This window comes from Solanum pennellii, chromosome 9 (assembly GCF_001406875.1).
Source record: "Solanum pennellii chromosome 9, SPENNV200".
Taxonomy (NCBI): Eukaryota; Viridiplantae; Streptophyta; class Magnoliopsida; order Solanales; family Solanaceae; genus Solanum; species Solanum pennellii.
Window position 1 is genome coordinate 59,912,207 of NC_028645.1, and position 72,089 is coordinate 59,984,295.

General features: G+C 35.9%; 1 protein-coding gene across 9 annotated transcripts; it reads right to left on the reverse strand.

The window, feature by feature from the left end:
- Positions 1 to 27,660: 27,660 nt before the first annotated feature.
- Positions 27,661 to 40,285, reverse strand: LOC107029471 (protein FAR1-RELATED SEQUENCE 7). Of its 9 annotated transcripts, none has more exons than XM_015230892.2 (4): positions 40,083 to 40,285; positions 39,796 to 39,882; positions 39,205 to 39,656; positions 27,661 to 28,141 (listed from the first exon to the last, which is right to left on the reverse strand). In XM_015230892.2, coding segments are annotated over exons 1-4 (744 nt in total). In that variant the 5' UTR covers positions 40,084 to 40,285; the 3' UTR covers positions 27,661 to 27,937. The 9 variants fall into 9 exon arrangements, with proteins under 9 accessions (XP_015086378.1, XP_015086381.1, XP_015086380.1 ...); XM_015230895.2 differs by having other exon boundaries at positions 39,966 to 40,285; XM_015230894.2 differs by having other exon boundaries at positions 39,205 to 39,653; positions 39,811 to 39,882; positions 40,083 to 40,284.
- Between the last annotated feature and the right edge of the window lie 31,804 nt (positions 40,286 to 72,089).

A 72,089-nucleotide genomic window follows, 5' to 3' on the forward strand; every position in this document is an offset into this window, starting at 1 on the left:
CATAACTAGGGTTGTGGGAGCCATAGGCAAATAATGAGGTAAAACCTAAATAAAATAGCAATTCTAGAATAGTGTCTTGCATGTATTGATAATTCTTTCGCTTAGAAGTCTTTTTAACGGATGGCCAACGTTAGAACTCGCCTTAATGCTACTTGCCGGACCAAGGAGGTAGATAATAGGAAAAGAATTATTAACATAGATTTAGTGTATTCTATCTAATAGGCTAGTATTGATTGGTACGAGGTAATAACTTAGTCAAATATCTAATACGATGCTTAATATGAGGTAAAGATAAGGGTTACTATAGCGACACACATAGCCGGACCAAGGTGCGGAGTGAAATTTTCTAGATGCCGGACCAAGGATTTAGAAATACATAACTTATCACTTTGCATGCAAGATACTAGGAAAGAATTGTTATAGTTGGAATTATCAAGTTATGAACCTGTGGGGAACATGTAAACCCTAGTTACTTTGATTAATTGATTAAACTCCAACATTCGAAGCTGTTAGTTGTCTCCTTTAATTTCGCTAGTTATTTTCATTTATTTAGAAATAGAAAACCCCCCTTTTATCATTTTTGCTTTCCAAGGAAGTAATTGACTGAACAATAGTAATAATAGATTGAAGTTAAGTCTAAACTATTTTCCTCGTGGGAACGATCTCAACGTCATTAGTTGGGTTATTTACTTGACACGACCGCTTTACTTCGTATTCGAGAAGTAAGTTTGAGCGTATCATTATCCACAAGTTAAGTCAAGTTGTGAGCAACAAAGTTGGGCAAAAGAGAGAGGTTAGACAGGATGTGGCTGATACGTCCAGGATGTGGAGTTCTTAAGGATGAATCCTCCTGACTTCACCGGTTCAACTGTGGATCTGGGAAACATTGAGGAAGAGTTACAGAAGGTTTTTGAGATTATGCATGTTGTTGATGCCGAGCGAGTAGAGTTTCATACCAATTGAAGGGTGCCGCTAGAATCTGGTTTGACCAATGGAAGAAGAATAGAATTGAAGGTGCACTAATTGTGAGATGGGTGGTGTTTGAGGAGGCCTTCTTGAGGATTATCTTTCCTTGTGAACTGAGAGAGTCCAAGGTAAGGGAATTTGTAAATCTTAAACAAGAATCTTTAAGCGTACATGAGTAAGACTTTAAGTTAACCCAACTGTCCCGTTATGCCCCAGAGATGGTTGTTTACATAAGGAGAAGGATGAGTTTGTTTGTTTTTGGGTTTTCTCATTTGTCAAGAAAAAAGGGTAAGGCATCTATGTTGATAGGAGACATGGACATATCCAGACTTATGATCCATATGCAGCAGGTTGAGGAAGATAAGTTGATAGATAGAGAAGAGTTATGAAATAAGAAAGCTAAGACAACTGGGAGAGAGTCTAGACAGCAGAAGATTAATGTAAACCAAACAAATTTTAAACACAAGCCAAATGGACCTGCTCCATCATCTACAGCTGCACCAAGGACCAGATGTGAATTAAATAATCAAAATTCATAGAACTTTATTGCTAGACCTGCTTTGTCTCAAGGTAGTGAGGCACAATGAGGTAATGGGACTCTTGCATGTGCTAAATATTGTAGGAACCACTCAGGAATGTGTCATGATGGCTGCCTTGGTAGTTTCTATTTTCTTCAGAATTGTCACATCATGAGAGAGTTCCCTAAAAGTAGGCAAGGAAATCGTAATGGGGGAAATAGGGCCCACTCTTCTTTAGTTGCTCTGCCTGACAAAGTTGCACCTAGATAAGTTACTTCAAGGACAGGCCGAGGAACATGTTTGTATGCTATCACTAGTAAGAGCAAGAGAATTTTCTAGATGTTGTCATTGCATGATCAAAGTCTTTTCTTTTCACGTTTATGCTTTTCTAGATCCATGCGCGAATCTATACTTTGTGACTTCTTATGTTGCTAAGAATTTTAATATCCTTCCCAAGAAACTTCTTGAGCCCTTAGTGTTTCTACACCTTGTGGTGAGTCTATTTTAGCTGAGAGAGTTTATTGTGATTGTGTCATTTTTGTCAATCACAAGGACGCAATGGCTGAACTAATCTAGTTAGACATGGTATATTTTGATGTTATTCTAGGTATGGATTGACTTCATGTCTGTTATGCCTCAATTGATTGTACAACTCGAATAATTAAGTTCTAGTTTCCTAATAAGCCAGTTAGGGCTACAAGTGTTGCTCAATAGTGCTATACAAATATGGATGTGCTATGTAATATTTAACGACATGGATTTTCTTTCGAATATCCTTTTGGTCTTATCTGCGTATATCACAAATCAACTTGTATCTTACAAAAATCTCTCTATCAAGGATATTTGACAACTAGAAATGAATCACAATTTTTCTATTGCGAAAATCATAGAAATCAAACTTAAATTCCACGCATCAAGTTATTTACCCACTTCAATTGATCTTTGTCGAGCTTTAACAGAAGATGTAGATTAGGATTAAGTTTGCATCCTCAACCCATGAGTTAATGCCATGATAAATAAATAACCTAAATCCATAGATAAACAACAGTAAAATAAAGCATAACACAAAACTTACTACATTAAATCAACATTCAACCCCATAATCACATCCCTAGAATTGAGGTTTTAGCCAAACATCATAAAAACTAAAGAAATTATACCTATGATGCTACCAGCCCTTAATGTGTTGAAATTAGGCAATAATCTTCACACCCACTTTGATTTCAGCCATTAATTGTCAATCACAAGAGTGTTTCAAAAAAAAACCAAAACTAAGCATAAAGTATTTCTCAATATAAAAAATCTAACTATGAAATTAGGGGGAAATTGTGTTTCAAATCCACACGTTCTACATCCAAGTTCCTTCCATTTTTTTCTCTTTTGGGCTATTTATATTTTTCCCAAATTTGCCCTAATATTTCATACACGGCTCACTTGGTGATGTTATTCGAGCTCTCTTAAATCATTCAGCAGATTATCATTTGCTCTTTAACTCATCCTCCTTTTGCTTTAGGCTTTAGGTGTTTAAACTCATTTTGTTAACTCATAGGAGTTAGCCTTACACATTTAGCGGATTGCTAATTATCACCTTATTCACCCTTTCAGCTTTCATTTTTACTAAACAATTGTTAACCTTTAGTGCTGGAACTTTAGCTCGCCCAATCTACTTCAGTGAAAACGTCATTTCAACTCTAGTTCGGCGATGTACCTTGAATATTTTCAATGTTAACTTAGCGAGGTCAAGCCAATTAGACAATCTGTCTTTTTTGTTAGGAAACAACCATTTGGAGTTAGTACTCCTTTCAATGTTTTGACCACTTTTTCCATGTATTCATCCTTGTCTTATTCTTTAGCCTTCATATCTGCAAAACATCAAAATATCATGAAAATAGGATCTAAATAAGCATTTAGGACTCTAAGAGTTGAAATTAAAAAAAAGACTCAAATGAGTGAAAATCTACCCCTCATCAACAGAAATCAGGCAAATCCTCACATTTGCAGGGTTGCTCATCAACGAGTCACACTTTCATGGTTGAAACTACTCTAATGAAGATTAGGAAATAGCCAAGGCAAAAAATCTTCACACTTCTGGCAAGCTGGCAGGTGAAGTGTCGGGTAAACCTCAATAGATCATCTTTTTTATTTTAAATTTCAAAATTCCTAGAACTATAAGTAGTATTTTGAAGGTTCATTTCAGTATCTTGTTTTTAGCAAAGAATAAAGTACACTTAAACGTGTTTGAAGGAGAGTTTTTAATTGGTCTTTGAAATCGAAGTGTGATTGTATCTACCTTTTATAATACAGTCTTATTTAATGAATGGATTTATCTTTTTTGTTTCAACTATCTTAAATGGCTAAACATCACAGGTAAGGGTTGTTTAATCCATGACGATTTGAATTAAAAATAGTATTTTTACAAAATAAATCGCATATTGTGATTTTATATCTTATTATATCTCTTTAATAAATTGTTTTTAAGTTGTTGAGAGCATTAAAACATACCCTATGTTTCTTGTTTGAGTAAAAAACAAAAAACTTGAGAAAAAAGTTACTAACAAAGATTCGAGAATCTGAAATCGTGTGACGGTTAATGTTGTAACAACATTTAAAAAATACTTGCATGATTATATTGTGTAACGAGTGAAACACTTTTAGTTTGAAAGAGTAAAAGTGATGTTCATTTAGTTCAGTTGAGAGACGATTAAATTAGCATGAGTTTTATAAATTGGCCTACTAGCAATGCAAGGTGAAATTTTGTATTAGCTCGAAAATAGACAAACAATCTTGGTGAACACAATGTTCATTAATTATCTCTATGAACTTTTAGTTAATCATATCGTTGATTGTTACATGTTACATACTAACCAAAAAGAAATCCCATATGTTCCCATTTGTTATGAAAATAAGTAATTAATGATAAATAACCACATATTGCTTAGTTCTCTTCTTATTCCCTATGAGACTTGATCCCAACCTAGGTTGGTTCTATAGTTGACAAACTGTGTTATACTTCTTTAAGGAGGTATAATTTAGGCGTATCAACAACCTAGAATATGCCCCTTCTCTTTATGCCTCTCCATCTTTGTGACGAAGTAAATAAGATTTTTCTGGCACACATTATATACTCACATTTAGAAAATATTTCCTATAGAAGCAGCTACTAATCCCCTTATTTTCTATACAAATAAAATTAAGTTAGCTAAAATTTGTATGGATCCTAGCGTAGACATTGAAATTTTGTGAGACTCTACAAGATGCGTTTAGTACGAGTTGGGACTCTAAAAATTGTGTTCAACTCAGATTAGGATTTTTTGAAGCTATTCAACCCTAAAACCTAGTTTATGCCTACATAAAGGTAATAAATTCCCTTAAAAGGCATCTCAGAAATTCCATAAAGAGATCAAGATCTCGAATACTACACAAATTGATGGATTCTTCATATAGAGAAGTCAAATCTAAATCATCATAGTTCGAGAAATACGCCACTAACTTCTCTCGAATCATGAATAAATCTTAGGAGAGGAGAATCAAGAGATGAATAGATTTGTACTCATAATTTTGATTAATAAAATAATGTTTCTTCATATTTTATTTGTATGATTTATTTATTTATTTTCCATATGTTTTTATTTGTTGTAAAGAAATTGGCACGCCCAGTGGGACCAAATTTTCCCTTGAAAATCTGAAGCTGAAAAGGTGGAAGAATGAGTACTTTAAGCCTCGTCTATAAGTTTCATTAAATCTACACTTTGTCAAGCCTTGAAGCATGGAGAATTTGTAGACATTGAAATTTTGTGGGACTCTACAAGAAGCGTTCAATTTGAGTTGGGACTCTACAAATTGTGTTCAACTTAGTTTAGGATTCTTGGAGGCTACTCAACCCTAAAACCTAGTTTATGCTTATATAAAGGGTATTAAAATCCCTTAAAAGGCATCTCAGAAATTCCATAAGGAGATCAAGATCTCGAATACTCTACAAATTGATGGATTATTCATATAGATAGATCAAATCTAAATCATCATAGTTCGATAAATACGCCACTAACGACCTCGTATCATTATTAAATCTTAGGAGAGGAGAATCAAGAGAGGAACAAATTTCTACTCACAATCTTGATTAATAAAATCATGTTTCTTCATATTTTATTTGTGTGGTTTATTTGTTTTCCATATGTTTAAAATTTATTGCAAACACCTAGCTTTAGTACCGAAGTGGATCCTCATTGATCTGGTTTAAAATTGATGTTTGAAATTTTTTTTATATTTACCCTTTTCTTTAATTAAGTTTGATATTATGTAAGAAATAACTTGTACTACTTACAAAATTATATTTATGATTTCATAAAGGACAATAATAAAAAAATATAATTTTGAATTATAATCCTTAAATATTTTTCTTAGTGATTGTACATTGCTTCACAAGTTTAATTGATATGGAATAGAGGGAATATTTGTAATTATCATGTTGTGTCCTTAAATTGTTGTTTTGTATTTTTATATTAAATTCTCTTTGACTATTCTTTAGGAGATGGATTTTGATATTTGTGTTTCTTTAGGCTCTGAGACATATCTTGTTATAATTGAGGAATGTAGGTTTAACTGTTGCATGGTTTACTACAGAGATATTATGATGTTCTTGTTATAAGGCAAAATCTGCCAAAAAAATTATTGATATTTGATACTCCCTCTATTTTATATTAATTGAAATTTCAGGAAAAATTATTATTTAAAATAATGAAATTATTCAAATTTCAAAATGGATGTTTGAAACTTTGTTTTATATTTATCCTTTTCTTCAATAAAGTTTAGTATTGTTAGGAGATAAACTACACTAGTTGCAAAATTACATTTATTATTTCACAAAGAACAACAATAAAAAGTATGATTTAAATTATGTACTTGAATGTATTTCTTAGGGAAAATGCAGAAGTACCGCCTCAACCTATGCCCGAAATCCTAGAAACATACTTATACTATACTAAGGTCCTATTAACCTCCTGAACTTGTTTTATAAGTAATTTTTTACCCCTTTTTTGCCTACGTGGCAGTGTCTTGAAAAAATAAGTCAACCAGCATAGCGCCCACAAGATAGTGTCACGTAGGTGTAACACCTTGAAAAAAAATCCAAGACTCATTGTAAAGCCTAACATAGGAGTCATAAATTCTAAAAACTACTTCTAAGTCTATTTTTAATGAATATAGGTCATTTAAGAGATTTAAGAACAAAACGCCCAAAACGTCTGGGAAGTTTGTTCAAAGGGATGATAGTGTGCCTTAGCCTACTTGACTAAGTTTTAGGAGTCGAAATTGTGCGAATGTTGGTGGAAAGGTAACTAATGGGTCTTTCAGTTGTTCCATGGTTAAAACGTCTAGGTACGACTCCCTAAGGACCAACCAAGGGCCCTTGAGGAGGACCCCTGCAGTTTGATGCAGCACTGCCTGGTAGTGTGCACCGACAGGACAGACGACGGCCATGTGTGGGTCGACGGGGCGTCGATGCCACCGTCATCCCACACTTAGGTTGGTGGAGAAGTTCCCTTCACCTGCATACTTTCTGGAATCATCGACGGAGTGCGGAGGGCAGGCTATGGTCCGTGTGTGGATTGATGGGGCATCAATGCCACCGTCATCCCACACTTATAAAATTGGAGAAAAGCCTCGCATGCACCAGTCTCTAATCGAACTTCCGGATGTGCAGCACGGACCGTCGGTTGACCAACGGTCCGTCGATCGAGGTCTCGTCGATGGGGTCTGCACATTCCTACATGTTTTAAATTAAGTTCATTTAATTAATTAAGTGGTTTAGGGGTTAGTTGGGGATTAAAGAGAGACTAATTAAGTTAATAAGTCCTATTTAAATACCCTAAACCCTCATTAATCAAAACACAACTCTCAAATAAACCCTCTTCCTTCTCTCTTTTTTCTCTCTCTAATTGGAAGACTCCATAGAACCTTAGCTTGGAAGGTGAATTGAGGGCTGGAGAACAGTGGAGTCTTCATTAAATTGTTGAGAAACATAAGGTATGGGTTCTATTCACCTTTGAGATCCTTTCCTCAAAGGCTTCCTTCGAAATACATTTCAAAAAGTTGAGTTATCTTATGGGTTTCATTCAATTACGAAATTGAAGTTATGAATTCCGAAATTCCTCCTATTGAGTCGGTCCCCGTAGTGAGTGAATTTCCGGAGGTTTTTCCCAATGACCTTCCTGGTATTCCTCCCAAATGGGAAAGTCATTTTGGTATTGATTTGCTACCGAAAATAAATCCCATTTCAATCCCTCCATATTTGATGGCTCCGGCCGAATTGAAAGAGTTGAAGGCTCAACTTAAGGATTTACTATATAAGTGTTTTAGAAGGCCTAGTATATATCCATGGGGTGCTCCGGTGTTATTTGTCAAAAAGAAAGGTGGGTCTTTGAGAATGTGTATACACTACCGTCAACTCAACAAAGTTACTATAAACAATAAGTATCCTCTTCGTCGGATTGATGAGTTGTTTGATCAACTCGAAGGAGCGAGTTGCTTTTCAAAGATAGATTTGAGTTTGGGGTATCACCAACTTAGGGTGAGAGGTGAAGATGTCCCGAATACGGCCTTTCGGACTAGGTATGGGCACTATGAGCTCTTGGTAATGTCTTTTGGTCTCACTAATGCTCCGGTGGCGTTTATGGACCTAATGAATATGGTGTTTCAAAATTACCTAGATTCATTTTTCATTGTGTTTATTTATGATATCTTGGTATATTCAAAGAATGAGGATGATCATATGGGTCATCTGAGGGTAGTGTTGCAAACCCTTAAGCAACATCAATTGTATGCCAAATATGGTAAGTGTGAGTTTAGGTTGAGGTCGGTGATTTTTCTTGGGCACATCATCTCTAGTGAGAGAGTTGAGGTAGACCCAAGGAAAACAGAAGCGGTGAAAAACTGGCCTAGACCATTGACTCCAATAGAAATTAGGAACTTCTTAGGTTTAGCGGGTTACTATCGGAGGTTTCTTGGATGGGTTCGTGTCCATTGCGTCTCCTTTGACTACTTTGACCCAAAAGAGTATAAATTTTGAGTGGTCAGAGGCATGTGAGAAGATCTTTCCAATTGTTGAATGATAGGCTTACTTCCACTCCGATGTTGACTTTCCCAGAGGGTACAAAGGGTTTTGTGGTGTATTGTGACGCATCCCGAGTGAGTTTGGGGTGTGTGCTTATGCAACACGGGAAGGTGATAGCTTATGCCTCTAGGAAACTAAAGGTACATGAGAGAAACTACCCCACTCATGACCTTGAGTTAGCGGTCGTGGTGTTTGCTTTGAAAATTTGGAGGCATTACTTGTATGGGGTTCAAGTAGATGTTTTACCGATCATAAGAGTCTCCAATATGTGTTTACCCAAAAGGATTTAAATCTCTGACAAAGAAGGTGGCTTGAGTTGTTGAAAGATTATGATATGAATGTCCTTTATCACCCCGGAAAGGCTAACGTAGTAGCAGATGCCCTAAGTCGAATGACTATGGGTAGTGTATTCCATCTTTACAAAGCCAAAAATTACCTAGCAAGGGAAGTGCATAGGTTGGCTAGGTTGGGGGTGACGTTGGAGAGTTCTCCGGATGGGGGAGCCATAGTCATCATAACTCCGAGTCATCTTTAGTGGCTGAGGTGAAGTCCAAACAACACCTTGATTTAGCCTTAACGGAGTTGAAATAATTGGTTCTCGGCAAATTGAATGAATCGTTCTCCTTAGGGGGGGATGGTGTGTTAAGGTAACAAGGGAGATTATGTGTTCCCGATGTAGATGGGTTGAAAAGACAAATCCTAGAAGAAGCACATGGGTCCCGCTACTCAATTCATCCAGGGTCGACAAAAATGTACCATGACCTAAGAGAGATCTATTGGTGGGAAGGTCTAAAAAGGCACATAGTGGAGTTTGTCGCTAAATGTCCAAATTGCCAACAAGTAAAGGCCGAACACCTAAAGTCGGTTGGCTTACTACAAGAGATCCAAATTCCTACTTGGAAGTGGGAAGACATCAATATGGAATTTGTAGTAGGTTTACCTCGGACCCAAAAGTCCTATGATTCCATATGGGTGGTTATGGATCGATTGACTAAGTGCGCTCGCATTATTCCCGTCAAGTCTTCGTATTCGGCGGAGAATTATGCGAGAATCTTCCTAGATGAGATTGTGTGCCGCCATGGCATTCCGTTATCCATCATATCTGATCGGGGCACACAATTCACATCTAGATTTTGGAGGTCGTTATAAAAAGGGTTAGGTACTACAGTAAAGTTGAGCACTGCTTTTCATCCCCAAATGGATGGTCAAACGGAGCATACGATAAAAACCCTTGAAGATATGCTTAGGGCGTGTATCATTTATTTTAAATGGAGTTAGGATAGACACTTACCTCTGGTGGAGTTTGCCTACAATAATTGTTTTCATTCATCCATTTCTATTGCTCCCTACGAAGCCTTGTATGGTAGGAGGTGTAGGCCTCCTATTGGATGGTTTGAAGTGGGTGAGCCATCATTTCTTGGTCCCGAGTTGATTTATAAGACTTTGGGAAAGATCCATATCATAAGGAACCGGTTTCAAATGGCCTAGAGTCGGCAAAAGTCTTATGCGGATCATAGGAGAAGGGATTTGGAGTTTAAGAAGGTGATAAGGTGTATTTAAAAATTTCACCAATGAAAGGACTGGTTAGATTTGGCAAGAAAGGGAAATTGAGTCCCCTTTATGTGGGTCATATGAAATCTTGCAAAGGGTTGGTAAGGCTGCCTATGAATTGAAACTTCCTAGTGAATTGGCTTCGGTTCATCCGCTTTTCCATGTTTCTATGTTGAAAAAGTGTATCGGTGATCCCGAATCCATTCTTCCTATTGAGGGTCTTGGTGTAAAGGATAACCTATCATATGAGGAAGGTCCGGTTCAAATTCTTGATAGGCAAGTCAAGAAGTTGAAGAATAAAGAAGTAATTTTTGTAAAGGTGTTATGGAAAAATCATCTAGTTGAGGGTTCAACATGGGAGGACAAGGCCGATATGAAGTCCCGTTACCCTCATCTTTTTTAGAATTAAGGTTAGCCATTCTTTTTAATAATATAAATATGACTAGAAATTGAAGTTTCTTGATTTTGAGGTGAAGCTTTGCACATTATGCATTTATGAAAGAACTTACGCTGAAGTTCTTGTAGTATTGCTATTAAAAACATGAAATCTTGCTTTTTGCTTGTTTTGAGTTATGTTGTGCATTTTGATATGGTGAGTCTTCATGAAATGATAAGTAGCATGTTGTTAAATTGAACTTTGTGCTAATCGACTCATGTATTGTATGTTGAGCTCATAAGTATTGTGAGAAGGAAATGCCTCATGATAAAGTGTTTTAAGCCTTATGTGTGGTAATATGAGTTTTGATATTTGCCTTGTTGAAATGACATGTTTTATGTTGATTTGATATTGTTGATTGGTTGGGCTGCTAGTCTTGGGTCTATTCTTTCCTTCAAAAGAATTTTTTTTCATTCGGGAACGAATATTCCTAAGGGAAGATAATGTTACACCTTGAAAAAAAATCCAAGACTCATTGTATAGCCTACATAGGAGTCATAACGTCTAAACACTATTTCTAAGTCTATTTTTAATGGATATAGGTCATTTAGGAGATTTAAGAACCAAAATGTCCAAAACATACGGGAAGTTGGTTCAAAGGGATGATAGTTTGCCTTAGCCTACTTGAATAAGTTTTAGGAGTATTGTGCGAACGTTTGTGGAAATATAACTAATGGGTAAGGACCAACCAAGGGCCCTTGAGGAGGATCCCTGCAGTTTGATGCAGCACTACCTAGGAATGTGCACCAACGAGACAGACGACGGCCCTTGTGTGGATCAATGGTGCATCGATGCCACCGTCATCTCACACTTAGGCTAGTGGAGAAGGTCCCTTCACCTGCACAATTTCTGGAATCATCGACGGAGTACGGAGGTGCAGTCTTAGGTCCGTGTGTAGATCATCGGGGCGTCGATGCCACCGTCGTCCCAAACATAGAAAATTGGATAAAAGCCTCGCCTGCACCAGTCTCTGATTGAACTTACGGATGTGCAGCATGGACCGTTGATGTACCAACGGTTTGTCGATCGAGGTCTCGTCGATGGGGTCTGCAAATTCCTGCATGTTTTAAATTAAATTCATTTAATGAATTAAGTGGTTTAGGGGTTAGTTTGGAATTAAATAGAGACTAATTAATTTGATTAAGTCTTACTATAAATACCCTCAACCCTCATTAATCAAAAGACAACTCTCAAATAAAACCTCTTCCTCCTCTCTTGTTTCACTCTCTAATTGGAAGACTCCATAGAAGCTTAGCTTGAAAGGTGAATTGGGGGCTGGAATAGGGTGGATAATCATCAAATTGTTGGGAAACATTAAGGTATGGGTTCTATTGACCTTTCAGATTCTTTACTCTAAGGGTTCCTTCAAAATAGATTTCAAAAAGTTTAGTTTTCTTATGGGTTTCATTCAATTACGAAATTGAAGTTATAGATTGAGTTGTTAATGAATTCTTAGGATTATATTGAGTAGATTAATATGTAATTCAGCTTATTTATTGTAATTGTTGATGGTTTAGTCTAAATTGAAGAGTATGATTCTATATCCCTAACCCTAGGTAGTTATCTTGACCTATATTGTATTATGATCATTCAATTGAGTTGGTTTTTGATTAGATTAATATCCTATGGTTTTATTATGATTAAATTAAAATTAGTTATAGGCCTATCATTCTAGTTCTTGAGATGTGATTTAGGGGTATAAATTATAATGTGAAATTACCCTATGTACCTTGTCTCAAGTTATTATCTACAGATGAATTGTATTATAGAGATGCAATTGGCCTTGATATCTTATTGGTTATCATTGTGTGATGATGTTACTCCCCAAATTGGGTTGAGTTATGGGTTGATGGTAAGACCTTGATGATAGACTATGAGAAAACTTGGTAAGTCTTTGAATCTCTATCTTTACTTCTAATTGTGATTAATTGTTGTTAAGCCATGATATTACATTGGAATATGTCTTATACTAGGATAATAGGGTGGTATGATGTTGAATTGCAATGTCTTGACTATGTTGTAAGGTTGATTAAGGTGTATGTGATATAAGGATGGTGAAAATTATCAATGAGCCTTAATATGTTATGAAATGCTAAAGTGTTAACCTCACTTATATTAATTGTGATGAAAGGACATATACTCATACAATTATTATTGAGGTATCTGAGTGATGATGATTATACAAAGGGTAGACCCTATGGCTAAATTAAGTTATGATTGATAATTAAAGGCATACATAATTTTAAAAGAAAGGACTCTAGCTTAGCACCCAGTGAACTATATAGAGAAGTGTCCTTTCCCACATAGGGAAGGTAGGAACACTACATTACTCTTGAGATTGGAGACTATAATGCATGACGCATAAAGAGGGTCCCAGCTAAGTCTCCTAGTTCTTGAACTGTGTTGCCCCCATAGAAATACTAGCTAGTGGATCCACGTAGTTTCTATGTTTCATGTTTTGGTACTACCTTGGCAAGTAGTTCGCCTTATTTCGGTGTAGGGTTTATGAAACCAGATTCCACACTAGCTCATGTGGTCTATGTCGGTTAGGGAAAGATGTTCCCAAACAGGTATAATGAATTAAAGGATTTGAACCCTAACTGGGATAACCTAAGGGGTCCAGCTTAGTCTAGGTAGAGGTTTGGGACTCTACCCAGACATTGCACTAGTTAGACTTGAGGGGAGTCTTAGTAGGAGGTTCTTATATGTTTATGTTATGATAATATATGATGTATATATGATGACCATGGCACATTGTTGATACTATAGGTTGATTAGTTCATTTATGAATATGCCTTGGATTATAATGATAATATACGATGAAATGAAAGCCTAAATGCCATAATATGTACAGTTGGACATTGGTCATGTTTTCTTGTTAAGGATACTTGATTGAGTAAGGTTATGGAGTTTTGCTTGGTCATTGCACTTTTTGACTTGATAAGGACTTGTGAGTAGTTGTCTTGCTTACTGTGATATGTTTGACTCTTTTTTACTCTTGTGATATTATTCTTTGATGTTAGGGTTGTAGTAAATCATGGTTTCAAGTACGTTGGGATAAATATTACTTGTTGAGATAGTAAGCATGTTTGGTTGGTTGATATGACTTACTTGGTTTTGCATTAGGCCCCTAAAGGGATAATTGGGCATGTTTTAATAAAAAGTCCTTTTTAGCATGTTTTGTTTGTGTATGTGCATAAGATCTCATACTTTTTACATGTAAAGTACTAACCCCATTTTCTTCCCTTTTTCCAAAACATTTTAGGTTCTGGTCGTTGAGGAGTTTTGGGAGGTGACATTATTGAAGGCTTGGATTCTTCCTTTCATCCAAGTGGGGTAGGTCCTCAACTTTCGAGGGCAATGTCATCTTCTAGCTTTGGATTTTGTTATGAGATTATTGAGTCTATAATTTCTTTCCTTGTTATTTGAATATTGTACTTTAGTATGACCTATACAAGATCTTGTTGAATTGATGTAAGGGTTATGCCCATATAGTGATATCCATTTAGATGGTATGAGATGAGACAATCATTGAGACTATTTCTATATTCTTATGTATCTATGTGCAATAAAATTAGAAGGCTATGTAACCTTCCTATATGAAGGGTCTATGTATACTCAATATAAATATATGTTATGTGTATGTAGAGGTCTATGTAAACCTCCAAGTAGGGATAATGAAAGTTTTAAATTTTTCCGCATTTTTTCAATCTATGAATGTAATGACATGAAACTAAAAGGATAGTCTTAGTCCTTCAAAAAGACGACGACAACGGTTATATCAAGCCCCAGTTAACCCTCCACCTATGACGGAGGCGGAGATGAGGGCTATTCTTGCTTAAATGGATCAAGCCATGACTACTCAAGCATAAGACGCGACGGTTAAAGCCCAAGCCATGACAGCTCAAGCCAATCGGGATGTTCCTCCCCATCCTCATCAACAAGTCACTACTATGGCTTCCCATCTAATGGACTTCACTAGGATGAACCCTTCTATTTTCTATGGGTCTAAGGTTGATGAAGACCCCCAAAAATTCCTCATTGAGGTCTACAAGGTGCTATGTTCTATGGGGGTGTCTTCAAGTGAGAAGGCCAAGTTGGCCTCATATCAACTCAAGGATGTGGCTCAAACTTGGTATGTGCAATGGATAGACAATAGGTCGTTGTGGGGTGGTTCGATGACTTGGGAGATCTTTAAGGCAGATTTTCTAGATCTTCTCTTCCCTAGAGAGATGAGGGAGGAGAAAGTGAGGAGTTCATCGATCTTCGTTAAGGAGGGAAGAGTGTCCACGAGTACTCTTTGGAATTCATTAAGTTGTCTAAATATGCTCTTTCTTTGGTCTCCGATCCTAGAGATCAAATGATCCATTTTGTGATAGGGGTGTCAGAGGACATACAAGAGGAGTGCTAATCGGCCATGCTGCATGACAACATGAACATTTCATGTCTTATGGTTTATGCAAGAAGGGTTTAGGATGAAAGATCTAAGAGAAAAAGTAGAGATGTTAAGAGGCCAAGGTCATTTGATGGAGGTTCCTCAAAGAATACGCTTGAGATACAAGACAAGCCTAAATTTAAGAAGCGGGTTTCAAATCAAGTCCCTTCCAAATTCCCAAGAGTTAGTGGTGATAGGGTGTCTAACCCTAAATTCAAGTGGGAAAAGGTACTAATTCATCAAATGAGAAGTCAACCTGTGGAAAGTGTGGAAAAAAGCAATATGGTGATTTCCTTAAGGGGACGGATAATTGCTTTAGTTGTGGTAAGAGTGGTCACAAGATGATATATTTTCCAAACTTTAAGAGTCAAGACAAGGGCAGTGGCCAAGCTCAATCAAGTGGTTCTAGTGATGATCCAAAGATGAACAGCTTTTATGCTCTCCGCTCTTGGGTGAGCAAGAGAACTCCCCTGATGTGGTGACCGGTATGTTGAAAGTTTTCTCTCTTGATGTATATGCCTTACTTGATCCGGCGCTACTTTATCATTTTCTACACCCCTAATATCTAAAAGGTTTGAAATTTTACCCGATATTTTGCATGAGCCTTTTCTAGTGTCTACTCCGGTGGGAGAGTCGGTTGTTGCTAAAAGAATCTACCGAAATTTTCCTATTTAATTGCCCAATAGAGTTTTTAATGATGATCTAGTTGAACTAGATATGCTTGATTTTGATATCATTTTGGGTATGGATTGGTTATATGATAGTTTTGCTGCTATTGATTATAGTTAAAGAGTTGTAAGGTTTAATTTCCTAACTGAACCCATTGTTGAGTGGAAGGGTGGAAATTCTATTCCTAGTTTTGCATCATATCTTGTCTAAAAGCATGTAAAATGATCTCAAAGGGTTGTCTTTATCACATAGTAAGAGTCCAAGATTTGGATTCTAAAATTCCTTCTATTGAGTCGGTCCCCGTAGTGAGTGATTTTCCGAAGGTTTTTCCCAATGACCTTCCTGGTATTCCTCCCGGATGGGAAATTGATTTCGGTATCCATTTTCTACTAGAAATAAATCCCATTTCAATCCCTCCATATTGGATGGCTCCGGGTGAATTGAAAGAGTTGAAGGCTCAAGTCAAGGATTTACTAGATAAGGGTTTTATAAGGCCTAGTATATCTCCATGGGGTGCTCCGGTGTTATTTGTCGAAAAGAAAGATGGGTCTTTTAGAATGTGTATAGACTATCGTCAACTCAACAAAGTTACCATCAAGAATATGTATCCTCTTCCTCTGATTGATGACTTGTTTGATCAACTCCAAGGAGCGAGTTTCTTTTCAAAGATAGATTTGAGGTTGGGGTATCACCAACTTAGGGTGAGAGGTGAGGATGTCCCAAATACGACCTTTCGGACTAGGTATGGGCACTATGAGTTCTTGGTAATGTATTTTGGTCTCATTAATGCTACGGCGGCATTTATGGACCTAATGAATAGGGTGTTCAAAATTACCTAGATTGATTCGTCATTGTGTTTGTTAATGATATATTGGTCTATTCGAAGAATGAGGATGATCATATGGGTCACTTGAGGGTAGTGTTGCAAACCCTTAAAGAAAATCAATTGTATGCCAAATATGGTAAGAGTGAGTTTTGGTTGAGGTCGGTTATTTTTCTTAGGCACATCATCTCTAGTGAGGGAGTTGAGGTAGACCCAAGGAAAACAGAAGCGGTGAAAAACTGTCCTAGACCATTGAATCCGACGGACATTAGGAGTTTCTTGGGTTTAGCGTGTTACTATCGGAGGTTCATGGATGGTTTCGCATCCATTGTGTCTCCTTTGACTACTTTGACCCGAAAGAGTATAAAGTTTGAGTGGTCGGAGGCATGTGAGAAGATATTCCAATTTTTGAAAGATAGGCTTACTTCCGCTCTGGTATTGACTTTACCGGAGGGTACAAAGGTTTTTGTGGTGTATTGTGACGCATCCCGAGTGGGATTGGGGTGTGTGCTTATGCAACACGGGAAGGTGATATCTTATGCCTCTAGGCAACTAAAGGTACATGAGAGAAACTACCCCACTCATGACCTTGAGTTAGCGGTTGTGGTGTTTGCTTTGAAAATTTGGAGGCATTACTTGTATGGGGTTCATATAGATGTTTTTACCAATCATTAGACTCTCCAATATGTGTTTACCCAAAAGGAGTTAAATCTCTGAAAAAGAATATGGCTTGTGCTGTTGAAAGATTATGATATGAATGTCTTTTATCACACCGGCAAGGCTAACGTAGTCGCGGATGCCCTAAGTCGAATGACTATGAGTAGTGTATTCCATCATGACGAAGCCAAAAAGGACCTAGCAAGGGAAGTACATAGGTTGGCTAGGTTGGGGTTGAGGTTGGAAAGTTCCCCGGATGGGGATGCCATAGTTCATCAAAACTCCCAGTCATATTTAGTGGATGAGGTGTAGTCCAAACAACACCTTGATTTAGCCTTAACGGAGTTGAAGAAATCGGTTCTCGGCAAGTTGAATGAATCGTTCTCCTTAAGGGGGGATGGTTTGTTAAGGTACCAAGGGAGATTATGTGTTCCCGATGTAGATGGATTGAGGGATCATATCCTAGAAGAAGCACATGGGTCCCGCTACTCAATTCATCAAGGTTAGACAAAAATGTACCATGACCTAAGGGAGATCTATTGGTGGGAAGGTCTAAAAAGGGACATAGCGGAGTTTGTCGTTAAGGGTCCAAATCGCCAACAAGTAAAGGCCGAACACCTAAAGTTGGGTGGCTTACTACAAGAGATCCAAATTCATACTTGAAAGTGGGAAAACATCAAGGGACTTTGTAATAGGTTTAACTCAGACCCAAAAGTCCTATGATTCCATATGGGTGGTTGTGGATCGATTGACTAAGTCCGCTCGCTTTATTCTTATCAAGTCTTCAGTTTTGACGGAGGATTATGCAACAATCTTCCTTGATGATATTGTGTGCCGACATGGCATTCAATTATCCATCATATCGGATCGAGGCACACAATTCACATCTAGATTTTGGAGGTCGTTCCAAAAAGGTTAGGTACTACAGTAAAGTTGAGCACTGCTTTTCATCTCCAAAATGGATGGTCAAGCGGAGCGTACGATACAAACCCTTGAAAATATGTGTTTATGCGTGTTTCATGGTGTTTTAAGGTGTTTAACAGAGTTAATATATCATTTATAGGCAGTGTTTAAAGTTTCATAATGTTTGGAGGTCAAACGACCAAAAACGTCCAAGGAGTTCGAAAGATACGTCTAGGCTAGTTTCGTCGAGTTTTACGTGTTCGTTTTGGTTGAAATTCATATTAGAGGTATAAAAATTATATAAGATCATATTTGGGTTGGAAACGTCTGGGAAATTATCCCCATGGACCACCAAAGGGTGTTTGAGGAAGGACCCAAAATCAGTGTGCAGGTTGTCTCAGGCAGACCCTGGTGACGGAGCAGTCGACGGTCAGTCGTGGATGTGGCGCACCGTCAAAGGGTCCCGTAGTGAGGGAAATAGACAAGGGTGAAGAGATGAAGCTTTTCCGGCTACTGTTGCAACCGACGGAGACCTGTGACGGCCCGTCGAGTTGGTGATGCCCCGTCAATGGCAGGTGTCGCGCGACCTGTTCCCCTTCGCAAGTCTGCTGCCAATTTAGGGGTAAATTGGTAAATTCACCCCACTTCTAAAATAATTCATGGACGTGTTATTAAGGGTCTTTTGGGTATTTTAATTAAATATATAAAGGGTAAACACCTTAAAGACTTCATTATTCCAAATTGAAAACCCAAAACACTTAGAAAATATCCCAAAACCTCCATTGAAGTTCAACATGAAGAGGAAGCTTGGTGAGGGGTTTTTGGGTCAAAATTCTTCATAAAAGTTAATAATTATAATCCTTGAGGTATGGCTTTTGATCCTTGAAACTCGTTTCATCTAGGAGCCCAGCTCTCAAGATGTTTTTCAAAGTTTTCTAAAGTGAATTGTCCAATTTCATGATTCTACCATGGGTTCTTGCATAAAGATTTCTAAACATTGAATAATGATCTACTTGATATTGCATTGATGATTTCAAATTCAATTACCTATAAACCCATATAAATTGATGAACACTAGTTTTTAACTATAATGTGGGTTACTTGATATTAAGCTAATATTGATGAATTGTTGTGTAGTTTCTTTATGCAATATTTTGAGCATGGCCTTATTGGCAACTACTTGAACTTATATGGATATTTGTGTAGTTGATTTGATGATGTGTGATCATATCCACCTATATGTGAAAGTATGTGTTAGACTATTGATACTTTTTAGTTAATAATGTTATGTTATGGCTATGTGTTAAGTGTGTAGTCTTAGAGTTGATACATGGTTGATCCTAAATTGGCTAGATGAGTCTAAAATGGTTAGGTTGATAATTTTATGGTAATGAATAGAATGACTAAATAAGGTTAAGGTTCATTCTTATGAGTCTAAAGGAAGATAGGCAATTTGTGTTAATAGGAAGTATGTTGTGTCTTCTTTAGGTAGACTTGGGTCCCTTACTTGATGCTTATGTGAATATGTAATGTCTTGACTTAGGAACCTAAAGGGTCTTAGTCTTGAATAAATGAATACAGGTGAGACCTTGCATGATGATACGAAGGTCATTTATGTGGAACTTTGACTTAAGGGTAAGGTTAAGATTGTAGAAGTGTAAGTCGTAATGGTATCCTTCAAAGTAAAGGGTGATGGACTTAAGGTTGATTGCCTAGAACGGCATCATATCATACCTTAGGAAAGTCGCGATGAGCTTCTTGTCGCCATAGTGAGATATGTCCTAGTGGACCTTGCTTTGGTTGGTTGAATATAATTGGGTCATGAACTAGATATGGGACCCATTTATATGATTATTAATGAGAGTTAATCTATGAGAACGAAGGCTAGCACCAAGTGAGTATGTTAAGGGAAGTAGTTCTAGTAAAGTATGAGACTATAATACAAAGAAGCCCTTCATATTCCTTAACCATGTGCCTACATGGGATGTGTCCAAGTTGTACCATTGGAAAGTAGAACAACCTCATCGGAGTAGGATAGAACTCCGAATTCCATGTCTAGCTATCATGGTGTATGTCGGTTATTGCCTATTCTCATCATATGGAATACCTATTAGCATTTGAGGAGTTTATGGAGTCTAGGTGGTGGTATGGGACGCTATCTAGACATTGCACAATAGACTTTGAAGATGTTATGTGGAGTTCTTTGGTCTTGTCCAAGACCATTATTTGAATGTCATTTATGTGATGTATGAGTCTTAATGAACTAATGACTTATGTTAAGGATTATGTGAATAAATGAGTACCTAATCTAAAGTGACTTAAGTATTCCTTAGCTACAGTGTGGAAAGGGCATAAGGATGATCTCTTCATGTCTTATCATTGGAAGTCTTGAGGATGACTCTAGTTAGGGAAGTTTGTTGATTTTGTGGACATGATCTAAGCCTTAGGTAGTCTTAAGGACTATCTAGGTAATCTTGAAGAGGTCACTATGGACGTTATCTTCTTGATTTACTTAAGTAGGTCTTTTGATAGCCTTTGGGAAGAGAATGTCATATCACCTATGTGTTGATGTATTATGTGAGCATGATTCTATCTTAGGGAGTCTATAGGATCTCTTAAGTGTGTGTGTAATGGATTGTATTGCCGGTCGCTTCACAACTCACTCAAGTGAGACTTAGAGTTCACCTTTGGTAGAAGAATCTTACCTTGATGTTTATGATTGCTTGTAAGTAAGTATGTGACTCATTATAGGTAATCTTAAGGGTCGTTTAGGCACATCTAGAAAAGGTGTATGGGCGGTCTCTCTTTGTGTGACTTAAGTGAATTTTAGGATTACTTTAAGTGAGGAAATTACATGCTAGAAGTATCTTATGTGTTTCTAAATTGATTTATGATGTTATTATGATTAAAATAGGATTTTTAAATGAAGAGATGCATATTTCCAATAAAGTCCGTTTCATGATTTTTATGCATAAAGCCATACTTAGTACATGTGGTTGTACTAATTCCATACTTCTATCTATATAGTTCTTTGTAGGTGAGAAGCTTTGAGAAGTGAAGACTTGGACTTAGAAGATCGTTCAAGAGAAGTAGAAGTATGTCCGCACTTGACTCGAGGGCATATATGTATCTTTTGTGTTTTCATTCAAGCATTTTAATAGGCTAAGTATTTCTATATTCTTATTTTGAAGTATGGGTTGTGTCCCAAGTATTCTTGTGTATTAAGGTGATGAGATTGAGACTTAGTATTTCCTATTACTTTTATATGAAAGAGATTTTTAAGACTATATTATGTTTTGTGAAAATTTTTAATTTCGCACTACTTTTCACTATGTATATAGAATGAATGATATGAAGGAGGCTTGTTTAAGAATTCTGAGAGTTTGACGACGCCGATTACAATCCAAGATTGTACCCTAACTTCTAGGGTATGGTTTCAGGATATGACAGTGAGAATTCGCTTCTTGGTCCCGAGTGGATTTTTAAGACTTTGAAAAAGGTCCATATATAAGGAACCGGTTGCAAATGCCCTGTAGTTGGAAAAAGTCTTATGTCGATCAGAGGAGAAGGGATTTGGAGTTTGAAGAAGGTGATAAGGTGTATTTAAAAATTTCACCAATGAAAGGAGTGGCTAGATTTGGCAAGAAAGGGAAATTGAGTCCTCGTTATGTGGGTCCCTGTGAAATCTTGCAAAGGGTTGGTAAGGTTACCTATGAATTGAAACTTCCTAGTGAATTGGCTTCGATTCATCCGGTTTTCCATGCTTGTATGTTGAAAAAGTGTATCGTTGATCCCGAGTCCATTCTTTCTATTGAGGGTCTTGGTGTCAAGGATAACCTCTCTTATGAGGGAGTTCCGGTTCAAATTCTTGATAGGCAAGTCAAGAAGTTGAGGAATAAAGAAGTGATTTCCGTAAAGGTGTTATGGAATAATCATCTAGTTGAGGGAACAACATGGGAGGCCGAGGCCGACATGAAGTCCCGTTACCCTCATCTTTTTGAGAATTAAGGTTAGCCATTCTTTTTAATAATATAAATATGACTAGAAATTGAAGTTTCTTGATTTTGAGGTGAAGCTTTGCACATTATGCATTTATGAAAGAACTTATAGTGAAGTTACTGTAGTATTGCTATTAAAAACTTGAAATATTGCTTTTTGCTTGTTTTGAGTTATATTGTGCATTTTGATATAGTGAGTCCTCATGAAATGATAAGTAGCATGTTGTTAAATTGAACTTTGCGCTAGTCAACTCATGTATTGTATGTTGAGCTCATAAGTGTTGTGAGAAGGAAATGCCTCATGATAAAGTGTTTTGAGCCTTATGTTTGGTAATATGAGTTTTGATATTTGCCTTGTTGAAATGACATGTTTTATGTTAATTTGATTTTGTTGATTGGTAGGGCTGCTAGTCTTGGGTCTATTCTTTCCTTCAAAAGAATTTTTGTGTCATTCGGGGACGAATGTTTCTAAGGGGGGGATAATGTAACACCTTGAAAAAAACTAAATCAAATACTCATTACAAAGCCTAACATATGATTCATTAAGTCTAAACATTGTTTTTAAGTCTATATTTAATGGATATAGGTCATTTAGGAGATTTAAGAACCAAAACGTCCAAAACGTCCGGGAAGTTGGTTCAAAGGGATGATTGTGTGCCTTAGCCTACTTGACTAAGTTTTAGGAACCGGAATTGTGCAAACGTTGGTGGAAAGGTAAGTAATGGTTGATTGAGTTGTTCCACGGTTAAAACATCCGGGTACGACTCCCCAAGGACCAACCAAGGGCCCTTGAGAAGGACTCTTGCAGTTTGATGCAGCACTGCCTGGCAGTGTGCACCGACGGGACACACGACGGCCCGTGTGTGGATCGACGGGGCTTCGATGCCACCGTTTCCCCACACTTAGGCTGGTGGAGAAGGTCCCTTCACCTGCACAGTTTCTGAAATCATCGACGAAGTGCAGAGGTGCAGTCTAGGTCCGTGTGTGGATCGACGGGGCATCGATGCCACCGTCATCCCACACTTAGAAAATTGGAGAAAATCCTCGCCTGCACCAGTCTCTGACCAAACTTACGGATGTGCAGCATGGACCGTCGGTGGACCAACGGTCCGTCGATCGAGGTTTCGTTGATGGGGTCTGTAAATTCCTGCACGTTTTAAATTAAGATCATTTAATTAATTAAATGATTTAGGGGTTATTTGGGGATTAAATAGAGACTAATTAAGCTGATTAAGTCCTACTATAAATACCCTCAACCCTCATTAATCAACATAAAACTCTCAAATCAAGCCTCTTCCTTCTCTCTCTTTCTCTTTCTAATTGGAAGACTCCGTAGAATCTTAGCTTGGAAGGTGAGCTGGGGTTTGGAAAAGGGTGGATTCTTCATCAAATTGTTTAGAAACATTAATGTATGAGTTCTATTCACCTTTCAGATCCTTTCATCAAAGGGTTCCTTCAAAATAGATTTCAAAAAGTTTAGTTTTCTTATGGGTTTCATTCAATTACGAAATTGAAGTTATGGATTGAGTTGTTAATGAATTATTAGGGTTATATTGAGTAGATTGACTTGTAATTCAACTTGTTTATGGTAATTGTTGAAGGTTTGGTCTAAATTGAAGAGTTTGATTCATTATCCCTAACCCTAGGTAGTGATCTTGACCTATATTTTATTATGATCATTCAGTTGAGTTGGTTGTTGATTAGATTAATATCCTATGGTTTTATTATGATTAAATTAAAATGAGTTATAGGCCTATCATGTTAGTTCTTGAGATGTGATTTAGGGTTATGAATTATAATGTGAAATTAGCCAATGTACCTTGTCTCAAGTTGTGATCTAAAGATGAATTGTGTTATAGAGATATAATTGGCCTTGATATCTTATTGGTTATCATTGTGTGATGATGTTACTCCCCAAGTTGGATTGAGTTATGGGTTGATGGTAAGACCTTGATGATAGACTATGAGGAAGACTTTTTAATTCTTAGAATCTCTATCCTTACTTCCAATTGTGATTAATTATTGTTAAGCCATGATATTAAATAGAAGTATGCCTTATACTAGGATTATAGGGTGGTATGATGTTGAATTGAAATGTATTGACTATGTTGTGAGGTTGATTAAGGTGTATGTGCTATAAGGATGGTGAAAACTATCAAAGAGCCTTAATATGTTATGAAATGCTACAGTGTTAACGTCACTTATATGAATTGTGATGAAAGGACTTATACTCATACAATTCATATTGAGCTATTGACGATGATGATTATACAAGGGGTAGACCCTATGGCCTAAATTAAGTTATGATTGATAATTAAAGGTTTAAAGACATTTCAAAAAAGGATTCTAGCTTAGCACCCAGTGAACTAGATAGAGAAGTGTCCTTTCCCAAATAGGGAAGGTAAGAACACTACATTACTCTTGAGATTGGAGACTATAATGCATATGACGCATAAAGAGGGTCCCAACTAAGTCTCCTAGTTCTTGAACTATGTTTCCCCCGTAGGAATACTAGCTAGTGGATCCACATAGTTTCTATGTTTCATGTTTCGGTACTACCTTGGCATGTAGTTCGCCTTCTTTCGGTGTAGGGTTTTATGACACCGGATTTCATACTAGTTCTGTGGTCTATGTCGGTTAGGTCAAGATGTTCCCAAAAAGGTAAAATGAATTAAAGGATTTGAACCCTAACTTGGATAACCTAAGGGGTCTAGCTTAGTCTAGGTAGGGGTAGGGGACTCTACCTAGACATTGCACTAGTTAGCCTTCAGGGGAGTCTTAGGAGGAGGTTCTTATATATTTATGTTATGATAATATATGATGTATATATGATGACCATGGCACATTGTTGATACTATAGGTTGATTATTTCATTTATGAATATGCATTGGATTATAATGATAATATACGATGAAATGCAAGCCTAAATGCCATGATGTGTAAAGTTGGACATTGGTCATGTATTCTTGTTAAGGATACTTGATTGAGTAAGGTTATGGGGCTTTGCTTGGTCATTGCACTTGTTGACTTGATAAGGACTTATGAGTAGTTGTCTTGCTTATTATGATATGTTTGACTCTTATTCATTCTTGTAATATTATTCCTTGTTATTAGGGTTGTAGTAAATCATGGTTTCAAGTATGTTGGGATAAGTATTACTTGTTGAGGTAGTAAGCATGTTTGGTTTGTTGATATGACTTACTTGACTTTGCATTAGGCCCCTAAAGGGATAATTGGGCATGTTTTAATAAAAAGTTTCTTTTAGAATGTTTTGCTTGTGTATGTGCATAAGATCTTATACTTAGTACATGTGAAGTACTAACCCATTTTCTTCCCTTTTTTCCAAACATTTAGGTTCCGATCGTTGAGGAGTTTTGAGAGGCCACATTATTGAAGGCTTGGATTCTTCTTTTCATCCAAGTGGGGTAGGTCCTCAACTTTTGAGGGCAATGCCATCTTCTAGCTTTGGATTTTGTTATGAGCTTATTGACTCTATCATTTCTTTCCTTGTTAGTTGAATATTGTACTTTCGTATGACCTATACATGGTCTTGTTGAAATGAAGTAAGGGTTATGCCCATATTGTGATATATGTTTAGATGGTATGAGATGAGACAATCATTGAGACTATTTCTATATTATTATACATGTATGTGTAATAAAAGTAGAAGGCTATGTAACCTTCCTATATGAAGGGTCTATGTATACTCGATATGAATAGATATTATGTGTATGTAGAGGTATATGTAAACCTCCAAGTAGGGATAATGAAAGTTTTAAATTTTTCCGCATTTTTTCAACCTATGAATGTAATGACATGAAACTAAGAGGCTAGTCTTAGTCCTTCAAAATGACGACGACAGCGATTACATCTAGGGGGTAAGGCCGGATGTGACAGTAGGCCGAAAAAGGGTAGAAAATTATTAATAAAATAAGTTCAGGGGGTAATAGGACCTTAGTATAGTATAAGTGTATCTCTGAGATTTTGGGCATAGGCTGAGGGGGTACTTGTGCATTATTCCTATTTCTTAATAATATGTATTACCTCATAGATTCAGTTAATATAAAATTAAGTAAGTATTGTAATATTTTTACTAGTTTGATGGACATTAGATACATTGTTACTGGGAGGTAAGTAAAAGAAAAAACACTTTTGCTGTAAAATTATGTGTTTGACAAGTCACTAAAAGTGCTTGTAAATAGCAGCATAACCAGTTGCTCTATTGTTGAGAAGAAGCTAAAAAATTGTGCTTCTTAAAAGAAGTAGAAACAAAAAAATATTTTTCTCAAGACTAAATGCTCTTTGATATATACATATTTATCAATATATCTATTATTAATTAATGGGAAAATGCACAAGTACCCCCTCAACCTATGCCCGAAATTTCAGAGACACACTTATACTATACTAATTTCCTATTACCCCCTGAACTTATTTTATAAGTAATTTTATACCCCTTTTCGGCCTATATGGCACTAGCTTGAAAAAAAAGTCAGTCAGTGTTGGGCCCACAAGATAGTGTCACGTAGGCCAAAAAGGGTAGAAAATTATTAATAAAATAAATTCAGGGGGTAATAGGACCTTAGTATAGTATAAGTGTGTCTCTGAGATTTCGGGCATAGGTTGAGGGGCTACTTGTGCATTATCCCTTAACTAATTAATATATATCTCATAAGTTTGATTAAATTTCATTTTAAAATTTCATTTTCTTATTTTTTACATCATAAATTTTATATTTTTATTTTACGTTTATATATTATTATGTTATATTTTACATATTATTTTACGTATAATTTTAGAGAATTAGAAAAGAAAAAAAAAGGTAAAAACAATATTTTATGTTAGGTTAGAAAAAAAAAGAAAAAAATAACAATTGAAGGCTTCAACCCACCAAAAAGGTATAATGTTTATTGAAAATTTAAATATGTAAAATTTGATTTAATAAAAATAGAAGTTGAATTAATCTTTTATATAGATATCTAAAATAATTTCTGCCTATAAAATAGTCTTAATAGTAAAATTACATTAATAATTATTTTTTTCGTAATTTAACTCTCAAAAGCACTTTTTTAAAAAGAATCAGCCAAATATAATTTCCTTATAAAAGCACTTTTCAAATGAATTAGTAAAGCACAAATTACGTTTTTTCAAAAGCATTTTTTTGAATATATCATTTTTTTAAAGTTGCTTCTAAAATGAGTCATTTTTTGACCTTAATGCCAAACAAGCTCTCAGTGTCAATACCGGCGCTTGAATTTTGATGGTGACATCGTCTAGCAAGCTTTGCAGGAGTTAAATTAGGCAGCACTACTTTTGCCTAAATAGGCTGAGAATATAATTGCCACTGCACATCCTTATTCCTAGACTCGAGCTTCCACTCACTGAACATTTAAGGCTAAAATGAAAAGAAGAAAAAGATCCAAGCCCTACTTTAAGCAAAATAGTACCTTCATCCCTGCTACAGACCAGCAAAATCAGAGCAAGGAATAGGTCCACTTTACTAGCTTCAGGCAAGTACAATATGTTCAACTTCTTTTGGCACGCATTTCACCGACGACGATACCAAATTAACTTTATCATATCGAGAATGGAAAGAAACAACCAAATGGTTTTTATCTATTCAGGACTCTCTAAGGTCTTCTTCACCCATTTCATTGCCATTAGGCTACACCCGTGCATGCCAAAATGCTCTTGCACATGACACCGCACTGATGGTAACTGACAAGGATTTTTACAATTAAAAAGCAAGAGTATAAAGGATTCTGTTTCAATTAACAGCACAAAAGGTTTAACTAAAACATCTGAATAATTTACAGGCCTATGTTACTATTTTCCAAAGAAAAATGGAAAGAAAGGGGAAAAGGCTAAACAAGCTATCGGACATTTGGAAAGACAATTTTTCTTGATTCCAATTCTTTCACACTTTTAACTATGCCATTAATGTTCTTTGACAGTTGATCTGAGTGATCCTCCATATCTTTCAAAAGCATATCTAGCTGCTCCTGTAAAGCTGCAGATCTTTTACGCTCCTTCTGTAACTCTGCTGTTAATTCCCGGATCTTGACATCTTTATCATCCTGAAATTGGTCAACCGAATATCAAGAACAGTAGAGACATGATACAATCAAACTATATTGTTCCTAAAGAAGATGACCTTGACTAATACTAGGAGCAGAGGGGAACGGGAAATGCAATGATAAAGCAACACTGTAAATCTTAGAAGAATTTCACAACTAACTTCAAGACTGTAACTGCAGTCATGAATTAATTGAGCTTCCGTGACTGCACATATTTTTTGGTTTAATTTACTATTTTTGCTAACTGAATGTATAACAAACGAATGTGTCATTTACATAACCGACAAAACCCCTCTGGCACGACTAGACCATATGCATTCATTACTGAAAAGAAAGCAGTTGCCGCATATAGAAAACCATACATGCAAATGCGCAGACATCAGTAGGAAACCATTCTGGCCGTGTGACTTTCACAGTATTAAATGAACAAGACCGTGTGATCATATGAAATCAAGTCATTAACCTACCAGCCCAAAAGGGTCAGCAATTTTTCTTCGAAATTCTGTTTTTAAGCACATGAAGTGGGATACTGTTATATACCAGCATTTTCAAAAAGCTATAGAAAAAATTAAAATCACTGCGAAGAAGGACAGAACAAAATACAATATAAGCAAAAGAGCCATGTTGCTGACCGCCACTAGTTGAGATTAAGACTTAGCATTGTCGGTACACTTACATTATACGATCTTTGCCTGCAGTCTTTTTAGTTGGTTTAGAGATATGAATACTAGTGCAACGATGTAAGTTAAAAATACTCAAGCCAAGGGGAAATACCATATTTGAAGAAAATCTTATTGCTCTTTGAAGCAATATAAGGTCACAAAAAATTTATGCTAAGAGTCAGATTTTTCTGATGAACAAGGTGTCCAACATTAAAGAGCTGGAGAATTCACTCAAATTCAATGTGGGCAAATTACCAGCTTAATTACCAATCATATAGAATACAATATTTTGTAACGGGTGAATGAATAGTGTGAAATGAGACTAGCAAATCAGAAAAGACAATACTTATCCTTAAGGGAAGGTCGGTTCTAATTAATGGTGTTCTAGATGCACTTCCGACTTATACTATGTGACTCTTTCCCAAAAAGTTAAAACAATTGATGAACTAAGGAGTGATTTTTTTGTGGAAAGGAAGCAACAAGAAAAAGTCTCCTAATCTGGTTAAGTAAAAAGCCGTAATGCCAGCTTGGAAGTGAAAACTCTTAAGGGGTCGTCTGGTGATGGATAAAGAAAAATAATCTTGGGATAAGTTTTTAGTTCCCCTCAATTCTTTGTTTGGTTACGAAGTGTGGGATAACTTATCCCACGATTAAAAATTACGACTAGGATAACTTATCCCTACTTGAGGGTGGAATGATACTACTCCCGGGATAAAAATATAAAATAACAAAAGTATCCCTTAAACCCTCTTTGATAAACAAATAACTTATTTATAGAGGGAATTTTTGTACACAAACAACTTATTCTTAGAAATTATGCCATGCATATTTGACAAACCAAACAATAACAAAAAATAATCTCAACATAACTAATAACTTATCCCAACATAATTTATCCCATCATAACTAATCCAAACATAACTTGTCTTGAAACCAACGACCCCTAAAGTTACTCAACAAAAGTCTTCTAATGAAGTGGTTCTGAAGATTTTACAATGAGGATTAAGGAGGAGGCGCTTTATAGGCAAATGGTTAGAAAGAAGTATAAGATGGAAAACTCTTGGATCATGGTAACACAGAAGCTCCTGTATGGAGTTGAAAATTGGAAATATATTAGATTCTTATGGAATACATTCGCATAATACATAATCAAAGTAAAGGATGGTAGGAGAAATTTATTTTGGAAAGAAAGAGGTTAGTGCATACAATTGATCATGATAAAGACTTCAAATCATTTAAACAATCTAGTAGATTAGCTAATCTAGATGATTGTGTATTGCTAGAATAGGAATGGATAGGAATAGTATATAGTATTTACGTCCTCTGTCCCAATTTACGTGACTTACTTTTCTTTTTAGTCAGTCCAAAAAGAATGACACACTTCTATATTAAGTAACAATTTAACTATAAAATATCTATTTTACCCTTAATGAAATGATTTATAGTAACACAAAATTTCTATTATTCATTTTGGACCACAAGTTTTAAAAGTCTTCCTTACTTACTTAAAGATCGTGCCGAGTCAAACTACCTCCATAAATTGGGACAGAGAGTATTTTTTTGACAAAAAAGTTCATAAAATTAAAATATCCGACTTAGAATAGTAGTAGTATATAGAGTTCTTTGTGTAATAATGTAGATACACAATCAATAATATTATTCTTCAATATTTCTCACATGTTATCAGAGTGATTATGAGAATTATTGTCAAGTATCATTCCAGCGAAATTAGCCTTTATTTCATATTTATCCCCATTTCTTTCTCAATTTTGTATGAGAATTGTAATTTTACAATATGTTGTTCGCAATTGATATCTTTGGCTCCAAAAATATAAGAGATTCAAGCCCTATGATCACTTCAGAACCAACAATGGGAAGCTCAAACCATTTAGCTTGAGCTTCCCTGGTTGAGTTGTAGTGCAAGCGTTAAGGAGTCCAAGACCACTTAACAAGAAATGCTTGTGTGGTAGATGAAAAGGCAAAGGCTAGTGAGCAAGATGCAACGGCCAAAGCACATGGGAGAAGTTTGATGCTCAATAATGTAGTCTCATATGGCGATCTATTAATTCAAAGTTGATGCCCTTGTTTCGCCCATCCTAGACATGTTATTCAGTCTCGAAGAGGCTCGTGCTTGATACACTAATGACATATCTCAATTCTATGATGTGATATCTTGAATGACCAACTTAAAGACACAAGAATCAAATGTCTACTTACTTAGGACAGGGCAGTCATGGACGAATTCGAAACTTCGATACCAATTACTATGAACGTTGGAAAACAACAAGAGCACAGGCAGATGTTGTTTCTAGTTCTTAGACTTGTTGCACTTCCTACTGAACATGATTCAATGCGCGATCAAATTTTAGTCAGTCTTGCAATTCCTACAATTGATGAACTATACTCGCGTCTACTTCTCATGTCGTGCCTCTTAGTAACAAAGTAGTTCCATCGCCCACCATTGACTCATCTATTCTCGCATCTCAAACTACAGAAAAACGAATACATCAATCAATGGAGAATCCACGAGGAGGAAGTTGTTTTGGAAAACCTCAATCTAAGTTATAAGCTTGGACACACTCGTGACATATGTTATATTTTGCATGGTCCACCACCCAATTTTGATCCTATTTCTCTAAAGAAATATAATGAGCTCCTAGACATCTCCACAAGTACCATCAGTTGCTCAACTTGATTGACCATCCAATAATGCCAATATTGCTCACACAGAATATGATGAGTTCCATCAGTATCAAGCAAGTAAGCAAACTTCTCCACAAGTAGCCTCGGTTGTTCAACCTAATGTTTCTAATGCAGAAAATTCTTTTACTTGTGTTTCTTAGTCTAGTACTCGCAGATCATGGGTCATCTAAGCTCCTCTGATCATATTTGTGGTAACAAAACACTTTTGTCTAATATTATTGTATTCACAATCTCTTCCTGCTATTACTTTAGCCAATAGGGTCCAAACAAAACCAAAAAGGGTTGGAAAAGCTAATCTTCAGTCACCATAGATTTTTTATCATTATGTCCTTGGTTCTACTTTTAACCAGGCATCTTTTAGTCATTTGACACATGCCTTACATTGTGGTATAACATTTATTGATGACTTTTTTCTCATGTTGGACCGCAGTACGAGACAAATGATTGGCACAGGACATGAATCACAAGGCTTTTACTATCTTACCTCTATGCTCCATTAAAGATCCTCTAGACCTAATTCACAAACGTTTGGGACACCTAAGTCTATCCAAGTTGCAGAATATGGTGTCTAGTTTGTCTAGTTTATCCACATTAGATTGTGAGTCATGTCAACTTGGAAAACACACTCGTGCCACATTTTCTTGTAGTACCGAGGGCCGTTCAAAGTCTTTTTTTATTAGTTCATACTGATAGTTGGGGTCCTAGTAGAATCAATTCACCCTTAGGATTTCATCACTTTCATTAATGATTATTCAAGATGCACTTGAGTTTTCTTAATGAAAGATCGTTCTAAGTAATTTTCTATATTCAAAAGTTTCTTTGTTGAAATTCAAAATAAGTTTGGTATTTCTGTTCATACTTTTCCTAATGATAATACCTTAGAATACTTATCCTCTCAGAAGTTTATGACTTACCAAGGAATTATTCACTAGACATCATCTCCATACACCTCTTAGAGAACGTCGTAGCATAAAGGAAGAATAGGCATCTCCTTGAGACTGCTTGCACTCTACTCATTGAATCCCATGTTACACAGCATTTTTGGAGAGATGCAGTCCGTGCATCTTATTATTTAACTAATAGAATGTCCTCATATTCTATTCAAAATTAGGTTCCACATTCCATATATTCCTTTGTCACATCTTTACTTGGGAGCACATGTTTTGTGCATAACTTAGGTCCTATAAAAGATAATTAGTCACTCTTGCTCTCAAATGTGACTTTCTTGGTTATGCTCTGGTTCATAAAGGGTATCATTGTTACTCATCTAATCTCCATCGATACCATATGTTTGTTGATGTTACATTCTTTGAATCTCAACCTTGTGCCTCATGTCTTACATGTACCAATTTTTGATAAAATCTATGATTACTTCTACATCTCTAATTATCTCTAATTGTACTGCCACTAGGATTGACTTATCATCATCATTTGTATCCAGCACAGGCCCAAATGATTCAGGTAATGTGTCGAACCTTGCTCGTACTGCGCATTAGCCTCCTCCTAGACAATTGATTGCACTTCAAAAAGGTATACAATCCACTCAAAATGCTAGCCCACATTATACTTTCTTGAATTATCATAGTCTCTTGTCACGCATTATGCTTTTGTATCAACTTTGTTCTTTATTTCCACTCCTAAGACTACACGTGAAGTTGTAACACCCTATGTTGTGCAGACTCTTCATATTTGCAGGCTAACCCGTCTCGATGTGACTCTGGAGCGGGTGAGAGTGCGGGGTGCATGTCGAATTCGGCAAATCCGATTCGGACACTTTGATTGAGGCCGAGAAGATTTGGGGAAGAATCAGTTCCCGGCGACGTAAAGAGGACATCTTGAAAAAGTACAAAGAAGAGAAGAAAGAAGAGAAAATCAGCATTGTTGTTTTGTATATAGTATTGTTGTGGAAGGATTTGCCCATATGATCTATATTATGTAAGTATGCATGTATAATGTGAAAGGTTTTCTCACATCAAATGATTCTAGGTTGAAAGATTCGCTCACCTAAAATGAATCTAAGAGTAAAAGTGATCATGGATGGTGATGGATGGTGATGAGTGCTCACGCATGATCCGATAAGCTTTCACAATGAACTAAGACATGCTTAAAGAAGTATCTAGTAGTGTTCAAAGGCTAAAGAGCCATCATAAATAGATCATGGATGGTGATAGTTGCTCACGCATGGTCTAAAGAGTTAAACTAATGATATACCTTGAATCGGTAGGCCAAGGACACCCTTTCACGAGTAATGGGCATGTATGAACTATGTTAGCTTGAAGTAGTAATGAGATATCCCTTCATGAATAGCTTGACTTGGTAAGACAAGACCAAGCATGGAAGCTTGAGATAGTAGAACTCATGGATTGCTTTGGATTGAGAGATCGTACCCTTCCAATTGTAGCTTGAACTAGCATGAGAGGATGCTTGCATGATAGCTTGACTTGGTGAGGCGACAGTGAACAGCAATAGTACCCTTCCTTGGGTAGCTTGGACTTGCATGAGAGTATGTTTTCCATGATAGCTTGGTCTTGCATGATGAGTTGTTTTTCCTTGATAGCCTTGAATTGGTAAATCGTAACCATTCATGAGTGACGATGTGTCTTGGACTAGCAAAGAAGTACTCTTCCGTGATTAGTAAGAATGACTAAAGAGGGACAAGTCCCTAATCAAAGTAGCATGTTTATGATAAAACAAGATTACTTCAAGGAAATACTGTAAGTATGTTTTGACATGAGGTTTACTTGTATGACATTAGATTAGCTTGGATTGTTGCTCGAGTTGCCTTCCTTGATATGTATGACTACAGGTGATGACCCAAGTCTTGAGTAAGAATAAGTTGAGGTTAATGGAGAAGTGTTCCTCTTATGATATGATGACTTATGTGCATTGAATATGCTTATGACTTATGTTGTTGTCTCTTATATTTATAGATTATGTCTTATGTTAACTAATGCCTATGATATGCTTATGTCGATGATTTATACTAGCCATCATATTAGTACATGTTTGTACTACCGCAAACACTTGCCTACATTCTTATCAAATGTAGGGTCTGTCGATATAGACTTCCATCCCCACGGGCCACGGCTAGAATCTTAGTAGAGCAAGCAAGTGAAGATATGGTGAGTCCTCATTACATCGAGGATTTGACCACCTTTCTTTTATGTCTTTCTTTTCTATTTTAGAACTATTGTATGGGTTGTGTCCCAAGACTATTTAAGTATTAGATGGTTCGAGACAAGTGTTAAAGACTTCTGGTTCGTTTTATGAAAGACTTTGATTGTATTGGAAAATATTTTGAATTTCCGCACCATTTTTTATTACTTTATGTTATGATATGCTAAGTGGCTTGTATGAGGCGTCTCAGGGTCTTATACGCCTTGTTACATCTAAGGGGTACCCCTGGGTCGTGACAGAAGTACTTCTCCTTTTGAGTGGAGGCAAGGCTATATTGATGATATGTCTGTTTTACATACAAGTTAAACTTGTGTCTCCCTTACTACGGGTAAATCTAATGTTTGTTGTGGTCAGGTTGATCGGCTTAAGGCTCGCCTTGTTGCCAAAGGGTATACACAGATAGTTGGGCTTGAATATAGTTATACTCTCACTCCCATGGCAAAAATAGCATTTGTCCGTCTTTTCTATTTGTGGTTGTCATCGTTATTGGACCTTCATTAGTTGGATTAAGAATGATTTTCATCATTGTGATCTTAAGGAAGAGGTTTATATGGAGCAGCCACGTGGTTTTGAGCTTTGTTGGTCAAGGGAGTCTAGTAGCCATGTATGTTGATGGCGTAAGTCACTCTATGGTCTGAAACACCCTCGTCGAGCCTAATTTGGGAAGTTTAGCACAACAATTCAAGAGTTTGGCATGACTAGTAGTGGAGCTGATCACTCCGTGTTTTATAGGCATTATGCACCTAATCTATGTATTTATTTGGTTGTTTACATTACTGATATTGTTATCACCCGCAATGATCAAGATGGTATCGTTAATTTGAGGCAACCTCTCTTTCAGCATCTCCTAACTAAAGAGCTGAAAAGACTAAAGAAATTTCTAGGTATTGAGGTTGCTCAGACTAGATCATGTATGGTTATTTCTCAAAAACAAACATGCCTTAGACATTCTTGAGGAGACGGGAATTATGGGATGTAAACACATTGACACTCCTATTGTTTAGAATGTTAAACTCATTCCAAGACAAAAGGAGCCACTCAGTAATCCAGGTATAGACAGTCGGTTGAAAAGTTGAATTATCTCACAATGACTAGACCTGACATCTCTTTTCTTGTGATTGGTGTAAGTCAGGTTTTGAATTTTCCTTGTGATAGTCATTAGGATGTAGTTATTTGTATTCCGCAATATATAACGTCAGCCCTCTGTAAAATACTACACTTCGAGGATCAAGGTCATGAGCATATCATCGATATACATTGATTGGGTAGAATCACCATCTGATAGACGTTCTATATCTGGATATTGTGTTTTAGTAGGAGGTTACTTTGTGTCGTGGAAGAGTAAGAAACAGCGTGTGGTTGCTCGATCTAATGCAGAAGTAGAATATCAAATAATGGCTTTAGCAACTTGTGAGCTAGTTTGGATCAAACAATTGTTGAGAGACCAATTGTTTGGAAAAATCGATCATATGGAACTTGTGTGTTCTAATCAAGCGCCCTCCATATCGCAAATCCAATGTTTCGGGATAACACTAAGCACATTAAGATTGATTGTCACATTTTCAGAGAAAAGATACTCTCAAGAGATATTGTTACCAAATTGGTGAAGTCAAGTGATCAACTCACGTCCTCGTACAACTACATAGTTACGTACATTTGATTTTTATGCATCAGCTGAAAGAGGGGGGGGGGGTTCAGAATAAGAATAGGAATAGGTATACACAACCCTACTTAGAATAGGAACAAGAATTGTATATAGTATTCGACTTGGTAAAGGATTGTATTATAGTGTCTAGGGTTCTCTGTGCACTAATGTAGATACGCATTCAATAATATTTTCTTCAACATTTCTCACATATATGACAAGGGGCAAATAACTTAAAGATATCCATCAAGTAAGCTTATAATTTGAAAATGGATTACTTCGCACCAATGATTCATACACTCCCCCAGAACCTCAAATGTAGATACATATCATATCTCAGATAAAGAAACAATTTGTAGTAGATCTTCGATGAATTGGATTCATACCATAACATTTTTACCATCATTGTGTCCATGGTCCAACCAATTGTTATCTGGGCTATATCAAGTGCTAGACTAGATATTGCTAAAAGCATGGTTTTAACATATATTGATAAATTCCAGTGAGGATCTAGGTGGGACATTGTGTTGATTTAAAGACTATTTATAAACATGTGTTAAATGGGTCATAATACTTGTGGCAGAAGTTCGACAGACAAATATGTCATCCTCCACTGATCTACATAATGTTTACCTAGTCTAGCAGACATATAACACCAGTTAAGTAGATCACCCTTTGTTTGACTACCAAATCTGCAACTGTAATACCCTAATTAAGGAGGCTAATGATTGTGGCTGCCAAGAAGTTGAGACAAGAAAATGTTCTCTTGTGTGAAATCCACCCTAAGATTGGGGTGAACTGCACTTTATCATTTCCTGCTGATACATGATTTATCATTTGATTTCTTTCTTGAGTTCTTCATAGGGACCAAGTACTGGTCTCCTGCTTGGATGTGGAGAATTAAAAGCAGGTTTGGAGAGATTAGCCCAATGCACATGAGAAACATGTACTAATGGGTCAGGGACTACAGATTTGTTTGCTACATCAAAAAAGTAAACAGTAGTGGATCAGATTGCTACCTCTCTTCAAATGATAGTACCTAATTTAATTGATCTGAGCAGAGAAAGGAGATAGATAAGTCATACTATATGCAAGGCTTGTTTAAGAGAGAGACTTGAGAAAAATAGTGAAAATTTTGAAAGTTGGTTTAATGATATCATTATAATAAATAAAACAAACTTGGCACTGCCATGAAATATAACTAACTTGGCGCTGCAAGCTAGTGACTTGCACATGATGCTACCATGAATCAATAGGAGATGGTTAAACTTGTTGCTCGGACAAATATGAGGGACAATTGAACTTAAAAATAAACACGTTGCCAGCTTGACTAGATTGCTGACAAAGACTTATGATACATGCTGCTGGTTCAGCAAAGATAGAATGCTGACTAGACAAGTGAGTTGATGAGAACTACTGACTGGAGAAAAATTGATTGTTGATTTGACATATCAACTAAGATATATGGCTAACTTGATAAGTAGCACATGTAAATCAATGATAGACAAAACGGATTGACTTGAAATACCTGCTGACATGGACTGATATCGGTCCTTGACACTTGATGGTGTGTGGGACAGACAAACAATTGGAGCAGAGATGCTTTTCCAGGAAAATAAATAGGATCTGAGACTTCAAGCCTGATGTGTGAAGGACTTCGAGGGTGATCTTCACAGTTGTGCTCATCTTGAAGACCAATAATCAGAATTGAGAGGAATGAGGGAAGACAACAAAGATGGACACTAAAGAGATATGGTTCCACACTAAGTCACCAATGGCAGACAAGAATAGAAGACTATTTGGAAAAAGAAAAAAGAAAAGCTCGACTGCAAGACTAAGGTGGTCAGAAAACCGGGATATCATGTGCTGATATTATATGTAAACAAGTGAAGAGAGAGAACTCTTACCAGAGTGGTAATTAACATAACATTATAGGGCTTTTTGTACAATAGATTTGAAGAAAGTTTCCTAGTTCTTGTGAATCTCACCAAGTATGGAGAGAAATTTGATCTTAACTTTTGAACCAGCCAAAGGAAGAAAATATTGAAGTTCATGTTCACCTAAAAACTTTCTAACAAAGTATGTGAAGTTTGTGTTTGCCACCTCAAGATCAATGCAGATTCCACAGTCTAATCAGTCATCGATCCTAAGAAATTGAGTGTCTGATACATTCTTCATGTGTTGTCTCTGGTTCTTGATTCAGAAGCCTTGGATCACCTGATCAGTAACAGACATCTATTCTGTTTGACTTTAAACAATAATGAAATTCCGTTCCTCCTGTAGTTTAGCCTTTTCACATATGATAAGAGAACAGATTTCAAAATGTCATTGCAATCGAGCTATATCTCCTTCATTGACAACACTTCATGCTTGATTACAAAGAAGCCAAGTTGCAGGACGTATATTTTGGATTAGAAGTTTCTTCAAATTCCTAATGCTATAAATATTTATTGACAAAGACAATCCCACAAAATCGTTCTTTGAATAACTTTAATAATTTGAAGCAAATATGAATATCTAGTAAGGAAGAGGTAACAATCAATGCATTTCAAGGAGCTTATTTTCCATGGAGAAGGTCATGCCACACTAACAGGCATCCCTAAATCATAGTGAACTAATATTTATAAATGAGGATCATTAAATGCATTAGCTAAGAACTCAAAGATGAAAGACTTGGAAGAGGCAGTTATGGTTTTAGCAACAAAGCAGAAGAACAAAAAGAATTGTCCACTTACGTCTCAATCAGTACAGCAAACTGTTGATTTTTGTTCTAATTAATGTAAGAAAAAGGAAGGAGACAATAAGAAGAAATGCATTTGATACAAACCAGCCCACAACCTGATTTCAAATATCAACAATTAATTTGAAGTGCTTACCGGTGTTTGACATAAGATTGCACCTTTAGGGGTATTAACAGGTTTGACAACCAGTTCATGATTGTGTTCCTTCACTAATTTGGCAACAAGCCATTTTCCAGATTGTTCTTTCTTCACAATTATCATTGCCTTACATCCTTCCCTAATTGCTCTGCACTTTTTTTTTCCATTCTGACTTTGTCTACTTTTACTAAAACCCTCTTTATTACAGACAAGTCGACGCCACACCAACTCTCCATTACGCATAGATCGTCGAAATGCATCTACTCGCATGATAAAGCCTAAATGTGTGGCATATGTGCTATAGTATGCTTTAGCAGCTTCTTCTGATTCAAATTCCATACCCACATAAGGTTCCATATTTGAGCGTCCTTCAACTTCAAGACCATTTGGAGTAAACTCCTTCTCAGTTGAAGTCTCTACAATCCCCACATCATCTGTTGCATTATCTGCTATGAGAAAGAGCAGAATCAGTTTGTGTAACAAATATCCACAGTCCAAAGCTACCTACAATATGACAAGCTTAACAAAAACTAGTAGTGTATTTTGCAAGGTAGTAAAGAAAGAAACTTTTTTCTGTAAATCCCATACCGACATTAAAACAACCTTGATTTGTGGTGAACTCCTTTGGACTTGAAGTCTGTACCATCTCATCATCATGATTATTGCTTTCATCCACTGCCATGGCACGAGGGTAAAGCTAAATATGAGATAGCACAAGTAGTATGGGTAGAGAAAGGAAGATAAAGTGTTAGTTTTACGGCAAATTAGATCAAGGGGTTTGAAAAACTGGAACTGCAAGCCCTATTCAACAAATTGGTAAGACTAGTTGTTTCAACCTCCACAATATGTACAGAGAAATGCGGCTACTTTCTTACTAAGTATTATATATACATCCAAATCCCCAATTGTCAATAACAATTCTGTTGCTTCTGGTTCCACACACCGGCAGTTTGTCTGCCCTGCCGAAAAGGAGGACGTGTTTGCTCCGATTTTTGGCCAAACGCCTTCTGATCTCACACAATTCAACTATCCAAAACGCTCTCCTAGAAAATGGTTTAAAAATAATTTCTCAATTTATTAGATTAACATAGCCAGCCCGTAAATATTACTATATCAAAAGTATAAATCATTTTTTTCATATTATTATTTATTTGAATATAAAAGACTTCTTAGTTCAAATTCAATTAAATAGATAAAAATTTGGATTCATCTTATTATTCACATTTAAATAATTTATAACAAATAAAATAATATACTATTACATGTAGGAAGAAAATAATACTTTTTCAATTTTCGTTGAATAAAAATTGTTTAATATCATATAACCAGTTTAAAAATAAATAAAGCTCATTAAAAAAAATTATATGAGAAAAAGCGAAGAACATGATCCATCCATAACAAAGTGATAATAACTACATTTATATGCCCAAATTATGACGTATACAGATTTAAAAATTAGAATGTAAAAAACAAAATAAAAAACAAAGCTGATCATTTTGTGTAATTCACACACTACATATGTATTAATTAGCTTAATTATATATAGTATATGTAATATTGTGAAACATCATAGATTGAAGATAGAGAATTGATTTTAAATTATATACTTTTTTAATTTTTTCTTCACTTATGCTTGAAAAAAGTACTTAATAACATAGAGTTTATAATGTGAAAATGATAATAAAAAAAGACTAAATCAACCAGTAATAATATGATAATTGAAATAGGTTGTATAATTTGTATAGAAATAATTTGATAAAATATAGAAATTGTAATGTCTCAAACGTAAAAATAAGCATTCGTAAACTATATTAAATTTAAATTGCTAAGTTGGATGCTATGATAATGAAAGCTTAAAAGTGATAGATTATGAAAGCTTAAAACTGATAGAATTAATTATATCATAAAAGATTGAAGTTTAATAGATTTATGGAGGTAAAATTTAATAATTAAAAGAAAAATGAAAACACACAAATAAAGTAGATAAAAGAAATACATTTATAATATATAAAGATATAAATTTTTTGAATCGAATAAATAAAAAATAAAAGTGAAAAAAAGCAAAGAAAGGAAAATACTAAATAAATTGAAAAAGCAAAGACCTTTGATTGTTGATCCTTGCTGTGTATATCAGTTTGTTGTAGACTTAGAACAAGCGGAAAAAATTCGAAAAGGAAAGATTCAAGTGCCTTAGGGGATTCAAGCTTGGATTCGAGGTAGGTGATGATTGTGATTCTATGATTGTGCGATATATACTTGTTCTCTCTTCACTGTGATACATGTAATGTATGCATGTTGTAATATTGATCATAGATGTCCAAATTGATATCATGACTTAAATGTGTGCTCTTGATGTGTTATTGTGATGTGTAATTGAGATTAGATTGCCACATTTAGGCATGCTAACTGGATCGGTTGCCACATTCTGGCATAAAAATTGGATCGAATTGCCACGTTTTAGCATGCTAACTGAGATGGATTGTCACGTTGTGGCATGCAAAATGGGATCGGTTTCCATGTTTCGACATAAAAATTGGATCGAATTGCCACATTCCGGCATGCTAACAATTTGATTTTGGGTTCCGTGAGAGGATCAACTATGTGATGAAAACATGTGAATTGTGATGATGATTCTTATGATAGTATTGAATATGTTGATATTTATGTATGTGTTATAATTATGTATTGACTTGTCTATGTTACATTAGTGGGATAGCCCCGTGGTCTTACCTATACACGCAGGTTGTGTACTGATTCTACACTCGCTCTTATTTTGTTGAGTATAGGGCATTTTCATGCGACTGTTGATAGACCTCGCTTAGGAGATCGATGATCATTCGAATTCAAGGTTGAGTTAGTTCTTCCGAGCTTTCTTGAGTTCTTTTTTTTTTACAATCCCTTCTATTCGAACTTAGACTAGTTCTTTAGATGATTTTCTGTTGGACTTATGAACCTTGTTAGAGTTTTGGTACAATAACTTTTAGTTGTAGGCATATTTTTTGCATTCTTTTAGCTTATTTAACTTGCTTCTATAGCTTAGATACCTTAGTTTTAGATTATTTCCTTAGTTGGATGGTAGTAGTGGGTCTCCCACCGGAGGGTTAGGGTGGGTGCCAATCACGACGATTTTAATCGTGACAAGTTGGTATTAGAGCCTAGGTTAGTGTCTTAGAGAACGGTACGCTGACGACCATACTTATCTTCGAGAGGCTATACATAGAAAAAATTCACTTCTCTCTACTCCTTCGTGATATGACTTGAATCCAATTGGTATCAGGGTGATATAAATAGGTATCCTTCCTCCTTCACTCTATGGTTCAAATTAGAGCAACAAAAGTGGTATTACCGTCACTAGCAAGAGAGAATGTGTATAAACTACTGATAGTTGAATAGGGTTACCATTCAGCACAAGTAGCCATTACCTCGAATAGATGACATTTTGATCAATTGCAAGGTGCATAGGTTTTCTCTAGGATTGATTTAAGGTCTGGTTACTATCATTTAAAGAATGAGGCGGCTAAGTATTGGGTTTGGACAAGTTATGTGATTGAAATTAACAGTTTTATGGGGCTTGCTGGCTAATATTGTCCCATGTGATATGAGTTGAGTTCAATTGGTATCACTCGATTCCAATTGATATCTCTACGAAGTGAACTAGATGGAACACAACCAAGATAATTGAAACTGAGAAGGTTCCAATTTGAATGTCCTTGGGGATCATATAACGCATAAATCATTAGTAACAATCATCTATGGAGAAAAATAACTATTAAGGATTTGGACTTATTAGCGAATTGTATCTTGGAACGGTAAATAAGTGCTTCTAGTTGTCTCAAATTATCTATAAATGAAAGGGTGTATTACTTGAATGCTTTACATGCTTAGGTGTCCAGTATTGCTTGACTAAATGTAATATGTGCAATGTGTTGGCCTAAATGTTGAAAGTGCGCTAGTTGTAACCACTTAAGTATCGTGGGACTGGTTGTAAAAGGAAAATCATCATGATATTAGGCGCAAGGGTCTAGATAAATTATTATGTGATTTGTAAGAGAGAAATATTGATGTGTGTTAGATCAACTGATAATCATGTGAATGTCTGGGTGTATCTTGGGAGCGAGTGAATTTTAGTGATGAATGTAACGTAAGAGAAATTGTGGAACTTGTGTCGTTAAGATTTACTAGAAGTAACTAATGATTGTCCTAGATATAGGTATTATTCTAAAGGTATTAAGTAAAGCTGGGACATTGGTGGAAATTAGAAAAGATAAAAAGCCCAGAAAATTAGTTGGCTTGGGTTCTGTTTTCATTATGGTTGCTGCGGCAGGATTCTTCCTGCCAGAGCAGGGTCTTTGGAGCGAGATTTTTCCCACTAGAGCGGGACAGGCCGAGACAAAATCTCTGCTTTGTCTCCTCTATTTTTCTAGTCATAATTATGAACCCCGAATTGTACATTTGTATTCAACAATCGAATGTGAGTTATAAGGCGTGTCAAAATTATGGAGATTCTGGGCATATGGGGGTCGGATGTAGTGATGACAAGTGCTAAAATTGTTGTTGATCTGGATTCTACTTATCCGTATGTGTTAGTGCAATTTCTTGGTTATTTTATGTGGGTTGTGATATACTTGATGCCCCCATCCATTTTTTCACCCTAGTCGAGGAGTCACTCATAGTCACTCATGTATATCGTGTTGTTCTGTTGTGTGGTAGATTCTTAGATTTGGGTTGATTTAGTTATGCTGGATACTATTGACTCGATATAATCATAGGCATGACTTGGTTGTTCCCCTATTATACCGGGCTTAATTATGGTGCCAAGACCGTAACTTTAGAGATCTCTGATAAGGAAAGATCAGAACGGGAAGGGGTGAACAAGCCTAAGCTAGCTAAGATCATATCCTTCATTCGGGCTAGGAAACTGGTACGACAATATTGCTTGGCGTAATTGACTCATATTCGGGAGGTTGAGGTCAAATCCCTCTCTATTAAGTATATTTCTTAATATTAGAATTGAGAGAGATTAAAGCTTAAATCCAAGGGCTTCTTGATAAAGGTTTCATCCGTCCTAGTGTTATTCTATGGGGTGCTCCTGTCTTGTTTGTTAATAAAAGGAGGGTAGTATGAGGACTGGTGATTTTACATGAATCCATAAGGGTGTGGATTAATACTGGAATGGAAATCTTATGGATAAAGGAAGTTCTATTGAGTATACTTGGGTGAAGAAAATTGATGATTCTAGTTAGAAAGTGCGTACCAAGATTGGGTTAGTCTTTTGAATTTGATGACACGAGTTTGAGGTGTTATGTCGATGAAAATGCTGACCTGTAGAGATAGTGAGGGATGACTAAGCTTAATGATAATAAGACTTTGTAGTATATTAAGACGGGATGCACCTATATAATAAGATTGTGGCTAAGCGAATTTGGTGTAATAATTACGACTTGTAAATAATTAAGGTTGTATATTTCTATTATTTGGTAAGTAACGTGGTTGTATGTGAAGTTTTAAGAGTTGGTGGGACACCACTCATATAGAGTTTTAAAGAGCTAAGCATAGTGGGATGTAGTACAACCTTTAAAGAGAAGCGAGGGCAAAAATATTGTATTGATTGGAAAGGCTAAAGAGTTATCTTCAAAGGTATAGATGATTTGGTACAGAGATGCATAATTTTCTTAGTGTTGTTGTGGTTATGGTAATAGTATCACAAGTCAATCAGATTGGTTAAAAACTATTGAAGACTCGAGAAAGGAGTGTACAGACACTAGCTCGAGAGTGATGATAAGTGCCTTGTTTTGTTTTGAATTGAATAAATAGATCTCCGGGAATCGATCTTACAGTTAGGGGTATTTTCTGAGTGTAGTAAGTTAAGACTGTTGTAAAAAGAAGAGAACTATTTTTTTTAAATCTCACTGCTCGATTCTGCCGCTGCAGCGACGCCGCTACAGTAAGATGGGTGCCGCTGTAGCGAATGAGGCAGGGATTGAAATTATAAGATTTTTGGGAATTTTTAGACGAGAGGTCACTGGTTCAAAAAGTGTCGCTACAGCGGGATAGGTGACGTTGTGGCAGGTCCAAAGCGACTGAAGGTAGTTAAATAAACATATAAGCTAATGTTGATAGATAAGGGGTTTATGTTAGACGATTGAATTTAAATTCAAATTTTTCATTGTACATCTACATTAGTGGCAATATATTTTTCCAAGCTATGAATTTGCAAGGTGTGGAATGGTCACTCGTATCAAGTATTGAGCATTTGAAAAGACTTACACTTGATTTGAGTTTGTAAAGTTTATCACTTTTGATTGTTAAGGTATTTGAGGAAGGTTTTCATTCTGAAGGTTCAATGGCAGGAGTGTTTATCATGGTTGTTGGTATTAAGAGTGTTGGACCCAATCGAAGGATGTGAAGAGTATGTTGAGTCAACTGAATGGTAATTAATGGTATCGACTCTTCCAAGGAAAACTTTTTGTGTTATTCAATAAATTCTTATGTGACCATGTGTTTCATTTGTACATGATTGGAAGCGCTATGAACTAGTTATGGTCACACGTGTTTTTATTTTGTGGGTGGATATCTAGTGGTGGATCTAGTGTATTGATACTGCGATGTTCTTTTGAATGAGTGGGATAATTGGGAAGAATTTGGTTATTCATATGACATGTGGTGTTGTTTAGGAGTTGTTAAATTATTTCAGAGGTTGCACATATACCACCTTGATTAGAAGAATTTATAGAAGCGCTACCTTGCATAATAATAGTTGTCCGACAATCTTGATATTCTTCTCGTTAAGTTCATGCATCAATTATGTGTTGTTGAATGTGGGGATCATTAAATTCAGTTATGTTGTTCTTAAGAGGTAATCTGCAAATACCAAATCTAGCATTTCGATAGTGTTGTTGGAGGGGTGGTATGCTTGGACTTATCCCTCGACGAATATCTGATTTTTATTGAAGCTTTTGTAACTTAAGCTTATGAAAATTTATGATGTGTGATGGAGATGTTGATGAGAACTATGATTGTTTGGGTATATGAGCGTGTGTTGTTTGGTTTAGGTTCACCTCTAATTGTCGCGATTTTTAATTTTAGAATTTTATCATGGTTATGTGAGGAAGGATTAGTCCTTAAATTGTGCCAAGATCCTTGATAACATGTGGCAGACGTGTGTACGATCAACTTTGGTGGTTCTTGGTATTCGTTTTAATGATTAGTTAAGTTTACATACAACATTATATATCACTCGAGTGTTGAGATTACTTCATTGAGGTATGATAATGGAGGATGTGTATGTATTAAATTGCTTGGTTTGAGGTTGGAGATGTGAAACCCTTAGGAGGTAAACGAGACTTGATAAGAAAGGCATGCGAGACAAGTACCCCTGGTAATTCAACGTTTCAGACACTACTTTACCTTTATTTTACCCAAGTCATTCCTCGTTGATCACTCGGGGAAGATTGATGGGTAAATTGGTATCTACTGTAACAGCCTGATTCAGTCGTTATGAAAAAGTCAATGAAGAAAGAATTGGGGCCAGAAAACTCCTTCGTAGTAACTTGGAATTACCCAACCTGGTCCAGATTTAGAAGAAATCAGATTCATTAAGTTGTAGGGAATATCTAATAATGAATACGATATCTAATTGTGAATTTTATTATATGAGTGGATAACTAAAATGATAAGGAACCCGTAGCACTTCATGAAATCGAATTTGGATGAGTAGAACTCTCAGATTTGATATTTTCGTGAATAGGTACATTCTGTCTGCGCTGAGGCCGCTGTAGCGGGATTTAGGCCGGTGGTGCGGCGCCGCTGCAGCGGATTCATGGTTCCACTGGAGCGGGAATGGCACGTTTCAAAGTCTCTTATAAACCCTAAGATGAACCTATTTGATATTTTCAACTTTTAGGACTAAGGAGGCGACCCTAGATGAGTTCTTAACAATTCTTCTCCATATTTGAGGTTAAAGGTAAGGTTTTAACTCCCTGAATCCATTTTTTGATCCGTAAAACCTTTTTCCTTTGGTTATTATCATTCGGAAGGATTTTGATCTAAGAATTATTATGTAATAAGCACTAATTTGGGTATTATGATCTTTGGTTTGGTCTAGGGTTATTGAGTTTGTTATTATCCGATTAATTAGATCTTTGACTGTTGATCCTTGCGTATATCAATTTGTTGTAGACCTAGAACAAGCGGAAAGAATCCGAAAAGGAAAGATTTAAGTGTCTTGGGGGATTCAAGCTTGGATTCGAGGTAGGTGATGGTTATGATTCTATGATTATGTGATATATACTTGTTCTCTCTTCATTGTGATACTTGTATATGTATGCATGTTGCAATATTGATCATAGATTTTCAAACTGAAATCATGACTTAAATGTGCAATCTTGATGTGTGATTGAGATTGGACTTCCACGTTTCGGCATGCTAACTGGGATTGGTTGCCACGTTCCGACATAAAAATTGAATCGGATGGCCACATTCCGGCATGCTAACTGGGATCGATTGCCACGTTTTGATATAAAAATTGGATCGAATTGTCACGTTTCGGTATGCTAACAGTTTGATTTTGGGTTCCATGAGAGGACCAACTATGTGATGAAGTATGTGAATTATGATGTTGATTCTGATGATAGTATTGAATATGTTGATATTATGCATGTATTATAATGATGAATTGACTTGTCTATGTTACACTAGTTGAAATCGCGTGATCTATTAGTACATGGTGGTTGTGTACTGATTCTGCACTTGTTCTTATTTTGTTGAGTATGAGATATCTTTATGCAACTTTTGAAAGACCTCACTTAGAAGTTCGGTGATATTCAAATTCAAGGGTGAGCTATTTCACTCGAGCAACCTTGAGTTCTCTTTTGATACAGTCCATTCTATATATATATATATATATGTATATATATATATATATATATATATATGTATGTATATATATATATATATGTATGTATATATATATATATATGTATGTATATATATATATGTGTGTATGTATGTATATAAGGTTCTTTAGAAAGACAAATAGAGAAAGACAATTCTTTAAGTTGAAAGACACTATTGGTTGACAATTTATATTCGAACCTTCAAGCATAGCTCAAAGTTATTTCCTAGCTAATAAATACAAGTATCCCATTGATCTTTACCACCTGCACCCCCAAACAAGAAGTTATAGCCCCAATAGCCATCATTGGCAGTATAATAATTTCCTTCATAGTAACACCTTGAATCTTGAGATACAATCTTAAAACCAACTAACACTACTTGTTTTTTTTGTCCGTCTACTTCTATTTCATGCAATACTTTAATGAAATACAATTAAAGGAATTGGAAACCATGTTCCTCCTTGGATGCTTATTTTAGGGGATTATTTCATAAAGAGGATTATCTTTCCACGAAAAAATGCTTTCAATCAAGAAAATGAGGCCAATGTTGCATTTGAAGCTCAACATAAAGAAATACTTAGGAATACGACTAGAACTCAATGCTACAATATAGTCATATTTTTAGAAAATAAGTTATATAACTATTTAAAACACCATGGAAACTTTATCAAAGAGTTCCTCAAACACTCTAAAAACGTAGGGTCAATACTTTTCAAGCTTTTATACATGCGAAACAAATTGTGTTTCCTTCTTTTATTTCATCTAAATATTTTGTTTTTTTTTGCTTCTACAATGTCTGTTTTTCTACTGATGTGGTGTCTTTTGTGGTTCCAAAGTCATTTGTCATTGGAAATTTTTTTTTTTAATTAAAGAGAGTGTTTTAAGTAGATTGATTGTTGGATGCTTTGGTGTCTTTGTTGAGATTTTTTATAGCTAGACTAATGGATCTGTTGGAATCCGACTTTCTTATGCACAATCATCATTCATGAGCTTAAATTGAACCATCCTATCATTCTTGGGCTATCAAAAAGTAAAGTAATATACATTTTGTACTTATATTTGGAAAGACGTTCCTCATCACTTGAAATTGATATACGTTCATACTTGTTTTATACTAATAATTCTAATCATAAAGAGGAATGTATACAACCGACTCAAGTTCAAATAACTGGATAAATCATCAAAATTTTCACAAAAAGTTACTAAAAACCATAATGTTTTGAGATAAGTATGTACCTCGTCTCAAAAGCTACAAGACAACTTTGTACTCGTTGCAATCTTATTAATTCCCTGAATGATGGGATCTTTAGTTAATTAATCATATTTAACAATGAAAAAAATTCTACCAAGGATTGACAAATGCTATGACGATGTGGGAACTTTGTATATTAAAATGATAAATTATGACTTGTGATCACCTTTAAAAATCAAGGTAGAATTAGTGTTAAACATGCATAACGTGTGTTGTACGTGCATATCATGCATTGTACGTGCATCTTGTGGTTCGCATGTTCATCTTCTATGTTGTATGTGCATCTTGTTGGTCAACAAGAAAGTTTCTGTATTAATATTATTTTGATGAGAAATGTTTGATATATAGAGCTTATGCCTCGTCCATTTTGATATTAAGAAATTATTATTATTATTATTATTATTATTATTATGACCTCAGAAAGTTTATTTTTACAATAGTGTTGAAAATTAAATTGCGAAAAAGTGCAAGTATCAATGTACTTTTAATATTAAGATTATTTTATAAAGAGAAACTATTTTTAAATAATTTTTATAAAAAATTTAATATAATATTAATTTTTATTAAATTAAAATGTACATATTTATATTTTTATCAATGTTATATATTTTTATGAGAGGGTTAAAATCTTTGATTGTAACACCTTGAATCTTGAGATATATTCTGTCACGATCCACAATGTGGTGATTGGAACCCACACTAATCCTCCGATGGAAGAACCAATACTACAACCCAACTAAACAACTTAACCAAAAACTTAGACATTTAAAGATACGAAAGCGGGTTTAAATGATAATAAAAATGGAGTCCCCATAAACTCCAAGGGTTTAAACAAATAACTATCCAAACTAGTGTAGAAGTCTTAACCCGTAGAACCTAAAAGTCGTTGTACCAAACTCTAAAATTCACAAGTCTAAGATATAGGGATACAATCACGAAAGATAAAACATAACAATATCTAAAAACTCGTATAAGTCCGAATGCAGTGGACTTAAACAAGAGAGATACATGGCAGCCTGAAATAATTGACTCACTCTTAAATCTTATCACGCTCAATAGTCATCTAATGGAGGTTTGTCAGTAGCGGCCTAAGGATGTCCTGTACTCAATAAAGAAAGAGCAAGTGCAGTATCAATACACAACGACAGTGTACTGCTAGGATCACATGGCTATCCTAGTAACAACATATATCAGAATCACAACAAGATAAACATGACATGTAAAAAATATGTATGTACATTGGTTATCTTTTGAGAGCAACATATGTATGTCTAATATCAATCATCATCAAATATGAAAGTAATCATTACAAGTAAATACACAACACAATTCAATGGTCCTCTCACGAAACCCAATTCAATGGTCCTCTCATGGAACCCAATTCAATGCCCCTCTCATAGAACTCATACCCAAACTATTAGTATATTTGAACGTGGTACCTGCTCCCAATTAATATGTCAGAATGTGACTCCCGATCCAAGTTAGCATGTCAAAACGTGACACCAGATTCAATATTTGCACCAAAATGTGACACTGAATCTAAGTTAGTGTGTTGAGCGTGACACCCAAACCAACCATTGTACCACAATCACAATCACAATGTACATTCTCATAAATATACAATCACGTGCCGATTCATGGCAGACGATTGTTCATTCATACTTATTTACATTAGGTTTATCAATACGCTTCATTCACATGCATCCATGCATTACAATGAAGCAATTACTAACATACATCACAAAACATGAAATTAGACTATTTCCTACCTCGAATCCAACCTTGAATCTCATAAGGAATTTGAATCGTCCCTTTCTGGATTCTTTCCACTTGTTCTAAGTCTACAAACTATTAATATACGTAAGGATCAATAATCAAATGTTTAATTAATCGGATTATATCAAACCCAATAACCAAGACCCAAATTAGGATCCTAAGGTGCAGCTAGGGATTTTCCCCACCATCCAATTTAATCCAAAACCCTCCCCCAATAATACATGATCAAGATTCCACTTTCTACGGATCAAAAAATAAATTTGGAGAGTAAAAATCTTACCTTTAGCATCGAAAATCGTGGGAAAAAAAATGAAGAAAACACATGGCGTCATCTCCCAGCTTTCAAGAATCAAACTGGCAGAAAATAATATTTTTAGGGTTTATTTCCGACATAAGTCGCAATTGTCCCGTTATGACGGGCCCCATCCCGCCACAATGGCGCTGCCCTGGCGGGAATAATCCTGCCCTTGAAGCTTGCACAAAAACAGTGAGTCAAATTAAGAGTTTCAAACTCTCATTCACAACACACCTTCAACCCATGACACTTAGAAACTATATTTCATGCTAAGCTTGGTTTGGGGAGTTCAACTCGGCCGAATTCAATTTCGTAAAGTTGTACGAGTTTCTTAACGTCTTAGATATTCACTCATGCAATCAAATCATTATTAGATATCTCATTTTCTACTAGATCTTCCTAGACATCACACACTTGGATTTTATCAAAATCTGGACTAGGCTAGGAATTCTCAAGTTAGTACCAAAAAGTTTTCCGACCCAGAAAATTTTCTCCATTATCTTTACCATAACAACAATTACAAGTTTAGTAGTTTACCCATCACTCGTCCCCGGGTGACAAACTAGGAGAAAAAGAATAAAGCAAGGGTAGAGTAGTATCTGAATCATTGAATAACTCGAATAACTCGTGGTACTTTTCCCACGTACCTTTTCTATCGACTCTGGGCTGCTAGAAGCTTAACTTGGATACTTTTAGCCTTATCCTGATCATATTTCACCAAATCAACTCCCAAAGGTTTTACATATTCAGCATGAAACCACCATATGTGTGATCTACACATCTTCCTATACAATGCCTTAATGAAGTCATCTCAATATTCAAGGGATAAATATTGTTGTATGTCAACTTTACTAACAAAATCGATTCCCAACAACCAACACAGTTGATCGTACACATGTCTTCAACATGTTATCAAGAACTTTGACACAATTATTGGGGCGAAATCCTTTTACACTTAGACATGATAAAATTTTGAATTCATACTCGCTATGGTTAGAACTGAACTTAAACCAACAAAAACACACGCATAATATCCAAACAATCACAGTTCTTTTCAACATCTCTATTTCACCATATAAATTCCCATAAGCTTAAGTTATAAAAATTTAATCTTTAGACATTGGATACTCATTGAGTGATATGTCCAAGCATACAAACCCTCTAACAACACTATCGAAATGATAGATTTAGTAATTGTGATTGTAGATTACCCTTAAAAATAGTAGAATTAGACCCAATGATCCCTACATTCAACCTCACATAATCGATACATGACTTCGACGATAAGATGAATATTAACATTGTCGGATAACCATAAATACGCATGGTAGCTTTTCTATAAATTTTCATAATCAAGGTGGTACATGTAGAAATACTAGAATACTTTAACAACTCCAAGACAACACCAAATATGTCATTTATTTAACAAAAATATTGTGAATATTCCTACTCAACCAAGATAACATCGCAGGATTGGTACCCTTGATCCATCACTTAGGATCCAACCATAAAAATGAAGATACACGTGATCATTGTTAGAGAATCATACTCACATCCATCATAAACACTCTGACCATTTACCGTATTATAACCCAACAGTTTTAAATGAAACTTTCTTTAGGTACTTTAACAATCAAAAGGAATAAACTTTACTACTCAACCCAGGTATAAGTCCTTTAAATTGCTTAGTACTTGATACAATTGATCATTTCTCACCTTACCAACTCATACCTTGATAATATATATCACCACTAATGTAGACTTACAATGAAAAATATATATTGTAAGTTCAAACGTATAACACAATCTCCTTATCTATTAACATTATCTTGTACCTTGAACATCTTTAGAAATTCATGGATGTTCGCTTATCTTTAATCGTATCTCCATCGATCTGACGATATCTTTTGCCAAAAATTCACTCATACTCGTTACTAAACACAAAAACAAAACCAGAACATTTATGATCACCCTCGAGCTAATATCTCAACACTCCTTTCTCAAGTCTTTTCGCATAGTTTTAACCAATTTGGTGGATCTTTGACATTATTACCATAGACACAACAGTGAATGAATTTACACATCTCTGAACCCAATTCTCTACCCCTATGAAGCTACCTGTTTAGCCTTTGCAATTAAATATAATATTCTTGCTCTTGCCTTTGTCTAAAGGTTGTACTACATCCCACTATTTTTCTTTATTAAGATTCTAGCTCTTTTAAATTCGATTCGCGTGATGTCCCACAATGTCTTAAAGATTTTCATACAACCACATTACTCATCAATATTAGAAACCCACGACCTTCGATACTTGCAAGTCGTAGTCACTATACAAAATTTGCTTAAACAATAATCTTATTATATAGTTGCATCACGAACTGTTATTACCATTATGCTCAGTTACACCTGACTATCATTACGAGGTCAACCTTTTCATCAACACGACACCTCAAACTTAGGTATACTCATTAAATTCCAAGGACTAACCCAATTTTTATATGCATTTTCTTACTAAAATTTTCAATTTCCTTTGCCCAAGTATACTCAATGGAACTTTCTTTATTCATAAGCTTGTCATTCATGTATCAATCCAATCCTTTATAGCTTAAGATAAATCGTCAATCCTCTTACTACCATCTTTTTTCTTAATAAACAAGACATGTTCACCCCCCACAAAGAATCAATATAATGAATGTAATATTTGTCAAGATGCTCCTAGATTTGAGTTGTAACCTCTCTCACTTCTAGCGGAGCCATGCAATAAAGAAGGATGGAAATGGGGCGAGTATCTTGTTCCAAGTCAATGCAGAAATCTATTTCTTTAGCCAGAGACATACTAGGAAAATCAGTATAAAACACTTCCTTAAACTCAGACACTACATGAATAGACTCAATAGAGGGAGACTAAACCTCAACATCCCGAACATGAGGCAAATAAGCCAAACAACCCCGCCCTACCAGTTTCCTATCTATAATAGAGGATATAATCATAACTAGCTTAGGCTTGTACACCCATTCCCACTCTAATCTTTCCCTATCAGGGATCTCTAAAGTCACAAACTTAGCATTACAGTTAATTACTACATAATATGGGGACAACCAAGTCATTCCTAAGATTATATCAAAGCCAATCATATCCCAAAATAACCAAATTAGCGCAAGTCTGAAAACCCATAAACAAGACAATCACAATAGGATGGAAACATGAGTAGGGACATCAAGTACATCACAAACAACACAAAATCTTAAGGTAATTGAACCAAAACATAAGAATAAGTAGAACCCAGATCAAACAAAATAATAGCCATCTAGGCACAAATAACAGCGACACTTGTGACCATTGCATCTGACACCTGAAACTCAATCTTACCCAAAAAAGCATAAAAATGAGCCCTGTCATCTTGATGTGAAACCTCCTTACCTGGATGCACTATTCCTCTACCTGCATTACCATTTCCCCTGCCTCCATGGCCTTGCAGTTTTTCTCCAAATATACCCAGGTTTCACAATTTTAACACACTTAATAACTTAACAAAGTAATAATTGCTTTTATTGTAGTAGTCGTATCATGACCCTCTTTGATATACACATATAGGAAATCATAGTAGAAATCTAACCTCATTTGTCGCAACATAATTTCATCATTTACTAAGCAATCCATACATGATATGACAACAATATTAAATGCATTTTCCAAGTAATGGTGTTCATTATCAAGCCGTCCCTTACAAAACTTATTGAATGTTGTCACTTATCATATTTGGTTCTGTAAATCTGACCTAATCACTTCACATATCAATCAGTTTGCTCTTTTAGACTGAAGCAAAATGGATTACTATATTTGGATAAAACACAAACTTTTGACTTAAAGGCTACAACAATTACGTTATGTTGCTCTATATTCAGGAACTCATCTCTCCTCCTACCCTTAATGTTCAAGGTATATACATCTCCATACAGTAAGTTATAATATTTCCCAAAGTCATGAGTAGTGCAATTAATAGTGACACTCGACGTAAGACTACCGCCACGATTTGGTGTCTCCCTTGAAATGATATGTCACAATTATCCATATTATGAAGCAACTCATGACAGTCAACAAGGAATCCTATGAATCTTAAGATTCAGTACCCAAGAAAAATGAAGGTTTCAACCTTAAGAACATAATAAAAACCTCATGTTTGTCTCTAGTCCATATCGAGTCATGAAAACATACCTATTTGCAAGGACACATTTTCTATTGTTGTTGTTGTTTCCATCTTTATAACTCCATTACTAACCAAATGTGAAATAGAAGGAAGAAATTCAGAAATCAATTTGTATCACCTAAATACCAATTGGATTCAATTCATAACACGAAAGAAGTAGAAAGAAATGAGTTTTTTCCTTAAGTCCTATAGTCTCTCGAAGAAAAGTACAAATGTCTTCGTACCATTCCGCAAGAATCTACTTGACTCGTTTTGGTACAATGATATCAATTGACGTACGGCTCTAATACCAACTTTGTCATGACCCAGACCATCGCGATTGGCGCCCACACTAATCCTCCAATGAGAGAATCCTTATTACAACCCAACTAAACAACTTAACCAAAAACTCAGATATTTAAAGATACAAAAGTAGGTTAAATGACCACTAAAATGGAGTCCCCATAATCTCCAAGAGTTTAAACAAATAACTAACAGAACTAATGCGGAAGTCTTAACCTTTAGAACCTTAAAATCATTGTACCAAAAATCTAAAAATTCACAAGTCTAAGATATAGGGATACAATCTCGAAAGCTAAAACACAACAACGTCTAAAGACCTAGTATAAGTCTGAAAAGAGTGGAGTTACACAAAAGAGATCTAGGGCAGCCTGAAATAATTGACTCACTCTTAAATCTAATCACGCGCAATAGTCATCTAATGGAGGTTTGTTAGTAGCGGCCTAAAGATGTCCTGTACTCAACAAAGAAAGAACAAGTACAATATCAATACACAACTACAGTGTACTGCTAGGATCACGCGGCTATCCTAATAACAACATATATCAGAATCACAACAAGATAAACATGACATGTACAAAATATGTATGTACATTGGTTATCAACATACATACGTCTAATATCAATCATTATCAAATATGAAATTAATCATTACAAGTAAATACATAACACAATTCAATGGTCCACTCACAAAACCCAATTCAATGGTCCTCTCATGGAACCTAATTTAATGGCCCTCTCATGGAACTCATACAAAAACTGTTAGTGTATTTGAACGTGGTACCCCATCCTAATCAATATGTCAAAACGTGACAGCCCATCCAATATATATGCTAGAATTAGGCACCCGATCCAAGTTAGTATGTCGGAACGTGACACATGATCAAATATATGCGCTGAAACGTGGCACTTGATCCAAGTTAGTATGTAAGAATGTGACACCCGCTCTAATCATCATACCACAATCATAACCACAATGTACATTCTCATAATCATACAATCAAGTGTTGATTCTTGAAGTACGATCGTTCCTTCATACTTATTTAGATTAGGTTTTATCAATATGGTTCATTCACATACATGCATTACAATGAATCAATTACTAACATACATTACACAAAATATGAAATCATACCATCCCCTACCTTGCATCCAAGCTTGAATCCCCTAAAACACCTGGATCTTTCCTTTTCGAATTCTTTCCGTTTGTTCTAGGTCTACAAATAGTTAATGTACACAAGGATCGACAAACAAAGGTCAAGTTAACCGGATTATTACAAACCCAATAACCCAAGACCAAATTAGGATCCTAAGATGCAACTAGAGCTTTTTCCCACCATCCAATTCAATTCAAAACCCTCCCTAACAATATATAATCAACATTCCACTTTCAACAAAATGGAAAACGTATTTGGGGAGTAAAAATCTTACCTTTAGCACCAAAAATCGTGGGAAACTATCAAGAAACCACCTAGGGTTGTCTCCGAGCTATCAAGAACAAAACATGCAAAAATAACATATTTGGGATTTATTTCCGACTTAAGTCGCGACTGTCCCAACATGCCGACCCGATCCTGCCACGGCGGCCCACCCTGGCGAGAATGATCCCGCCCTTATGGCTTACATGGATACAGTGAGTCAAATTAATAGTTTCAAACTCCAAATTCACAATACACATCCAATCCATGATACTGAGAAACTACCCATTCACGTTAAGATCGATTTTTGGAGTCCTACTCGCCCAAATTCAATTCCGTAAAGTCGTACGTGTTTCTTAAAGTATTAGTTATCCAATCATGAGATAAAATTCATTATTATATCTCTCATTCGCTACCAGATCTTCCTATACCTGACTAACTCCGATTTAGCCCAAATTTGGACTAGACTAAGTATTTTCATGTTACTAAAATAAATTTTTTTCCCTAATTTTGTTTTAATTGGATTTTTCATAACGATTGGAACAGTTCTTTACATAATCTTAGAATCATCTGGCACTACTCGTGTTTTCTGTCCATCTATTTGTATTTCATACAATACTTTGTGCATATAACAAGATAACTGCCAATTTCCTCCTCTAAGTTGACCATTTCCCACAACAAATGTAATGACCTGGGAGGTTATTTTTGGAATTTTGAACTATATGTTTTACGTGAGTTAATTAATTCATGGGTAATATTAGATAAATGACTTAAATTGATATCTAATGGACTAAAGTGATAATTTATTTAAGGTGCTATACTATACAACATATATTTAATAAAATAAGTGAGTAAAGTTTATCACTTGTAATACATAATCCACTTAGAAAATAAAATTAAGAGGAGCAGAAAGAAAACTAGCATGCGCCTGTTTTGAGAGAAGAACGAAAGTGCAGGTATGCTCAATTTTATGGATGAAAATTTTTTGCTTCTTTTACACATGAAATAAATATAAAATAATTATATTATTAAGTTCCAATTCTTTCAATTATAGTATTATATGTTGGTATGGAATGAATTGGATTGTCTGATATATTGCTAGTTTTCAAATTGATGGATAGGCATTATTTATTGTTTATTGTTGATAAATTTTGTGGCGGTAACCATTTTTTAATATTATTAAATTAGTATAATGTTTGTATTAAAGTGAAGGGGGAAGTGGTGAAGTCATTGTTTCCGGCGGCTTTAGAAATATAGGGGACAAGAAAAATGTTAACATTATTATTATTAATATATATTTTATGTTATTAAATTTTGGGTTAAGAGAATGATTTTGTAGGAGTATATATATAATTATTCTCAATACAAGTATGCTCTAAAAAAATTAGGCAAATGTTCTATACCTTGTTGTTCACGACCTTACCAATATTATAGTGTTGGCAGTATTAGATTTTATAATACGGTAAGTTCAAGTTTTGTTCAAATTAAGTGGGGACTAGTTGGTAATGTATATTTGGAGGGATAATGATGAGTTGTAAGTAATGAGGTACTCATTGGAATATAATATTTTGAAGGAATTAGTTAATGCTCTATATATTTCTTGGGAGATTTGAACAATACTAGTTTGATGAGTCCACAAATAGGATTCGTTTAGGGCAATATTTTGAGAAATAGTGTCCTTAAATGCTTTTTTTGTCTCAAATACTGATGATCATCTTGAGTTTGAGGCAAGGCATGGACTCTACTTAGCAAAAAGGAGCAAAAAGGATGAAAAGAACGAAGAATGAAGGCTTGAGGACCGCCAAGTGCACTTGGAGACTCGCCGATAAGTTTGAATATCGCCCTTTCTTCCAATGTGCCTAGCCCTGAAAGAAAGGATCAAATCAACGGTGAAAAGGAGTCGTCGCCGCATTGCTGAAAAGTGTCGTGAAGCAGTACTTTATCGACTATTGATACAGAACACAAAGATGTTTGGATTAAGTGCAAGACAACAATGACACTACCATAGGGAGAATCACCGAATTGTTCGGCGATTCTGATTTACTACGCCTAATTAACCTCTACAACACAAATATATGAAAACTATAAATACTTGGGGAGTGTTTTAGCTAAGTATCAAAATTCTAAGATTCTTAGTACTTTTTAGATTATTTTCTATCAATTTTGAAGCTCTAAGTTTGAGAGGGTTTTTGGAGAAGAATTTGAAGACCAAAACGGTTTCATCTCAAAGGATTTGGAGTTGGGTCTCTTGGATTTCATCATTCTTGGACTGTAACAAGATGTAAATCTTCATACCATTTTAATGTAAGATATTTTAGGTATAAATTTTTATATCTTGACCTATGGCTAAAACCCCCAATTCTTGGGGTGTGATTTACCAAATATGGGTTAAGATTGTTGTTGAGTCTTGCTAGCCGATAGATTAATTGTAGTTTACTTATGATTTCGTTTAGTAGTTGTGGATGAATCTGATGAATTTGTAGTTTCAAATAAAAGTTTATTTATGTGTTTTCGCTTTTCGAGAGACAGAAATCGTGAAACTAAGACTACTAAATTGATGGGCGATGGGAGTGGGTCGACATGAGGCTTTTCTTCAGAGAATGACCCTAGTCTCATTTCCGCACATTCTGCTCGAGAGAGTGAGTAGGTTAAGGCATAGGTTAGTCTTTATGTGGCAAGTGGGTGTCTAAGAGGAGCCCATTTGAAATGGGGTAAGTTGCTCGAGAGAGATCTTATCTCCCTTAAATCTTAGTATAGTCACAATTATTCTATAAATCTCCTATCGAAAGCATGTACCAACAATTTAGCTTAACCTATATTCCCAATCACAACCCAAGAATTCCCCCTCTATTGATTTAGATTCTCTTGTTAATTTCATTGTTTTGACTACAAGTGACAAAAACTCCCATTGATATTTGATGCTTGCATCACCCCATCATTGATTTATAATGCTTTTATTCGATAATGTATTTAGTTACGACTAGTTAGAATGTGATTTTACTTTTATATTACTTCTCACCACCACTCCCTCTGGAAATGACCACAACCTTGTTGAGTTACTATACTACGGTACGATCGTCGACACTTGAATTGGAAGTTGTGTCTTTGATGATGTCACCGATCAAAATTACGCCGCTGCTGGGGAGTGGTGTTACGTGAAAATTTGTAGTCATGTTAGATTTCCGTTCTTGCTTAGTTTTAGTTTTACTAACCTAATTTTTAGTTTTGTTTCATTTGATTAGTTGACTGTTCTAGAAAGCATAAGTGTTAATGGAAGTAATGGGAGCCAGGTGGGCCACCAAGATTACATCAGTAATCTCAAGGTTGTCCAAGAGCCCAACATTAATGACCACCATCTTATGGGAGGTGCTGGAGCCATCCTTTACCCCATCCGAGGGAAATATAGTGTTCCACGTAACGGGAACCATATTGCAACTTTTACAACTAAAGGGACTCTTCAGTGGATTGCTTATGAAGATCCTCATGAACATCTTCGAAACTTCATCGATATATACAAACCATTTTCATTTAAAAATATCTCTCAAGAGTTAGTCCAGTTAAGGCTATTCCCTTTCTCGCTAATAGGAGAAGCTTGCAAATGGATAGCAGAGCTGCCACAAGTATCCATCATATTGTGGAAAGAATTGGTGACCATATTTCAACTGTGATTTTCCACCCTTCAAAGATGATGTCACTTCGGGATAACATTCAGAGCTTTAATCATCTAAAAGACGAGCCTTTGTACGAAACTTGGCTGCGGTTCAAAAAGTTGGTGCTACAATGCCCGACCCATGGTCTTCCTGATAACGTGCTTCTTCAATGCTTCTACTGAAATTTGGATTTGGTAAATAAAGGTGTCACCAACCAGCTCTTGCCGGGAGGCTTAATGAAACAACCATATGCCGTAGCAGCATAGCTTTTGGACGATATGTCAACTATCAACAGAATGTGGTACACTCATGAAGATCAAGTCTCTCCTCTCACCTTCACGCTATCTAAGGAGAAAATTGTAAAAGACAATGAGAGAGACCAAAAGCCAAGATTATGACATAACTTGATATTCTATCCAAAAATATCATGGGGGTTTGTGCGGGAGGTGCCAATGCCATAGGGGTTCAGTGTGAAAATCCTGAGGAGATGAAGTTCAAAACCCTTGTATAACGAGGAGGTAAACTTTCTAGCCAACCAATGCGGTGGTTATTGTCTAAAATACCCAAGGCAGGGTGGTAACTAGGGTTGGTCTAGAGATGACGCTAGGATGGATCGAGATCGTTAATGGAGGGACCGTAATCCAAATTGGAAATATGGGGAGAAGGATGTATATATGTGCCTTCCCATGAGCATCAGAAGCCCAAATTTATAAAGGTGGCAGGTCTAAGGATATCCTCTCGCGTATTCTCAACAAAGTTGAAGGGTCGAACAAAATGTAATAAGACATGAAAGGATATGTGTCCACCCTTAGTCAGACACTCACCTCCCATTCAGTTTTGATCAAGACGTTAGAACCCAAATGGGCCATATCTCGTCTCACCTAAATCCAAGATAGCAAGGGGGTTTGCCTAGAGATACATAGACTTGCGTCGTGCCATGACGTTAACTAAGGTGTTGTTTGGCAGGCAACCCAAAAACCTTTTTTAACTTTTATTTGTGTGTTAATAAAATAATAGTGTGTTGGTTGTGCAAGATGAAGTGGGCCAATGCTAGGAAAGACGGAGTTCTACAAGAAAAAGTATCATTTGGTGGGTCACAAAATATGTCGGTGACCACGATCCAGTCCGCCGTTAGACTCAAGGAAATGTTGAGCTAGAGCTGTAAAACTCGGCTAGCCTAAGAAATATGGGCGAGTCGCCAATGTTTCGGCGATTTTAACTTGTACATCTATTTGGATTTTCAACATTGACTGTGAATTTTGTAAAACTTGGCTAGGGAAGCAATGATTCGGTGTGTCGTCGAAGGGTTGAGCGACCACGACTAACGTCGATGATTGGGCAAGAACCGAATGGTCTTTTCAATTTCAGGTTTAAACTTCTTAAACTCCTCAAGGTGCCATCTCTTTTAATTCTTCAAACTCACACATTCACATCTATCTTTTAAATTTCTGCACCCATATTTTATTTTGGTTGATCAGTTTGCGCTTGGATTTGAATTGCATTGGCGCCTAGAATCTCAAATAATCCTACTCAGCACGAAAGGTTGATTTCTAAAACTAAGTTCTTTTTATTGAATTTAGTTCTCGAATGTAGTAGCATTATCTTGTGATGTGTGCTAAATCTGCCTAGTAGGAGTAAAATTGTTGTCTATCTATTTTGGGTTTGGTGATTTTCTACCGCAATAAGTTAAGTGCTTCATTCATGATTATTGTTTCTTAAAATAGATAAAAAAATCATGGGTCGTGCATAATTATTACTAGGTCTAAACTTTATTTGAGTTGCACATGCCTTAATTTAGCTTCCGAGGGTTGCGGCGTTGAATTCAGGAAGTTGGGTTGAAAATGGGCACGTTGGGATGTTTGACGAGCTGGGTCGTGCTCACCAAACCACTTGGTGGTTTGCCTTATGTATCCATCTCTCCCTTAGTTACAAGATAAATGAATAGTTTTTTCTGTAACTTTCGACGAAAAGTCTAAAGCCGTAAAGTAGATTCGGCACCTCGCGAAATTACTCTTGTTCGCCTCTTGTCTGCACCCATGTATCCTTTGAGCACCGTATTTGGTGAATCGCCTGAAAGTTCATGTACCTTGCCTACTGAATCAGCAGAGTAATTATGCATTTGAATTTTCATTGCTTCTGATTGAATACTTTCTAACTTTTTATCAAAGCTTTGCAGATATGGCTAGACCAAAGGTAGCAGGGAGAAACATGCCACCCAGGCACATAAGGGCAGCAAATTTCAGGAAGAGCATACGAAAGGCCAAAACTTTGAATAAGGAAGGAACTTCCACGAGGAGATCTCCCGTTAATCCTAATGTCCCCTTGTGGGCTCGAGGGTTTGTTAATGTAATCTATGCCTTTAAGGCACAATGTTGACAAGATAGTTGAAGAAAATATAGTTGCTGAAGTCGCGGCCGAAGCAGCCAAAGCCGTTGAAACCCAAAAGCAGGAGGGTGCAGATCTGAGCACTAGTACCTAGATCCAAATTTATGCACCAAGCACGAATGCCCCGATAGAAGGAGAGTCTGCGTAGACAAGATTCCTCTCTATCTATCTCCAATATCTCCTTTAAGATACTTTTATGTGCATTTGAGGACAAATATTTTTAATTATAGTGGGTGAGTCCCACAACCTTTTTTGCGATTACTATTTTATTTTGTGTTTTGTGTTTATATTTGGGTTGTCAATTTTTAAATTGTGTTTAATCTGCTTTTTGTGGATGATTGAGCTTATGGCTCCCTTTTGTTGTTATAATTGCAAAATAATTTTGACCCTTTAGAAAAATTTTAAATTTTTCATAAATTTTCACGACCTCCTGTATATAATTGAAAACATGCCTATTCTTAGGCAAATTTAATTCTAGGTTTTGGTCAATGCTGATGACTTGAATAGTGCTCGCAATCAAAAAACATGAATGTACCGCTACAACAAGGCCAAATGAAGTTGCATAGGCAATATGTGAACTCTTTGCATATCGTTGTGACTAGCCTATTTTCAAATCGATTCTCTTGTAATGACCATTTCACACTAGCAAAAGTGTGGAGTCTTGTTTGACTTTAGTGTCGATGCCTTGTGTGATAAGCTTAACTTGAACCATGCATGACAACACCTAGAATTTTTCCCATTAGTTTTATTCACTAAGTAAAGCTTTCTCTTGATATGATCTGCTAGGCAATTTTGAAGAGTGTAAGCCAATTTTAAATATACCTCTTTTGTGAACTACTTTTTGAGTGCATGAATCTCTCTTGAACACCCCTTTAGCCTTACCTTTATTTGGAAGAAACTTGACAACAACATTACCTTTCTTGACTCTTTACCATATTCGTCTAGATTTGTGCTTAAGAGCATAGCTAACTTAGGCCAAAAGCCTAAGGTGGGGTTTGGTGAAAAGAGAAAGCAAGTCAAGAAAGTCCGAGAAAGATTCCTTCTACCCATTGTGTTGAGAAAAATGGAACCCCGCTATATATTAAAAATAGAAGAGAAAAGAGAAAAAAAGAAAAGAATGAAAAAGAAAAGTTGTGAAATAAACTAGAAAGTTACAAAAAGAAAAAGAGGGTTTCCAACACATTATGGGAAAGCGAATAAAGGGATAACTTGTAAACACTAATTAATGTAATGAGAGGAAAGGAAGAGAAGTGTTGTGAGCACCACATCTTATGAGGATCATACTCACTGAGTAAAAATGGTCATACCTTTGCACTCAGCGCTTACAAGCCTTAGAAAGACATTTTTGATCTTGAGAAAGTTGAAACAAATGTTGATAGGAAAATATGGGCAAACCTATGGTGAAAGCATGCATTATGTTTCTCTTTTTGAGAGTGAGTTTTGTATTTGATTTATGAACCTTAAATGATTAACATCATGTGTGTGATACTGGAATCATCATTTGTGTTAGGGAATTTGAATGATTTTTTTGAGCTTGAACTTGCATTTGAAGCAAGTACTGCGAGCTTGAGAATCTTTGGTAATGGTGTGTCTTAACTTGAATCTATGGGTACATAATTGATCCTTGCATAAGTAAATTGTGTTTTGTTGTGTACATTCATGATTATTTCTTTGTAGCACTGTTTGAGACATCCTTTTTGAACTACTGAGCTTGAATTTTACTTGAAGACATGCAAAAGTTTAAGTTGAGGATGTTGATGAGTTCACAAATCGGACTCATTTTTGGTATATTTTTATTGAAATAATGTCCTTAAATGCTTGTATTGTCTCAATTACTGATGAATAACCTTGCATTTCAGGTATTTTGAGTTTAAGGCAAGACATGGACACTACTTAGAAAAAGGGAGCAAAAAGATAAACGGAAAGAAGAAATGAAGGCCTGAGGATAGTCAAGTGCACTTGGCAACTCGCCAATAGGTCTGATTATCGACCTTTGTTCAAGTGTGATGAGCAAAAGGAAAGGATCAAAATCGGCGGAGAAAATGAGAAGTCGGTGCATTACCGAGAAGTTCCACACAACAGTACCTTATAGCGCATTGATGCAAAACACTAAGATTCTTTGATTAAGAACAAGACATCGATGACACTACTAGAGGGTGAATCACCAAATTGTTCGGCGATTCCAACTTACTTTGTTGATTTATCCATTACAGCACATACCTGTGAAAACTATAAATATTTTTCGAGTGTTTAGCTTAGTGTCAAAGAATCTAAGACTTTTGGTACTTTTTAGATTATTTTCTTTCAGTTTTTGAGCTCTAAGTTTGAGAGGGTTTTTAGAGAAGAACTTGAAGACCAAAAGGGTTTCATCTCCAAGGATTTTGACTTAGTTCTCTTGGATTCTTCATTCTTGGCTTGTAAGAAGACTTAAATCTTCATACCCATTTTAATGCAAGATAATTTCGGTATAAATTTCTATTTCTTGATGTGTAGATAAAAACCCTTATTCTTGGGGTGTGATTTAGCGAATATGGGTTAAGATTGTTGTTAGGTCTTGCTAGCTGATAGATTTATTGTAGTTTACTCGTGATTTTGTTTAGTCATTGAGGATGAATCTAATGAATTTTTAGTTGCAAATACAAGGTATTTATGTGTATTCACCTTGATCAAGACTGAAGTCGTGAAACTAAGACGACTAAATTGATGGCCCGTGGGAGTGGGTCGACATGAGGCTCAACTTGAAAGAGTGTGCCCTAATCTCATTCACACACATTCATCTCGAGAGTGTGAGTGGGTTAAGGTGTAGGTTGGTCGACAAGCGACAAGTGGGTGTCCAAGAGGAACCCATTTAAAATGGGTAAGTTGCTTGAGAGAGAGCTTATCTCTCTTAAAGCTTAGCCTAGTCACAATTATTCTATAAATCTCATATCGAAAACATGTATCCAGTGATTTATCTTAACCCATATTCCCGATCACATCCCAAGAATTCCCCCTCTCTTGATTTAGACTCTCTTGTTAATTTCGTTGTTTTTACTACCAGTGAGAAACCCCATTGATATTAGACGCTTGTGTCAGCCCATCGTTGATTTATAATGCTTTTATTCGATAATGTCTATATCTACGACTACATAGAATGTAATTTTACTTTTACATTAATTTTCACCACCATTACCCGTGGAAACGACCCCAACTCTTGGTTGGGTTACTATACTATAGTACGATCGTCGACACTTGCATTGGAAGTTGTCTTTGATGACATCACCGATCATGAATCTGTGTTATTATTTGGAAAGTAATGATTCATTATTAAAGCTCACTGATTAGGCCAAAAACTTTGATTTAAGATATTCTTATAGTTATCACATTATGATTCAATTTTGATATATTGAGATATGAAATCGATTATTGGGTGTATCTTACAAAAACTATTAGAGTTGATATTGAAAAATTGAGACTTAACCTTAGGTTTGAAACTTAAAACTTGATTATTGATTTGAATGAGTTTTTGGGTCTAGGCTAAACCTATAGTAATATGGGTGTTGATTAGTTTCAAAATCTTATTGTGAATATGTACATGAATAGATTGTATTCATTTGGAAGCTCAGCGAAAAGGGAAGGCTCAAGTCTCGGAGTGATTGTTCAGTTATTTGAGGCAACTGGATTTCTAAACCCTTGTCAAGTGTATGAAATGTGTGTATTTCCTAGTGGTATATGTTTGGAAGTAATGAAAATTGGTAATGGGTTGACTTGACCATGTTGAATAATTATAAGGATGGAAAAAGGATTATAAAGATGTGATATGATTAATTGTTGGTGTGTGATATTTGAGAATGATTTGAAAGGGTTATTATTTAATTGTTGATGTTGTGAATTGTGCAATGATATTAAAATGGTCATTTCCTCATTATTTGTGTGAACATGTCATTTGCATTTGTTCTGAGACATGATTGTTATAAGTGTGATGTGATAAGAGGATCTACCTTTTCAAGGGATGTATCGCGCGTCACGATGGAGATTATATTTTGAGGGACGTATCCCACGCGGCAATGGATACTATATATCAAGGGACGTATCGCACACCGCAATAGATGCATGGACAGATGTGTCCCTCATGGGTCCCTAACTGAGAGACAACGGGTGTGTATTGTTAGGTCTAACATGCATCACTATACTTGATAAATGCATTTCACATTTTTATCGTTGATGAACATGATCTTGTGTGTTGCTGATCTTATGAGTACCTTTCTGCGAAAGTTGTTATTGATGAATATTGAGTTGTTATTGATGATATGTAAACTGTTAGAGTGTTGTTGTTGAGCTATGTATTATGGAACCTGTAAAGTGTTAGGTTGGGTTTGTTTTATGCAAGGATAACCCGTATTATGTTCCCTTAGCTTGTGTTTAGAGGTTTGTTTGTTGGGTACCGCGTGGTTTGATACTCACTCCTTGCTTCTACAAAGTTTTATAGGTTACGAGCCCAGATCTTCATGATACCTTATATTCTCCTCATTTCCCAAGCTATCTATGGAGATTTTGAGATAGTTGTTTGTCATCTCATCAGTTCTTCTTAATCATGTTTATGATTTTGTTTTCACTTGAAAGATAACATCATTTGAGACTTGCGTATATTATTACAATTCTAGTATTTATATTAGAGGCTTGTGCACGTGAAAACTAGATTTGGAGGATTGAATTAAGTGGATTTTTTTTCCGTATTTGTAATTGTTTTTTGACTTTTGTTTTACTTCCTCACTTTATCAAGATAATTGGGGTTAGACTGACTTGTCTTGGTGGGATAAAGCGAGTGTCATCACATCCATTTTTGGGTTGTGACAAGGGTTAACATCTTGGCCTCTTGAGGTGTACACTTTTTCTCCAAATTGCACTAAATCCGCGTCATTTGCACTAAATTTGCCAAACACTTCATATGGCCACATTCCTATCTCCTCGTTCATCACCGACATTGTAAGATTATAATCAAAATATTCTGTCTAACAACATATCATATGATTATGTAATTGTAATATAGAAAGAAATGTTTTGTCATTCCCTCATATATATTGGGACAAAATTAGAACATGTACCTGATAAAGCCTGAGAAACACTTCCTCTTTGTAATATGTTTGTCTCTGAGGTCCTTGTAAAAGCACAATCTATAGGTATTACTTGATTTAATTGAATAAATCCCAAAAACTTAGTATTGTAACATCCTGTTTTTTATGACCATCCACCTAAATTTCAAGTATTTGTTGATTATTCTAGTTTTTAGAAAACAATTTTTTATTCAAGTAAAATAAGAATTAATTCGAAAAATATACTTACAGTCCACTTGGTATACATATAAGTTTGGTTGTCACCATTAAAACATGGATTCACCTGATAAGGCGAATGTAGAGACCAAATATTTTACCTAAGAAAATAATAGGATAACGAATGGATCGATGGCTGATCTATCCTTTTTTGTAAAATAAAAAGAAATCTATCACAACTATTAAATAATGAGCAAGTTGGGTAGGTCCTCACCACTTCGAGGATAATGCCACTTTCTAGCATTTGGATGTTGATTAGTCTTAAAGTCACTTTGTTCATTCCCTTTCATTTGAGTACTAAGATTGTATAGCATATATGTGGGTTTTATTTTATTGATGTATGGGCTATGCCTAATTGCTATAGTTTAGATGGTTATGATATGAGACATTTGTTCTAAGACTATGTTATGTATCTTAAATATATATGTGTCATAAAAGTAGAAGACTATGTAATCTTCTTATACGAAGGGTCTATGTACACTCGATATGAATATATTATGTGTATGCGAGAGGTCTATGTAAACCTCATGATAGATATAGAAGACAAGTTTTAAATTTTCCGCATTTTTAACCTATGAATGTAATGATAAATTCTAAGAGGCTAGTCTTAAGTCTTTTTCGAGGACGACGACCTCAGTTACATCTAGGGGGTACTTCCAGGATGTGACAAAGTTGGTATCAGAGTATGAGATTGAATATCCCTAGAAAAAATGTCTCATTAAACCACGTCTATGTAGATTCTTATTCATAATTGTGAAGCGCGCCACACTTATGAATGAGAGACTATGTGATGCTTGGAAACTCTCATCTTCTTGTAATCCTATGTCGTGCCTCTAGAGTACTATTATGCTTTCACCTAAACCCTGTATGGTGGTTTTAAGTATGAATACTCGAAGAGAAGATGCTAGAAGGGCCGAAGAAGGAATGTCTAATGTGGGAGCTAATGACAATCAAGTGCCTCCACAAGACAACCAAGTGCCTTCACTTGAAGAAGTTGCTATGGGTGATCAAGTTTCGGTCGCTTCTCCACCGATTACCGATGGAGATATAAGGGCAAATTTTCTTACTTTGAATCAAGCTATGTACTCTCAAGAAAATGCCGTCATTTCTGAAGTTCAAGCTATGACGGCCCAAATGAATAGGAAGGTTGGACCTCGAGTGCCCCAACATGCTAACATCATGGCCTCGCATTTGAGAGACTTTGCTAGAATGAATCCACCTATGTTCTATGGGTTGAGGTCTGATGAGGAACCTTAAGATTTCCTCGATGAGGTATATAAGATTCTCAAACTTGGATGTGGCCCAAACTTGTTATGTTCAATGGAGGGATAATAGGGCACAAAAAGTGGTCCTGTGACTTAAGATATCTTCAAGAAGGCTTTTCTTGATAGGTTCTTTCCTAAAGAGATGAGGGAAGCTAAGGTGGAATAATTCATCAAGATTCATCAAGGAGGTATGAATGTACATAACTACTCCATGAAATTCACTAAATTGTCCAACTATGCTCCATCCTTGGTTTCAAACCCAAGGGATGAGATGAGTCCTTTTCTTACGGGGGTGTCTGATGACTTGGTGGAAGAATGTCGTTAGGATATGCTTCATGACAATATAAATATCTCTAGTCTCATGGTTCATGCTCAACAAGTGGAAGAAACTAGGATAAATAGAAAGAGTAGGGAGGCCAAGAAGGCTATGTCTTTTGAAGGTGGTTCTTCAAAGGGTAGGCTTGACATCAAGACAAGCCTAGGTTCAAGAAGAGGTTTTCTAATCAAGTTCCTACCCAATTTCCCAAGGCTCGTGATGATAGGGTGTCTAACCCTTAGTCTCAAAAGGGAAGAGGTACTAGCTCACCAAGCAAGAAGAAAACTTGTGGAAAGTGTGATTAGAAGCATTATGATGATTGTCTTGTTGGGACGAACAATTGCTTTGGGTGTGGCAAGAGTGGCCACAAGGTTAGGGATTTCCCTAATCTGAAGGGGCAAGACAAAGGTATCAAGCACGCTCAAGCAAGTGTTTCTAATGTGGATCCTCCAAATACGAATAACTTTTACGCACTTCGCTCTAGGGGTGAACAAGAGAGTTCTCCTGATGTGGTGACCGAATTGTTACAAGTCTTCTTTATTGATGTATATGCTTTACTTGATCCGAGTGCTACATTATAATTTATTAATCCCTTTATAACTAGAAAGTTTGATATTTTGCCTGATATTCTAAATGAACCTTGATGGTAACTACCCCGCTAGGTGAATCGGTGGTTGCAAAGATGGTATATAGAAATTGTCCTATAATGTTGCCCAATAGAGTTAGTCATGTTGAATTAGTAGAACTTGATATGGTCAATTTGATGTCATTTTGGGTATGGATTGGTTGCATGAATGTTTTACTTCCAAAGATTGTAGAACGATAATTGTTAAGTTCAATTTTCCGAATGAACATGTCTTAGAGTGGAAGGGGGGAAATTCTATCCCTAGTGGTCGTATTATTTCTTGTCTTAAGGCTTGTAAAATGATCTCAAAAGGGTGTCTATATCACATTGTAAGAGTCAAAGATTTAGACTCCGAAAATCCTCCCATCGAGTTAGTCCCCGTAGTAAGGGAGTTTTCGGAGGTCTTTCTTAATGATCTTTCCGGAATCCCTCCCGAATGGGAAATTGATTTTGGTATTGACTTCATACCGGATACCAACCCCATTTCAATTCCTCCTTATCGGATGGCTCCGGCCAAATTGAACGAGTTGATGTCTCAACTCAAGGACTTACTAGACATAGGCTTCATTAGCCCTAGTATTTCTCCATGGGGTGATCCGGTGTTGTTTGTGAAGAATAAGGATGGGTCCCTTAGAATGTGCATTGATTATCGCCAACTCAATAAAGTCACTATTAAGAATTTGTATCCTTTCCATTGGATTAACAACTTGTTTGATCAACTCCAAGGGGCAAGCTAATTTTCAAAGATTTCGCTAACTTAGGTGAGAGGTGAGGATATACCAAAAATGGCATTTCGAACTAGATATGGTCACTATGATTTCTTAGTAATGTCCTTTGGTATCACTAATGCTCCGGTGGCGTTTATGGATCTTGTGAATAGGGTGTTTTGAAGTTACCTAGTTTCATTTGTCATTGTCTTCATTGATGACATCTTGGTATATTCGAAAAATGAGGGTGAACACATGGACCTTTTAAGGGTGGTGTTGCAAGTGCTTAAGGAAAACAAACTATTTTCCAAGTATAGTAAATGTGAGTTTTGGTTGAGGTCGGTGGCAATTCTTGGTCATATCATCTCTAGTGAGGGAGTTGGGTTGATCCAAAGAAAACTGAGGCAGACAAGAATTGGCCTAGACCATACACTCCAACCAACATTAGAAGCTTTTTGGGTCTAGCGGGATATTATAAGAGGTTTTTTGATGGTTTTGCATCC

Bases quoted from the DNA above. Each gene is read 5' to 3' on its own strand.
- LOC107029471 (XM_015230889.2), bottom strand. From the start codon at position 39,889: ATGGCAGTGGATGAAAGCAATAATCATGATGATGAGATGGTACAGACT. The intron at 39,657-39,795 runs GTATGGGATTTA...TCTTTCTCATAG, and splicing joins TCAAGGTTGTTTTAATGTCG to CAGATAATGCAACAGATGAT. The intron at 28,142-39,204 runs GTAAGCACTTCA...GACCAATTTCAG, and splicing joins CAATCTTATGTCAAACACCG to GATGATAAAGATGTCAAGAT.